This window comes from Harmonia axyridis, chromosome 4 (assembly GCF_914767665.1).
Source record: "Harmonia axyridis chromosome 4, icHarAxyr1.1, whole genome shotgun sequence".
Classification (NCBI taxonomy): Eukaryota; Metazoa; Arthropoda; class Insecta; order Coleoptera; family Coccinellidae; genus Harmonia; species Harmonia axyridis.
In genome coordinates, this window is record NC_059504.1 from 36,434,737 (window position 1) to 36,506,825 (window position 72,089).

Here is a 72,089-nt window from a genome sequence, read left to right on the forward strand (position 1 = left end):
TGAACAAATCATAACAAAATAAAAAATAAAGTTTCTTAATACTGGGAAACCTCCAGGCTTTGCTTGATTTTATAATTACCCATCCAGGATTTAAAACATCTTATAGATTTGTCGCCTAACCAATTGCGGGCTTTTGTAACTGTAAGAGCAGCTCTGGAGAATTGTCTTTCAACAGGAGCTGAAGATGCTGGCGTTGATAAAAAATCCTTGGCCATTTAGGCCAAATTTGGAAAGATATTTCTGAAACTACCAGAATCTACCAATAGATATCATAGAAATGTGAGAAAACGAATAAAGTCACACTGGCGAATGCTTCAGTTTCTCGGCGCTTGAGGAATCCCCTTATTCAGTCTAAGCGCGCATGAGATTGCAGAAATATATGTCGTGCGACGCGTGCATATCAAGCTCAAGTAATATCAAATAGCTTGATATCAGTCAAGCAATAAATATCTAAAATCAAGTCAAGTCAAGCTCAAGTATGTAATTTTTCACGAACTTGATTTTCAAGTTTGATGCTTCCCTGCTTACATTTTAAATAATTAGGTGAAAATTTTTGGGCACTGTTTTCATTTCTGTTCCCTTCCAGATTTGCAAATTCTGAAGACAATACGGAATCACTTTCATTAATAAATGATATATTTGTTGTGTTTCGGGATATTTTTGATGTCCAATGTATAGTGTTGTTTTTCGTCTTTGTGAAATACATTTCATCCCTCTTTCAATTAGGGTAATAGGCAATACTGCTTATATTGGTTCGGCTGCCATGTGTTATTCATTGAACAGGCGGCTTAGTAAAGACGGCTTGGAGATTTTTATTTCAGGGAATCTTGACAAACTCAGCGGAACGGATCAACCTCATGTTGTTTTCAGGAATCGAGACTATATTTTTTTTAGAGATATGAAAAGGCGGCCACAAACTGGGCTTAATTGCCGCCCCTCGAATAGAGGCGCCTGAAACAGTCGCTTCAATGTTTCACTCCTAACGCCGGCCCTGCTTGCATCTTTTGCTGCGTCTTGAATTTCATTTTCTTTGAAATTCATTTTAGAGAAGGAAATGAAGTTTTGAATAACACCTACAGATGAAAACCATAGAAAACATAGGCAAACCGATATTTTATTGAAAGTAAATAATTTACAAACTCATCGAAAGAAAAGTAATTGAAAATAAACTCAAGAGGCAAATTTCTTGACTAGCTTTGGACTTCATTGCATACCCAACCTATTGGTCGGGCATAAACTACGTCCTCGTTTGGTAAGCGTCACCTGCCTTCCTTATAGATTTGAGTTGAATTTCTAAAATTGCATATATAATTGTATAAATATTTATAAATTCAACCATACATAGAGTTTTAACATAAGAAATTCATAGATTGAATTATCAAGTTAGTAAGATGAATGAATGGTGATCTTTGTAGCAAAACCATTTGTTTCCTGTTCAGTATATTTTTTGAACTTTTTAAGAGTTATTCGTAGAAAATTTATTGAGAAATAGGTTGCTGTATCACATTAATTCATAAATTCTATCCAAGAAATCAAAACATGTGTTCTTTCATCCTGATAATCTATCAATTAGTTCTGAAGTTCTTTCTATAATGATTTTCATATTATGATTTCGGTGTACAGGACTTGAAAATAATGGATGTTCATGCGTAAATTTTTTCTGTTTCTGTTTTTTTAGCAATTAATATAATAATAATTCACTTGAAGAAAATTCATGAAGCATAGAATTAATATTAGTGAACACATTTCCTATTCTGTCTATTGGAAGTTGATAGCATCAGTGGCCTAAAACACAAAAAAAATAGTTCATTCATCAATTTACAATGAAAATTCAGTATGGGGCATCCACAATTTCACACAAGTCTTTTGTTGAGAAGTGCCCTGTCATCAGTGTTCAATTATCAGATCATATGTTTCAATCGTTAGAAAATAATACAAACATATGGCAAGGAGATAGATTGGGGTGTGTACAACAGGTAATTAATGTTATAACCTGAACACCGGATAATTTTTTGAATATTTCGCTTGTTGGTCATGCTTTCATTCAAGAAATTTGAATGATTCTATTTCGGCTAATTCTCAGACTGGTGTGAAATTATTGTTTCATCTGATCTTAAACACTGATGGTAAATGAAATTATCACATGAATATTTAATTATTCCTATTGTTTTGGTTGACTATTTTCTATGACTTTTCTTGGAGGTTTTTCAAGGAAATTAAATTATTCCCTGGAATTTTCACACTCAGTTTAAAATTAAAAATCCTATCGTATCGAAAAATATATTTTCAGTTTCATGCGTGATGTATGTATGTTATAGTTTTCCATCAAATTCAATGGTAGTAGGAATGATTTTGATTCCTTAATTTTCCACTTTTGAAATTCACAAATCGTGTTCTACAGATTCGAAATAAGAATTTTGTCTAAAACATGAACAACAGTACAACCGCATATTATCATTCTCAAATTCTCTCAAAAAAAAACACTAGTAATTTTATTATCTAGTATAGAAGGAATTCTGCAAAAAATAATTATAACACAGTGGAACAACTTTTTTGGTGTCGAGGATTTTTGAGCTGATTCTATATCAATTTGATGTCCTGAATTCAAATAACGTATTCATTTTTACCTAGGAGCTCAAATTTTCAAGATGTACAATTTTAGGGAAAATAGTTACATTAATCTAACTCAAATCCGTAAGTGTAGTAAACAAAAGTAGATACAAAATTTTTATTTTAGTTATATAAAATACAATATTATGTCGTACTTACAAAAAAAAAAAAATTGAAGAAATTAAGTAGTCACTCAACACTCAAGCTTTTTTCCGCGACATTCTTGAATATTTTCTTAAACAGTACCTTTTTAAACTCCAGCAGTAATCTGCCATGTCCCTATTTTCCTTGGTAGCGGTCCTCCATAATTAATGTCTTGATGGTGAAATCTTTCACCTCCTAAATATTATGGAAAACGGTCCAAGTGGCTGTGTAAGTAGTGTATTTTGATACTCATATTGCAACCCTAAGGATTTGAAACTATTGAGCATCTTGTTAACCATTTCAACATAGTTGTGAGCTTTATGTTTGTCCAGAAAAATTTCTACAACTGCAACAAGCTCTGAGACAACAAGTTAAATCTAAATCTACTCATATTAGATATGATCTTTTGAGAAAATATATTGTTTAGCAATGTTTTAATATTTATATTATTTTCGAACTATCATTTCAACAGTTGACTCGCGTAATGAATAGTTATTTATATTTTTCCACTAGTTCAAAATTTAAAAACAGGCCACAAAGTATCGTTTTTTCGAATTAAAGAGTGCTAGAATGAGTCTTCTGTATACTAGTATTATACATATATAATTCAATTTTCCTAATTTACTGCATTTTTATTGGCATAAATGGAATATTTCCATAAATATCGTTTAGTGATTTTTGAATTGGAAAATGCTGATTGGCAGAATTGTTTTATATATCACAAATTTGTCAGATGAAAGATAAATCCATGACAGGAGAGTTTCGACTACCAACATTAAATAATGAAATATAACCATGAAATATTTGAGAAACAGAGATATAACCCCACGATTATGTTCTACAAGGTGAGGCAGAATGAACTGATATGCCACAGAATTAGAGAAAATATATTTCACTTCAATGAAAGTTGAATGATTTCCAGTCCACTTCAATTTCGAAATTCCTACCTGCCCAGTCGATAACGCAAAGTTCCAAGTCTCCACAATCAGATCATTTAGAATAGACCCAGCCTAAGAACGACCCAATTGTAATTATACTTACACCCGCACCGCCTGTAGCACTAGTACCATTATATAAATTTCGCTTCTGTGATAATCCAATTAATAAATGATTCATCTAAAACGAATAAAAGGTTCCTAGCCATGTCGAAAATGTGTTGCAAGCTCTCGAATGATATATAGACCGAACGTAAATTGTATCGCTGTTCTCTTACCTAACTCCGAACACGGACAGACTGAAAATATGGAGTGATCATAATCAGATGCACGATGTAATACGTGAAATGGTCCTGGAATTCTGATATGTCACCCAGATATAGCACCGTACCCGAAAAACGCTTTTTGATTGATATTAATGACTTCAATACAGATCAGTTGAGGTTGAGGTACCTACCTATGGAAGAAGTGTGCCGAAGATGTTTCGTTTAAAATCACTGTTATCGGAGCAGTGCGTCCGTTGAACTGGCGTACATTGCGTTTGGGAGAGATCAGATTTAACGAATATTGGAAATGATAAACAATGCACACTATGGTTTATTTATAATTTGCTCTTTTATCACATACTCACATTATCACACATATGAAAAAAATCATGTAATTAATAAAGATATGAAAATATACAGACTTTTGGATCTCTTCTATACATTTTCATTATATACTAACTGAAAAAGAAACAGCAACACCCAGAAGGAGCTGTTTAAATTTTGAATTTTTTTTGGTAAGACATGGATAGTATAGCGAAGAGTATATGATTGAAATTTGGAAAAACAAACGAAGGGTTTACAATTTTTTTTAATAAATTTGTTAATATTATATTTGTCCACCGCGATTATCTATGCACTCCCCCAGCACGTCTTGGCATTGATGCAATAAGATGGTCTATTTCTTCATTAGGGATACTATCCCAAGCTACCTGTACTTCATGTCTCAGAGCCGCCAAAGTCTGTGGGGGCTGTGGTAAATTGCCAAACCTTCTATCCATGCCACAAACACGCTCTATGGGCGAAAGATCGGAGAATCTGGGCGGCCATGGCATAGGATTCACATGGATCGCTTCGAAAAAGTTTGAACTAACTCTGGCAAATGAGATCGGGCATTATTTGGCTAAAATATTAGAGAACATTTGGCTTCACTATTTCTAGAAGGTAACGCAGTGCTGGGATGTTACCCCAAATAATGACTAAAGGTGAAATATTTGCATGAGCAAAAGCACCCCATACCATAACGCCTACTGTCCGGTGAATATGACGCTCAACATCAAACTGAGGTTCACGTCTTTCTCTCCGACGTCGTCAAACCCTTCTTTGGCCATCATGCGCACCCAAGGAGAATCGAGATTCATCAGAAAGGACGACCTAATGCCATTCCACATTCCAATGTTGACGTTTTCTGCACCACTGTAATCGTTGCCGGCGATGCTCAACCGTTAGAGGTGACACAAAATGGGGTCGATAATGCTGCAGTCCAAAAGAACTTTTCCAGCTGTAAACCATTAGGACAGTTACAGGATGGTCTTGTTTTCCCAACCACTCATCAGTCAAAGATTTCGAGTTGTCGCAAATCGGTCTCTAATGGCCATAAGTCTTAGACCTCGATCTTGAACTTCATTTGTGTCTCTTCAACGTCCAGTGGCTACTCTTTTTCGATTTTGGCATTATCAAACCACGCTTGACAACATCTCATAAAAGAAGTTGGATTTCTGATTTCTGTTAGTAAGGTTAGCGATTTCTTTAAATGACAAACCTGCCCCACGTAGACCAATAATTCGACTACTTTCAAATTCACTTAGCTGGCAATAAATTCCGCGTACAAGTGCTCTAGGAATTTTAACAACAACTAAACGTCGACTTTGGATCTCCACGAACACCTGGTTTGTTGTAAAATTGAAAAAATTTGCAAAAACCGATATACAATATTTACCTAAGTAACATAATTGTTTACATGAAAAAACCTTCACGATTTTTTCTCCGAATTCAATCATTTACTCCTTGCTATACTATCTATGTTTCACCAAAAAAATTCAAAATTCAAACATCTCCTTCTGGGTGTTGCAGTTTCTGCCACTCCTTTCGAAAAACCTGAATAATGAGAAATTAAAAACTCAAAACTATCGGTCTAGGACCGATAAATATACCAGTGTCCAGAAAATGGAGGTGGAAGCGGATACGATTAACGCCACTGTTTTTTTCTATGGCTATTAATATTCTTTCAAAAACAGTTTTTTCAGATATGTTCAAACAACTAAATAATTGTTCTAGCTGGGCCAGGGTATTTGTTTTACTAATGAAAACTTTTGATTTGAGTATACACCTTAAGTAAAAGTCCATAGGCGTCAAATCAGGATAGCGGGGGGCTAATGAATGTCACCTCTCCTGGACATCAATTTGCCTGAAAAAAACTTTTGGCGGAGGCACATAGGACATGTGTGAAGTTGCTCCAACCTGCTGGAACCATTTTCTTCGATTGAGATACATGCAGTGACGATTTATGTACTCCAGAGCACGCTTCCGAATGGATATGTAGGGATCATCACGAACAGACCGATTAACTCGTTTCATATTTCTTCCGTTTTCCATATCATTGGACGCCTGGATTTTAGTTTATCTAGTGTATCAAACTTTTACCAGTTTCTGCTTGAGAGAAGTGTTCGGCGCATAATTTGAGTGACGAAAACGTTAAATTTTTGAGGAATTCCTTCGCGCTATAGTCGCAGAATAAGCAATTTTGTAAAATTCACGTATGTAATTGTGTATGTAACTCAAATGGCTCGTGAAGTTGACTATCTCGAATCTTTCAATTTATCATTGAAACAAATGCGAAACTTGGAAAAAAACAGTAGATAGACAATGGAAAGGAATGTTATCCAGCTCGACCGTTTACGAAGTCGCATAGGAACTTGATAATGGCTTGATTCAGAGCAATTTGAGCCATACATTAGTGAACATACCGTTCGAACTATTTCTTATCAGATATCAAACAATAACTGTCGGTTGGTTGAAAACAAGGTGAATTTCTAAACCAGGTGTGTGGTCTTTTCCCGTTACAGAGTCCAAGTGTAAGTTAATATCAGTCAACAATGCCCAGCGACACTTACACCTGATTTAATGGTAGTGATTTTTCAAATCGTGAGATAATAAAATGGATGTCGTTATTAATCTCGATCGGATTTCTTGCTGAAGAATTGGTGGAATTATTTCAAGGCGACCTTGTGTAGCAAGATGTTAAGTGGCATATACAGGATGGAAAAACCAAATTGAATAAATTCATTATCTTGGTTACTAAAACATCGAGATTCGCCCAACCTGTATTTATTTATGGAATATCCCGAAACACGTCAAATCTAAATTTCAAGTTGTCATTCTTCTTCTTGAAAATGCGGACCCTACCTTCAACCCCCTCCAAAAGACAGGTACAACCCCCAATTTTTCAAATGAAAAATTGGGGGTATTTGACTTTCAGAAGGGGTTGAAGGTAGGGTCCGCATTTTTTAGAAGAAGAATGACAATTCAACTTTCTTTTTGTGAAAGGTTTCTTCATTCTTTATTTAGAAATGCTATCATTTTCATTTTTATTGCAAAATCGAAAGGGAGAAAATTGATTCGAGTGACTAGAGGAATTCGGTATGGTACATTATTAAAAACTAAAATGTAGCAAAAAAATTATGAATGTCAATGAAGTAGATGTTCAAAGTATTCACCTCGAACGCATCGGCAACATCCTAACCTCAAATAAAAATGTTATCCAACATTATTCAGCATCTCAGAAGTGACAGCAAGTGTTATTATAGTTGAAAGATCAAATAACGCTTGCGATTAGGTATATCCCTTCCGAGTTGTGAATAACGTTGGAAGAAATTTTTATTTCAGGTTATGTTGCCAAGGCATTCGCAGTGAATAATTTGAACATTTACTTCATTAATTAATTTTGTATTACATTTCAGTTTTTGATATTGAACCAAATTTCTCTAGTCACTTGATTTTATATTCTCTATTTCGATTTTTGAAATAAAAATGAAGATAATAACATTTCTGAATATAAAATGAAGAGGGTCGTGATGAAAAACTTCAAATATTAAAACAAAATAATATAAAAACTTTTCAGGAATGGACAAATAAAGCATTGTCCACATTCCTGAAAAGTTTTTATATTATATTGTATATCATGGACGAATACCAAACTGATATTAAAACAAATTTTGATTAGATTAAATTGAGTATATTAAAGATAAAATTATCATGCGAGATCCCGTACAAAAATTACATTATAGACAAAATTGAATAAGCTCAAAAGCTTGTCAGTCAGTGCTTTTCTCATTTTGTTATACTATAATTCAGGGCCAACGTGAGTAATTATTGCACCTGAAGCAAATAGTTTTTCGGCGCCCATGCTGAGAAAGCATAACAACATGACATCCATCATAACCACAAAAAAAAAAACAGCCTTGCTCCGATTATACAGAACCCTCTTATTCCGATGAAGAATCTTGCCATAGAGTGTGAAAAAATTAAAATCTAGGAAAATATTGCTTCGAAAACTAATTTGGATCACAAGCATATGTTCGACTAAAAACACTTGATATTTAACATTAATTAGTTTGGAATACAGAGTGGTAGGAATTTTCCATAAGTTGAATATGTAAATGTCGGCTTCCGAATAATTCGAAAACGAAGATAGTGATGTTTTTGGTCAGTGTGAAATACATAATGATTTTATCCCTCTTTGTAATAGGGAATTCGGTTTATATTGATGGGGCTGTCATGTGTTATTTATTATACAGGCAGTTTGGAGATATTCATTGCAGGGAATGTTGTTTTTAAGAATCAAGCATATAATATGGAAAGGGGGCCAACAAACTGGGCCGAATTGCCGCCCCCCAAATAGAGGCACCTTAAACGGCCGCTTCACTGTTTCACCCCTAAAGCCGGCCCTGTAATAATTACATAGAAAAATTAGTTCGTTGTCAAACACATAGAAATTATTATAAAGTAGCTATTGCTGTGAATTATTCATTTGAGGGCATATAGCAGAGATGAGAAAATGATAGATTTATGTGAATAACAGTTTCTCGAAATTCTGAATATGAAGAATTCAGTTTTCTTAAACCTAATTACATATAATACTGAAATTCAAGATATATTTTATTGAAATCTATGATGAAATTTGGTCATTCCTTTTTAGCTTAAAAGATTCAACAAGAAGTTCGTGGATAAGTTCTTGAAGGTTTATATTTATTTTAATAAACTCGATTTTTCACAACGATTACAAAATAGCATATGTAAATACTACATAGGAAGAATTTACTTGATATGATCTACCCAAGCTATCGTAAAGACATTAGGTTCCGTACAAGAACGCTTCAGCATCCTTATACGGGAGAAACCGCGTCCTAAAGAATGTAAGATTGGACTGAGCCATATTTAAGGTAACAATAATTGAGTCGTATCCATACAGAAAGAGCTCACATTATTATGCATCTAGAAGTAAGTAATGGGACTGAAGCCTAGAACTGAACTCCATACTTATATTAGATGGAGTTAAAGGAATCATCCAGCTGCAGTTTTTTGTGCTCACTTGAAGGAGAAAATTAGAAATGAAATATCTCCTGAAAAGTGAATTGCTCTTAACCTTGAAAGGAGTGTGGACAGGTATATGAGGGTATCGGAGGGTGATTCTGCACTTACCTAATTCGAAACAGTATATTAAAAAATTAAAACAATGAATAAGATAATCCAAGAGCTATAAGTAAATAACTGGTTTTTTTCCAAAATTCAACACCTTGTATCTTGAAAATGAAACTTGTTAGGATATATATGTTTATATGAAGTTTTTTCTATCCGACGACAAAGTTATTGAACTAATATCTGGACCACCCTATATTTGTAATAAAGAAATTCAAAACAATTCCCGAATTTCCACAGGCAATTACAACTTTATCCTATATCTCTGAAATGGTTATTAATTTCCATGATCTGTTATGAGTATCATATAAACTAGAACAAAAGTTCTACATGATTGCAGTTCCCGGAAGGCTTACCGAGCCACAACGACCCCAGTTCAAATAATAATAATCATATGAATCCTCTGGTTTCAAAACCCGACATTTTTGGTGAAAAATGAGTTAGATACGGATTTGGATTCGTTTCATTCTCTTACACAACCCACTACTACATTTTAATCCAAAACCCCGAAAATATTTCAGAAAATCGCCTTCAAAGTATGAGTTTCATTTCAAAACCCGACAAATCCAAGATATTCGAATTAGCCAATCATTGCAGCCGTGTAATACTACGATATACTGCAAAATTCCTGAAAGATACTATAATGCCTCAGAAAAAGGCACTATTCCAGAGCTGCCAAATCTGTGAGCAAGTCGAATAAACATCAGATTGATAGTCTGATTTAATAATGTTTTTTCAAAATTTTGTTGTTATTGAAAGGAAAGCAATAAAAATATAATAAAACACATATTTGAATATTATTGATACCATCATAATAATTTCTAACGACAAATTTCAAACCACGGCGCATGCAAGTAAGTTTCAGATCCTGACAAATCCAAAATTCAATGACAAAACCCGACAATTCCATTTTATTTATCTAATTTATGACGATATCACCTGATTTCTTTCGAAAAAATTGTTGTTTTCTAACTGAGATTTCTCATGTTCATACAACTGTACCGCTTTTCTCGAAATTGAACGATTCGAACATAACGGAATAGTTTTTTGCGATTTCCCAACATTTGACCTAAAAATTACTGAGTAAAACGTTTTATAATTTTTTCGAATATCTCGAACAGAAACCAAGACATACCGAAATATACAGTCTTTTGTTTCTAACCAACTGGATCTGGCCTCAGCCTTGCCAAAAGCTAGAAGGTTGTCTCTAACAACCGTCAGCTTCTGTTCGTGATTTTCGGTACTGGCTGTTATTTCGTTGGTACTGGCTTTGATGGAATGTATGAGGTCCTTGGTCTCGTCGATCTTGCCCTTGTTCTCGGCTTGCAGATTGAACTGTTCTTCAGCCACGTCAATGATGATGGTCAAGGATTGTCTGACGTTCTCAAGGCGTTTTCCAAGGTCGTCGATCTCGCTGCTGAGCAGAGATTTTTCGTCGAGACCGAGAGTCATTTTTCAGAAACGTCCTGTAACTCCTTAAGCTAATCAAGATATCTGCTTTCTGATATTTAATTATTTCGACAAAAGAGATCGAGGGTCTAATGACTGATTTCTAGGGGTGATTTGGCTTATTTGGCAACAAAACTCCTACCCAGGTTCTTACAAATTCATTAAAATTAAAATATACAAAGATCGATCCTTTTCACTCTAAACAAATAATATTGAAATAAAAACTTAACTTAAATCGGTTTTCAATGAAATAATCTGCTATTAGGATAGAACCTCTGTAAATTATTTTCAGCCTTCTGAACACCAGATCTTATCAGGAAGCTATAGTACTCCAATTCCCATTGAGTGGAGTTGATGTAATAACGCCAGGTATTACGCAGGTATTCTCCCAGTTTCAGGAACTAAAGCGGTTTAACGTACGTACTATATCTCAAGGAAGTACTTCTTGATATTTTTCAACACCAAGAGAGGTTTCGGTTGCTCCAATCCCAGGGGAGGTGATTTGAAAAATGAACAACGATATTAGAATATGTTAAGCTGAATTTACAACTCCTTCTCGGATTTCTAACACATGAAATTATAAAGAAATCATTACATTTATCATAAAATAAACCTGAGAAGGAGTTTAGCTGAAATTATTTGACACAAAAAGAATTCTACCAAACCTAAAACGCGTTTCTATAATATAGATGACTCTAAAAAAAATACTGTTTCAAAATTAATCAATTCGTTCTGGTGAGATTATTATTTGTTGAATGCAAATATTTATGTCAACACTTACCGAGAATCCTGACACAATTCTCGCCGATAAATCAAATTCTAAAACTCGAATTGAACTAGTAATGGCTGAAATCTGAACTCTCGATCATTATTGAAATCTTTCAGAAAATTATCTCTGTTTCTTTATCTAGATACGCGCATCCGTTGGCGCTTCACCGGCGACCAATAGCATACGATTAATTGACAAATAACCGCGTCTTTGGAAATTCCAGTAGCGTAAAATGAATTGAAGCATGCAAAAACGTTGCAGGTCCTTGTTCCCGAAATGCTCGCAGTAAGTATCGAATTCAGGACACCCTGTACATAATTAACAGCGTTACTGGAGGCACAACAGCCGAATCCTTCTCGGCATGACGAGTGAGCAATGGTCTGCAATTTATTGGTGTCAATGCAATATGGCCGATACGTTGCAGTCCTTAATATTCATATACACTCCGGTTCAATACCAGTACGTAACCTAACTAACCTATATGCTTTGTTGTCGTAAATAAGGAAGTCGGTATTGAATTCAGACCGTGGCTGTCTGTCTCTGATTTATTTTTATGGTTGCAAATAAACAGCCGCCAGGTTTATAGGATAATTACTATCAAAGTACGCTGTCTGCCTTCCCGTGCACGGCGCTTTCCAAAGCGAAAACTCCGCCGATGTGGGTGATTCATAGCGACCACGGGCGGAATGGACCGAAGAACAATGAGCTGCCAGGTAACTTGTTAGTGCAAACTGGGTGTGGAGCAGGTACTTCCATTTTCAACTATTTTGTTCTGCGGTCTGTCATAAGTTGCGCTCAGCAATTAGACACGACCATACTCACCGAGTCCAGTGGCCGACGACTCGTGTCCACGGGAGCTTGCTATTTCACCATCGTGGATTTACATGCATTGGGATTCTTTATTGATTTCTTCTTATTTTCCGATTATGAGCGTAGTCGATGTGATGCCGCTCATGAAAGTCGGATGAATTACGCCAGAATATTTCTTTCAGTCTATCCAGTATTTGAGAACCGAACCAGGGGCTAATTCATCAGCTTTTCTGTGAGGGTGACGAAGAATCATATAAGTAATACCTGAAAGAATAATGAACCCAGCTGATATGTGAAGATGAAGTAGAATTTCTTCGACTTCGGCGAGAATACTTCTTACTGAGTAGAATTTCAAAATTATTATCGCAGCACATTTTATCAAAAAGCTAGTGCCAAATATTCTGTCATAGCTAACAGAGCTTCAAATACGACCACTGCCACCACATTCAGATGTGATTTCAACCTAAGTTACATAGAAAAGAAAAGTCAGAAAGAGTGTTAATGTGGAACATGACTTGAAATATGCTCTAAGCGAAACTAAAGCTAATATTGTAAAACATGTGAATGCAAAACAATACCAACTATCACACTAACTCTTTCTATTCAATTAATGGTTTATACAGTATGTCCCTGAATTGGTGGTACAAAAGAAAATGAGTGTTTCCTCAGATAATTTTGATAATTTCGAGGAAAAAAGTCCTATAAACATAAATCCACAAACGCTTTTTTTTCGAGATGCAGGAGGTTGTTTTTCGAGTTTTCACTTCAGGAAATAGTCAACTGAAATTTTAAATAGATGCTGCAAATTAAGAGTTTACATCACGAGATATGCCAATTTCAAATGCAAGACGACAGGGTGAAATTTTTCTGGAGTGGTGCCCGCTTTTTTCCTCCAGAAATTTTTTTGGTAGACTACCGTTAGTTTGAACAAATGTAAAAAAAACTTTGGTTCGATACATAACATTTTTGTTTCCAATAGTTTTGTCATATATGCTTCCGATTCCGAGAAAAAATCTAAAATATCATGAACATCCAGTTGGTCAATTGTGATGAACAAATGACTTCTTAGTTTTGGTGTCTATTTTGCCGATCTGCTGTATATAAATCAACTAATGAAATTACAAAACATCTCAACATAAAATATATCTCAACAAGTAAAGCAATAGATTTACTTCATTACTCTTCCGTGAAATGGATATACAAATCATCAATTTACAATTGATATTCACATTTCGTTTGGAGTACTAACCTGGCAGTCTGTTAGAGACTAAGGACGGATAGCATTAATAGGATATAGGACAGTTCCTCCAATAATAGTTGCCATATGCGCAAACCACGCGATTTACTTTGTTTATATTGCTCCGTCTCATATTTGAACGGAGTCAATTACACTCAAAATATTCAGAGAAGAATGAGCCTCTAGGTAACTTGTTAATGCAAACTCAGTGTGGAGCAGGTGCTTCCATTTTCAACTATTTTGTTCTGCGGTCTGTCATAAGTTGCGCTCAGCAATTAGACACGACCATACTCACCGAGTCCAGTGGCCGACGACTCGTGTCCACGGGAGCTTGCTATTTCACCATCGTGGATTTACATGCATTGGGATTCTTTATTGATTTCTTCTTATTTTCCGATTATGAGCGTAGTCGATGTGATGCCGCTCATGAAAGTCGGATGAATTACGCCAGAATATTTCTTTCAGTCTATCCAGTATTTGAGTATTAACCAGGGGTTAATTCATCAGCTTTTTTGTAAGGGTGACGAAGAAACATATAAGAAAAACCTAAATACCTAAATAAATCCAGCTGAAATGTGAAGATGAAGCCTTAGCATTCAAAGTAGAATTTCTTCGACTTCGGCGAGAATACTTCTTAGACAGTAGAATTTCAAAATTAGTATCGCAGCACATTTTGCCAAAAAGCTAGTGCCGAATATCCTGTTATAGCTAATAGAGCTTCAAATACGGCCACTGCCACCACATTCAGATGTGAGAATGTTTTACATAGAAAACAAAAGTCAGAAAGAGTGTTAATGTGGAACATGACTTAAAATATGCTCTAAACGAAACTAAAGCTGATATTGTGAAACTTGTGAATGCAAAACAATACCAACTATCACACTAACTCTTTCTATTCATTAATTGTTTATACAGTATGTTCCTGAATTGGTGGTACAAAAGAAAATCAGGATAATTTTGAGGAAAAAAGTCCTATAAACATAGATTCACAGACGCTTTGTTCTTTAGATGCAGGAGGTTGTTTTTCGAGTCTTCACTTCAGGAGATAGTCAACAGAAATTAGAAATAGATACTGCAAATTAGAGTTTACATCACGAGATATGCCAATTTCAAATGCAAGACGACAGGGTGAAATTTTTCTGGTGCGGTGCCCGCTTTTTTCCTGCAGAAATTTTTTTGGTAGACTACTGGTAGTTTGAAGAAATGTAAAAGTTAGTTAGTAGGTAGTTTTGTCGTATCTGCTTCCGATTTCGAGAAAAAAAAACTAAAATATCATGAACATCGAGTTGGTAAATTGTGATGAACAAATGACTTCTCAGTTTTGGTGTCTATTTTGCCGATCTGCTATATATGAATAAACTAATAAAATTACAAAACATATCTCAACAAGTAAAACAATAGATTTACTTCATTACTCTTCCGTGAAATGGATATACAAATCATCAATTTACAATTGATATTCACATTCCGTTTGGAGTACTAACCTGGCAGTCTGTTAGAGACAAAGGACGGATAGAATTTATAGGATATAGGACAGTTCCCCCAATAATAGTTGCCATATGCGCAAACCATGCGATTTACTTTGTTTATATTGCTCCGTCTTATATTTGAACGGAGTCAATTAAACTCAAAATATTCAAAGGAGAATCAGCTGCCAGGTAACTTGTTAATGCAAACTCAGTGTGGAGCAGGTGCTTCCATTTTCAACTATTTTGTTCTGCGGTCTGTCATAAGTTGCGCTTAGCAATTAGACACGACCATACTCACCGAGTCCAGTGGCCGACGACTCGTGTCCACGGGAGCTTGCTATTTCACCATCGTGGATTTACATGCATTGGGATTCTTTATTGATTTCTTCTTATTTTCCGATTATGAGCGTAGTCGATGTGCCGCTCATGAAAGTCGAATAAATTACGCCAGAATATTCCTTTCAGTTTGTCTAGACTAGGGATTCGTCTAGCCGAATAGCTTGACATTTTAACCAACTACTTGATTCGAAAATCAAGCTAGTGAAAAATTACATACCTACTTGAGCTTGACTTGACTTTAGATATTTATTGCTTGACTTGATGTCAAGCTACTTGAGCTTGATATGCACGCGTCGCACGCCAAATATTTCTACAATCTCGTGCGCGCTTAGTCCCAGTTTCACCAAATGCTTTAATCTTGTTTTTTGTTTACAAGATGACAAATGTTTTGAAATGTTATGAGTTATGAATGAATGACACCTGACACCTAGCGCCAATGGTGGTCATCACTGCTATTACGATACAGAACACTATTATAACTCTTTGTTCACAACGTTGCCAAATGGTCTGACTATTTAATCGCGATTTGGTTAATCGCGATCATCTTCGGACGGGTTGATGCATGGTGAAACAGAAAACACTGTTAAGCCTGCTTTAGTAACAAGCGGAGTTTAATCAATCTGGGATCAAGTGCTGTTTGGTGAAACTGGGCCTCTCACATTTCTATGAAATCTATTGGAAGATTTTGGTAGTTTCAGAAATATCTTTCCGAACTTGGCCAAAATGGCCTAGGATTTTTTATCAATGCCAGCATCTGCAGCTCCTGCTGAAAGAAAATTTTCCAGAACTGCTCTAACAGTTACAAAAACCCGCAATAGGTCAGGTGACAAATATATAAGATGTGTTTTAGATCCTGGATGGAAAATTATAAAATCAAACCAAGCCTGGAGGTTTATCAGTATTAAGAAACTTAATTTTTCTATGGTTTTTTATTTTGTTATGATTTATAGTGATTTAATTTATGTTTTCATCTCAAGAAAGTTGATATTTTCGGTGTTTTCATACAATATATAAAAGTGTTTTTTGCAAGGTTCCTTCTCATTTCATCATTTATTTTATGTGACACTACACATTAAAAGTGCTAAAAATCAAGTAGCTTGATATGACTCAGGTACTTGATTAATAAATACTTGACTTGAGATTGAAAAACTACTACTGATCAAGTCAAGCTCAAGCCAAGTAGCTTGAAAATCAAGCCAAGCCGTGAATCTCTAGTCTAGCGTTTGAGTACCGAACATGGGGGTAATTCATCAGCTTTCTGTGAAGGTAACGAAGAACCTCATATGTAAAACCTAAGGGCCAGTTTTATGAACAAAAGTAAAGTTTCGTTTTCCGTGAGAAATCTTCTTCACAAATGAAACGTTTTTCATAAACCATAAACCAATTATGAGGTTAGAAACAGGTTTGAAGTATCCTTTCCCATAAAGTCCCGATATTGGCTCTTTATCGCAAGAGAGGGTTTTTTCTTCACGCATGTTCCCTGCTACAAAACATAACCTCATTCTGTTGTGTCATATCTATCAACATTTTTCTCTACCACAAAAACTTTTTCTGTTAAAATTATCATATTTGAAATTAACGACCTTCATTCACTTTCCCTTATACACAAAATTTCAATTCTATTTTATTCTATTTCAATTGCAATTCGACAAAATGTCAATTTCTATGAAATATTATCGAATGCAGACATTAAATCACTAGTTCTCAGAGTAGCCAACCCTAGAAAATGTAACTTATGAGTAAAAGAAAGCTTTCTCTAAAAGACGGTCGGAATATGTTCATGAAACTGGAGCCATTTTCAAGCTCCATATGAAGGCGACTTTCTAATGAAACGATCTTTACTAAGGGGAGCCTTTTCGGATGGATTATGAAACTGGCCCTGATTAAATGATAAACCAAGCTAAAAAATTAAAATTGTCTATAGAAAAACCATTGAAGATCGAGCCGTGGCATTCCAAGTAGAATTCCTTCGACTTCGGTGAGAATACTTCTTACAGAGTAGAATTATTATTGCAGCACATTTTGCTCCCTAGGTTTCTCATGAGATAAACAATATATGTTCTGGGAATGAAATGAAATTTTTCCTTTATTTCAACTGCAATATATTCGATAGAAAATCTTTGTTTGCTTCAGGAAAGATGAGACAAAATAGGGAAAATGAGAAAAAATTTGAATTGATCGATTATTTATTTTTTATTCATTCTAGTTATTCCACAATATTGGATCCAAATTCAATAGTCTGTATAACCACCTACCCTTTCAATCAACTAACCAATACGCCTAGGCATCCCACAAATCAAGTCATCAATTAAATTTGCAGGCATATCATTCCATTCTTTCTGAAGGGCTAAACTAAATTCCTGAAAAGTTGAAGGTGGGTTTTGGGCATTGGATATTGCTCTCCCTAAGTAATCCCATATATGTGTCCAATTGGTGAGTGGCCAGTTCATTCTCTGGATATTGTTCTCTTGAAGAATGTTTTGAAACCTTCGTGTGGTGGGGCGTTATCATCCTGATATATAAATGAAATTATCCCCAAATTTATTGCGCAGAGGATCAATGATTGATTCAATGATGTTTTCTACGTAGATGGCACTAGTCATTGTTCGTACAACGATAATAAGAGGGGTACCGCGGCCGAACAGCATACGAGCAATCTAGTGGTTTGATAAATCTTCCTTATGTTGGGCTATTATTCTTGTCCGGTCAAACTGGGAAATTTAATAATAATAATAAACTAAGAAATTGGATATCCAGGTATTTTCCCAGGAATATTTTCAATATAACAACTATCGTAGTGTTGACGAAAACCTAGGTTTGTCTATTTCTCGTCGATCTTGAAAATTATGCATTTCACAAACGACATTACACCGTATTTTGAAAATAGACTAGGTCTTGAGGATTTTGAAGGTCATGCCAACAGGGAGGCAACGATAACAAGCAGAAATATCGCATTTGGTGCTCGGAAAATTCGAGAATAGTTGTTGTAAGGCCTCTTCATCCTCAACGTGCCATTGTTTGCTGTGGTTTGTGGGCTAGTGGTGTAATATTGGACCTTACTTATCCGAAAATGTGGCTGGTGCAACTGTTACTATGGATGGATTGCGCTACCGGGATATGATTAGTTTTTGATGAACGGAATTGAACGATATTGATGTGGACGACTTAAAAGCAATAACACAATCGAAATTTTGCAAGGAAGTTTCCTGGCCGTATTATTTTTCGAAGAGGTGATCAAAATTGGCCATTGAGGTCTTTTGATTTAACACATTTAATTCTTTTTCATTTCGTCCACGTGGAAGATGACGTTCATTTGAATAGTCCACATAAAGACCATAAAGATTGAAATTGTGAAGAGTTACTCAGGACATACATCCACAAATGTGCGAATTGGTCATGGAGAATTTCATGAAAAGGATACGGTGCTGCAGACGTAGCCGTGGAGGCGATTTGACTGATAGTATTTTTATCGTTAATAGAATACCTTCATCTTCATAATTCAATATACATCCATTGATTTCTCTTAAAACATACTCATTTTTTTAATAACAAAAAAAACTCTTATTGGACTCCCTTTTATATTCGATCAGCAGAATAAGAATATAAACAGGGTGTTCCTAAATTGAAGGTTTAATATAAAATTGAAGATTCCTTGGATAATTTTAAGGAAAAAAAGGTCCTATAAACACGGATCCGCAAACGCTTTGTTTTCGAGTTACTGGGTGCAGTTTTTTGTAGTGATTATACCATTTTATTGAATCTTTATTTATCTCCACTATAGACTCAATAAATAATTACCAAAATTTATAACTAATTTACACAGGGCAACAAAAAAAAATGTAATGCTTAATCTGTACATGTAATACGTTTTTCTTTATCAGCTCTACTTTTTTAGATATATCAACTTATCTACCAATGGAGTTGACCTTCAAAGAATCAAGAAATAACGCGATCATCTCATCATCACTTAATTTCATAGAACCACCCTTGAAAAGGGTAGGGAAAAGTTTAGTCATTAAATTTTCTCCCAATGGGGGTTGTATTCAGTATATTCATATATGACAGTTCTAACATTATTATGTATTCATTAATGTAGGTCAATGGTTTTATTGTCAGTCTGTAATTGATTAAATTCCAGGTAAATCTATAAATAGTGAAACCATTGCCTATCAGGTACCTGAACTGATCCTAACTCGGGTAAGTAAGAGAAAAAAATCATACTTCCTCCGTTACATATACAGTTGGACTCAATGAAACAATTTTTAAAGGCTCTTGGTCATGTTTTGCATATATAGGGGTAAAGATGCATCAGTTGGGCACAAAAAACTCAAAGCAGGTATATTTGACGGCCCACGAATAAGACAATTAATTAAAGATCCTGCCTTCATAAATTCAATGAATCAAGTTGAACGAGAAGCTTGGGCATCATTTGTTGCAGTTGTAGAACATTTTCTAGGCAAACATAAAGCTCAAAACTATGTTCAAATGGTTAACAAGATGCTTAATAGTTTCAAATCCTTGGGGTGCAATATGAGTATTAAAATGCACTATTTAGACAGCCACTTATACCGTTTTCAAGAAAATTTAGAAGACATGAGTGAGGAACAAGGTGAAAGATTTCACCAAGATATTAAATTTATGAAGGACCGCAACCAAGGAAGATGGAACATGCACATGATGGCAGAGATATAGAATCAGCTCAAAAAAACTGAACACCAAAACAGCTGTTCCCCTATGTTATTAATCACAGCTTACTAACTAGATTTTGACAATAATTAGGATTTTCCTGAGGATAACTAGAGAATTGTTTGAAAATTTTTTCCAGAAATTGTTTGCAAATACGAAAAAACTACAACCAAAAAGTGTAGAACTGTGGTACTAGTTTTTCTCCAATATCAAAATGAAACTACTCATTGAAATAGTTATAGACTTGTTAAAGATCAAATTCCATAATAATAAACCTCACAGATCCCAATCCCAAGAATAACCAAATTATTTTCCGGATTTATTGAGTGACGCTCGAATTGTTAAATTATTCAATGAAGAAAGGTTCATCGAATATCCGATCGTCTTGCATATTGAGGAGAAATCTGAGCTCGAATAAAAGAAACGAGTTGCATGCGACGTTATACGGAGCGAAAGTTGAACATTCGCACCCACACTTGAAGGCACAGGTGGACTCCTTCGATGGCACCGTGGATCGCTGCCACACGAAAGAAGTTAATCGGCGCTGCGGTAGCGATCGGACAGTGAAATCTATTTTATATGATATCGACTTCCGTTCGTATACTTTACGACTTCTTTGCACGGAATTGGACCGTAAGTATGTTGTCGATATATCAGGAAGATATTCTCCTTCCGTGGGGACAATAGCGGAACTTTTTTTTTCTTAGGAATACAAACAGGTGGTACAACCTATAAAGAGTATTACATTTATACGCAAAATAATATTAGGTGTACAACAGGTGAAATCTATTGTTGTACACAATCTTATTTTTGTAAGAAGAATTGTCTGCGACATAACTTTCTGAAATGAAGGGTGTTTTTTCAGAGCTATAGAACTTTAAATTGCAATAAAACAACGATGGATTATTCGATTGACATGAATTTTATTTATCCGCAAGATAATCTTGTGGCATTACATTTTAAATATGATTTCTGGCATATGACCGCCACGGCTGGCTTGGATGTAGTCCAATCTGGAGGTCCAATTTTCGATGACTTTTTCCAACATTTGTGGCCGTAAATCGGCCATAACACGGCGAATGTTGTCTTCCAAATGGTCAAGGGTTTGTGGCTTATCCGCATAGACCAATGACTTTACATAGCCCCACAGAAAGTTGTCTAGCGGTGCTAAATCACAAGATCTTGGAGGCCAATTCACAGGTCCAAAACGTGAAATTAGGCGGTCACCAAACGTGTCTTTCAATACATCGATTGTGGCACGAGATGTTGCGACATCTTGTTGGAACCACAGCTCCTGGACATCATGGTTGTTCAATTCAGGAATGAAAAAGTTAGTAATCATGGCTCGATACCGATCACCATTGAATGTAACGTTCTGGCCATCATCGTTTTTGAAGAAGTACGGACCAATGATTCCACCAGCCCATAAAGCGCACCAGTCAGTTTTTCTGGATGTAACGGTATTTCGACATACACTTGAGGATTAGCTTCACTCCAAATGCGGCAGTTTTGTTTGTTGAGGTAGCCATTCAACCAGAAGTGCACTTCATCGCTAAACAAAATAAAATGAACGTAGTGCGCGATACGTATTCCGCACAGAACCATTATTTTCGAAATAAAATTGCACTATTTGCAAGCGTTGTTTAGGCGTGAGTCTATTCATGATGAATTGCCAAACCAAACTGAGAATAAATCACTTGATAGCTGTTAAATCGGTCGCCATCTTGAACAGTAATGCCAACTTAAAGTTATATACCTCGAAAAAAACACCCGTTAGTATCCGATTTCCCGCCCTCGGGTCTTTTTAGTGACTTCAGTTTTGCCTAACATAGTATCTGTAGTTGGAGTTTCTCTAAATGAATTCCTAATGTAAGTCAAGATATTTGAACACTTCAGAAAACCTATCATTTTGATTAGAATTGTCGAAAATGTGTTTTTTTTTTCGAAAAGTTGTTGTGAGCATTGAACATATTGATATCGCAAAAAAACTGTTGATGAACAATTTCTAATTTACAGGTATTTATTGAAAAATTATAGATAACATACACCTTCTTCCTCACTTGTGATAATCATAAATTCACGAGACATACCATTTTTAGGATCTCGTTTATCGATAATGGCTATATTTTTCAACTTTAGAAGTAATTTTAGAGTAAATTAATTATTATCAACTGAATTTATCAAAAAAAGTTATTATGAGGTGTACAACTTTGCTTCCGCCGTTTTGCATCAGATGGCTGTGACGGTAAGTGGTAGTCGAAATAAATAGATCGGAGATGTCATACAATAAGCTTAGGTATTTGTAAACCTGACGTTTTCGAAATATTAATCTATCTAAGTATATATAAAACCGCTTGCACATATACGTCAAACTTTAAACGTAAAATCACAGCCCAAACGGGACCATCTAGAGCAAAAATGACAAGAATAAGACCCCCCTCAAAATCGTCTGGAGATCCCGGGAAAAATCCCAAACCTTCGATTCTCCCCGCGGTTTTCGAGTATACGGGGTGTTTCGGATCATTTTGACATTTCAAGTCCCATATTTCTGTGGTATCTGTGGACAATTTGGCTGTCAGTGTCATGTTAATAATAAATATTCCATTTCGATATATGAAAGTTCTTGAAAAAGTTTGCAGTTTCCAAAATTGTTATTCAATATTTAAATAAATGCCGACAGATAAAATGCAAAGTCTTCGGCGAATCGAAAATTCGATAGATATTTGTCAAAATTTGGAAATGACTATTGATATCATCGAATGCATTTTCAGTTCAGGTTCGTTTGAAGGGTTTGTATAATTATTGATTCAATTGGATGAATGTTACTTTATTTCAGGAATTTTTCGTTTATTTTCCACAAACTATAAAACTACATTCTCTTTCGTGAGAATTTGAATCTATTGCGACAGAAGATGGAACTACAAAAGAGAACAGAAGTTTCATCTGATCATGTATTAAACAGATAGAAAAACTCCTTATAGATAATTCACAATTGGCTTTATTACTGGAAAAAGAGCCAAGTTAGTCAGATGACATTCAAAAATTTCCATGTGTTTTTTGAATATCTGAAATATACACTTTTACGACAGGAGAGTGCAAAAATATAAATGACCCATCCGTTTTTGAAGAATTTGAGTGCAGTGCTGTTGAATTTATAATGAATAAGTCAAGTCGTTGTGAAATCTTCCATACGAATAATTTCAACTATACAGGGTGAGTCTTTGACTTGTACATATATTTCAACCGAAGATTCCTGAGGTCAATAGAAACCCTTTTTTCATTTACCATTTTTTCCGATTCGGCCCGGTTAAAAAGATACAGGCTGTTGAAAATCGATAAAAAAATGTCATTTTCCGTTATATCTCGGAAATGGTTGTATAGAAAAAAATGAATTTCGGGATATAGTTTTTCATGTATGTGATGAATCTTCTCCGTGCACAAAATTTTATCCACATCTCCCCGTTTCTTCATTATGAACACTTCATCCCATAAAAATACCAGAAATTCAAAGAACCGAACTCTTAAAAGTAACTAGGACGTTCATTGAAGGATATTTAGCTCATTTGAAAAATAAAAGCATTCTTCATATTTTCTCGTATATTGAGCCGTTTTCGAGTAATATGTGTTTAAAAAAAAAAAAAAATCTGTGAAATTCAAAAAATTGGGTACTTTGGCTAATTGCAACTCTGATAGAAAAGACTCACAGAAATGAATATTTGCCACGTTGTCAGGTCAAAAATCATGGATTGAAACACTGAATTTGCATTGACAAGTGAGGGAACCAGCCGACTTAGTTTGAAAATAAAGTGATTTGAATAAGCTCACCCATTGAGAAAATTCAATTCTTTTTGGTAAATCCGTCGGCAATAAAGCTTGTACCTTTGGAATATGGTATGGGCATTGCGAGACGTCTCGTACTTGTTTCGGGGTGCTGTTGCACGTCATCCAGAACATCATCCATTGTCTCTTGATCGCATTCGGCCATTATCCACAATGTTGATAGCGAGGGTTCCATGATCACGCAATCTTTGAACAATCCTTACGAAAGTTCTCTCATTTGGCTGTCTCCTATTTGGAAACAGCCTTCCATAAGCTTCTTTAGCTCTTCTCGCTATTTTTCCATTTGTGAAATAGCATTCCAACATATCTACCATCTCCTGGTTAGAATACATTCTGCTAATTTCCACTTAACACACTTAAAGAACTTCACAAACAAACACTTTACACTAAACAAACACCTTACACTAAACAAACTAAACACACTTAACACTTAACAAGTTGAACGCACTTAAGTAACACTTAACAAACTAAATACACTTAATACTTATCATTTACATTAAACAAAGCAACAGAAATCATAATACCATAAATTCGAATTTCAATTGTTTTCGGATCATTCTATGCGCATGACCGATCAACATAGAAGAATCTCGAATAATTTTTTAAACAAACCATCAAATTTATGAATTAATAAATTTATTTCAATTATGAATTTCATTAAATGTAATAATTAGTATCATCCGAAATGTTAAATCGAATTTTGTATAATAAAATAAGTCATAATATGCTAGATTACCGTATGTTATGAACGATTTGAACTATTGCGCATGGCCTCAGAGTTTATTACTCTTTGCGCATGGTCAAACTGAAAATTTGAGAAATCTCGAAGAATTGTGGTTGTTTGGCAAACAAATGGAATAATTCGATATATGATTCGAAAATATTTTATGTTTCAATAAGAAACAACCATATCTTTTCAACCGGAAAAAATGGTAAATGAAAAAAGTGTTTCTTTTGACCTCAAGAATCTACGGTTAAAATATATGTACAAGTCAAAGACTCACCCTGTATATTATCTATTATATTATTTGCTGCTCAACTGAAACATGTATTAATAAACCTTGGAAATTAGAGACTCAAACTTTTTACCTGATTTCTCAAAAAGGTTCCACCAAGATAAGAAATTAAAATTTCTTATGAGGTAACATAAGCCATGGGTATTTGAAAGGCAAGTCTATTCATTCTGTCTCTTTTTAGTTTGTTCATTAAAGCTATACTAGGATATACATATAAAAAATCAGTTGAATTACTAGTCAAAATGTTACGACAGAAATAAAATTTAAAGGATCATTCAGTATATGAAGAATTTCAACATGGCAGTTACTTTTGAAATTGGTATCAATTTTCGAGCAATTCAATGTAGGTATAAAATACTTTAAAAAGTAACTATTCATCAAAACTTTCCATTTCATGAATGAATGATTAAACATGTAGATACCTATTTCACTAAAGTTTTCAATCGTTATAGGAATAGTTGCTCTATGGCCAGTTCGAAAATGCTATCCTACTGATTTATTCATTGCTTTTGGTAAAAATTAAATTATTAATTGATTCAGATCCAAAGTTAACATTTGAAAAAAATCAACCCACTAACATGGGTCAATAGTATTGGCTGATACAATTTTAGTACCGAGGCAGTCATTTCAAATACTGAACACATCTTCTGACTGAAGTAAAACTTGAACAATGACCTTTTTTTACTTGCAACTTGAAATGAATTTTGCACTTTTTCAGTGTTCAATAATGAGATAATTATTAAATTGACTCAAGAAATTAACATTATCAGGATTAGTTAATACTGCTAAAGACGTTAATAAACCTATTAATTTCTTATATGGTTCATCATTACAACTCTCTTTTGTTGAATCAAATTTCAATTGAGTTTTCAAAGGAGTGATATTCAGCCCTAAACATTTTTTAGCTTTCCATAAATTCTTTATGATAAAATTATCATTTGAATTTTCTATCAGATATTATATTCATTCAGAATTAACATTAGTTAAAACGAAAAAGTCATCCACGTACAATGCAACAACAGTTAGCAAGTTATTTTTTGATTTTATGTAGATACAATGCTCAATTGTTGATCTTTTTTAACTAATATCTATCAAAATTTTATTTACTATATATATTGCCCTGTTCAATTTACTTCTGAGTAAAACCCAGAGCTACAAGCTTACTCTATAACGTAGCGAACCATCATTCAGATGTCCTCCACTAAATCAGAATTATCTAGTGAAATTTCTATATCATACCTTATCTATGATAACTACATCTCGACTGGTATTAATGAAATTGTTACCTGTATCCCTTTGATCATTCACCAGAACCCATAAAAATCATTTTTGTCCCTATACCTTCAAGAAATATACAACAGAAAAGTATGCAAAATTCATCGATACAATAATCAGATTCTAAAAACGCCTTAGTTCTTCAGGAATGTCCAATTGGTCTTTCGATATTATAAATTATTGAAAATAACCTACTATTAACCAAATTTTTAGATTTCAAAAAGTGTCCTTCCTTATATTCTAAATATATACACCCTATATAATTGTTGATCATATATTGTATTCCTTAATAAATTATGGAATAGAAGAATAATTTGTTGCTCAACTGAAAAAGTATTGATGAACTTGGAAATGAGGGACTTCTTATAACCTGATTTCTCAAAGATGTTACACCTAAATAATATGATTGCTTGTAAGGCAACATAAGCCATGGGTTTTTGAAAGGTAGATCTATTCATTCTGCCTCTTTTCAGTTCATTATAGCTATACTGAATATTCCTAAAACAAAATTTCACTGTAGGTCTTTTCATAGATCTTATCGAATGATTATGTAAATTCAATATTTGTCAAAACTGAAAATAAACATTGAATGCAGTTTCTTTATTTCAAGTGGTATTTCTATTGACTGATAATAACTCTCACACTTTGATTATGCATTTTTCCCAAATTTTTTAAAGAAGAAAGAAATTGCCATTTCTACAGAAATGAGAATTTCAGATTTCAAAATGTCTAATTACTACTTCAAATATATATACACCTTATCTAATTGTTGATCAAATATTGTGTATTTCTTTACAAATTAGTTAATAATTTGAAGTTTCAATCTCAATTTTCAGACTTGAATTGGTCCAACATCTCTAGATACTTCTAATTGATATTCGACAAATAAGTATCCTGTATAATTAGCCATACAAACGAAAATAATCCATCTTCTGAAAAGAAAAACAATGTTTACTATATAGAATTAATTTTAATAATGATTAAAAAGTGATGAAATTTTGCAGACTTACTTATTTTGGGTCTTAGATCACGAATCCGCTGTCATAAATTCCTTAATCCAGCTAGTTTTTTTTTTTTATTGTGATTTTTTTTTTTTAATTGTGAAATTGGCCTAATGAAGGTGAGGTTATCCACATTAATAGCTAGTTTTCTTGTATTTTATCAACTGATTCTCGTTAGAAATGATTAATTAATCACATTTCAAGCTTTCCCTGACATAAAAATGCCTTTTTTTCGTCAAAATCGATGGTTTTATCGATTGTTTATATATGGCGGCGGCCATCATGTTTAGTACGTAACGTTTGTCAGATGCAATGATGCATAGACCTAATATCCTAATACGGATATTAGGTCTATGGTCAGATGCGAAATAATCTGCGACGTTGCCTGTATGCCAGATCTTCTTGATGGGATCGGTTTTTTACTTGGTGGAAATTCATATTAATAGATTGTTTGAGATTATGACGTATTATGAAACTGTATGGAAACTCATAATTTTCGCACAGCTATTCGAGCAGAAAATTCGGCAAATTTATTTTCGAAATGAATAAATGGTAGTTCATATGGTGTTATTCTGGTTTTTTCGATATTGGCATCGGATTCAGTTTAGTCCTCCTGAACATATACAGGGACATTGATGTTGACGAGGACGCTGTGATTACAAGGTTTTCAAAGGGTTCACAGACCAAATTAGATTTTGTGTTATACTTGCCAATTGTCTTCTTTTTTTTTTCATATGAAACAATAGATTTACTATTTTTTTTTTAATTTCTACCTGAATGGCTAAAACCGTGATAAGTAAATAAATATATTATAATATAACAAATACATAAGCGTACAAATTTTTTTACCGAAATTTGAGGCTTTATTGTAAAACACTGGTTATACATTTATGATTCGAAATACTGCCCATCGCTGGTCACTATACTTTCTCACATCTTTCGGGCAGCGTACGAATTGAAAAAACTGGTCATCTTTTGAAGCGATCCACGAATCGATCCAAGTTTTTAATTCTTCATAAGATAGGAAGTGCTGGTCAGCCAGGCTGTGTGCTATTGATCGAAACAAGTGATAGTCCGAGGGAGCAACGTCTGGAGAATACGTCGGGTGGGGTAGGAATTCCCATTTCAACTTTTTCAAGTATATCTTGACTTTCGCAACATGGAGTCGAGCATTGTCATGCAGTAAAATCCATTCATCTACTCTCTCGTCGTATTGCGGCGGTTTGTCTCTCAATGCTCGACACAAACGCATTGATTGCGTTCGATAACGATCGCCTGTGATCGTTTCAGTTAACAACTCATAATACACTACGCCGAGCTGTTCCCACCAAATACTGAGCATGACCTTAGAACCGAGAATATTCGGTTTAGCAGTCGACGTGGAAGCAAGGCCGGGATATCCACATGATTTTATGTGCTTGGGATTATCGTAATGAACCCGTTTTTCGTCTCCAGTCCCAATCCGATGCAGAAATTCCTTCCGTCTTTGCCTCGAAAGCAGCTGTTCACAAACAAACAAATTCCGTTCAAACACCTCCCGGCTTCAACTCGTACGGCACCCACTTTTCTTGTTTCTGAATCATTCCTATGACTTTCAGGCGTTTCGAAATGGCTTGTAGTCCTAATGATCCTGTCAATTATTTGAATTTGAGAGCATAATTATGTTTGAATACTACCCTTATTTTTACCGTAGAATTCAACGAAATCACAAAAAAAATAGGGTTCTGATTTGAAAATCGAAAGTTATGATCAAATTTTGTTCACAATTTTTGGCACAATATTTGAAACACCCTGTGATGATATTTTTCAAATTCAAGATATGCACGATATTCCAACATCATTCTAGTTTGTGAAAGTGAATTGAGTATACGCATAGGATATTCACAGTGAAAATAATTCACGTGATAGTGACTATGGAAATTCTCTCTTTTTTACGGTTTTTTCTTAATATTTTGAAAACTATGAGAACTAACGCAATAATTTTAGCAGAGAGTAATTGAGAATGGAAATCTTTCTTGTATAACCGGAAGTGCCAGAACTTCTAAAATATTTTAGCTGAATAGGGCATCATGAACAATGTCATATTCTGAATTTTCAGATTTCAAATCGGCCCCGTTCTCCAGAAACGTCTAATAGGCCTTCGAACTTGAAACACCCTGTATAAATATTCATATAAATATCTAAATATAAATATTTTTGAGAGGTTAAGCTCGATATCGGTGTATTCTGGGATTTGGTACCATAGAAAAACTCGAAACCCTTAACGGCGAACCCCCTCAAACTTAAGGCTAGGACCGCCCTTGATTTGTCGTCATGGAAAGTTATTTGCATCAAATATTTTCATGTGAGCAAGGGCGAAATGGTATGTTCTAGGAAAGAAGTCATATAGAATTCTACCCTAGAATCAGCATAGGATACCGAGTGAATCGTCTAAAATCTGCTAACGATACAAGGTTTCCGAAAAAAATATTTTATTTTCTAGAGGGATACCCAGTGAAGGATCTACCGGCATAGTGACGGGGTCCAAGGGGCGGAGCCCCTTCGGCGAGCAGAGCGAGTTGATAAGTTATTCTCGATTGAATATGTGAGCTTACGAGCCAAATTCTCGTCATTTGCGGGAGGTTTTAATTTACTGCTTTCATATGAAGAAATCTGGGACTGGGGCTCATCGAATACTCTCAAATACCAATGGTGAGGCCGATATTAGTGAAAGAACGTGCCGATAGTGGTTTCAACGCTTCAAGAATAGTGATTTTGGCTAAGGTTTTCGAAGATGCAGAATTGGAGGCATTACTTGATCAAGAATTGGCAGAATCATTGGACGTGACGCAATAAGCCATTTCAAAACGTCTAAAAACCATGGAAATGATTCAGAAACAAGGAAATTGGGCGGCGTACGAGTTGATGCCGAGTGATGTTGAACGTTATAATTAAATTTGGTGATCATATAATTCGCCATCATGCTCAGGTGATTTGACACCTTTGGATTTTTGGTTGCGGGGCTATAATTGACAATGGAACATATTTTCTATTCTCAAATTATGAAAACAGACCAATGACTACCGAAGCGTTGAATATCCAAATTGCAAAATGCCAACTGCTTCAACAACTAAATACTTGCTTACTCTCTAAAATATTTCCAGTTTGAGATCATCGTGTTAATTGTAGTAGTACTTCAACTTTTTTTTATAATGGAAGCTATATAGTATACGAAGATTCAATAAAATAAATTTCCCATACCGGGAATCGAACCCGAGCCTCCTGGGTGAAAGCCAGGTATCCTAGCCACTAGACCATATGGGATATTGATTATAATGCTTTGTTTCATGCTATTTGCAGAATTCAGACCAATATGATTTTAGACCTCCTTAAGGGTGTTCAATACCTTGTTCATACCACTGCTATTTCAGTGCTAAATAAATTAGATGTCATTTAGATCAAGGTGTGTTGTTTGGGATATCATATCCACATATGTGGATCATATGTCATATCCACATATGTGGATCATATGTCAGATGCACATATGTAGGTCAGAATTCCCGCCTATCCCCAATAATTTTTGAGATACCTATATGGTATCCTAACCTAACCCCATAATATTGTATGTTCATAAGAAATGCATGGGGAATTTAATGGTTAGATCCACAGATAAATTGTAATTTAGAATTCTCGTCTTTACCCCCAAAAATATTGTAGGTATACGCTATCCAAATCTCACCTAACCTCTTTAATACTATAGGTATGTGGTATCGTAATAATAATAATCCAAATTTTGTCGACTGGAACAAAAATTTTCGGCTAAGAAGATTATAACACGTTTAGAAAATGGAAACTTTCATTGTTTTATTAGCTATTTCTCTTTTACCATTCTCAAGTTTTTCGTAGTCTCATTACATTCATTCACCCTTAAATGTTTCGATTGCTTGGTGCATTCAAAAAAATGATTTCCAACGTCCAGCGTATCGATTTCAAGTTATATCAGGTTCTACCATGTTCAATTTTATGTAATGCAATTTGTAATTGCACCAATTTACATGTGGATTAAGTAAATTTTTTTGATTTATTATTTGTGTGAAATCTAGTTAAAAGTTAAATCTCCCAAATTATTTGTGTAGAGGAAATTACAATATTACCTATATCAAAATGTTAACTGTTTCGTGGAAGTCCGATTTTGGTTGTATCATCTACTGATTTGGTGATCATAATTTGCAACCACGCTCAGGCGATTTGACACCTTTGGATTTTTAGCAGTGGGGTTATAATTGACAATGGAACATATTTTCTATTCTCAAATTATCAACAACTAAATAACTACTTGCTAAAATATGTCCAGTTTCACATCTTCGTGTTAATTGTAATAGTGCTTTAGCTTTAACCATTTCAACTGTTTTTTATAATGTATGCTATTTAGTATACGAAGATTCAATAAAATAAGTTTCCCATACCGGGAATCGAACCCGAGCCTCCTGGGTGAAAGCCAGGTATCCTAGCCACTAGACCATATGGGATATTATTTATAGTTCTTTGTATCATGCTATTTTCCTGAAATATTTGCGAAAGAGTGCTTCGCACGAGTTTTGTAAGTGCACAATATATTAATGAATATATAATGAACAAAAAATGAGTACAACGTTGTGATTAAATTTTGTAAAACTAATTTGAAAATATTCTAGTTGATATTAATTTCCTTGAGATCATCGGAATATGTTTATTACATTGATAATGTCTATTAAGTGAAGTTTTCGGCTTGGTCGAAATGAGTGATTCAAAAAGATCTCATATAGAAGAAGTAATTGGTTGAGTATAAGTTCTAAGTTCTTTCAGTGTCTGAATTTTTCTCCGAAAAAATACGTTACGTAATGAAATTTTAGTTGTGTAATGAGTTTCATTATGTAACGCAAATGGGCTAAATTCAGTGGTTAAATAGATTAAAAATGATACAGTCGTAGATAAAAACTTAAATCCATATATTTTTTCAGAACTGGCTTAGTAATAGTTTTGACGTGAGATATACCAAAGTTGAATAAAAAAAGCTAAATGTAGCATATCTCAAAAAATAGATCTGATACACAAAACCTGAGGGCCACAGATTCTGCACTCAGAAATTAAAAAAAAAAAAACTTTTGAAAAATTGTGGGCCTGCATAACCGTTCATAAGAGAGCTAACGCAAGATAGGAACAATAGTCATTTGTTTTACTTGGCAGCAAACTAGTAGCTTTTGACTGCTGCGGCTGATAGCTGATAACTAAGCGTAGCGAGGCTAGGAATTCAGCCAAGGCATGAAATCTACTTTGCTGCTGAGTTGAACATTTTTTTTCTTCGATTGTTTATAATGATACATGCAGGATATTGTATTTGCAAATCATTACAATTCCCAAAACCTTTTATTTTGTATTTTATATTTTGTGGTAAATCAAAACTAAATTTGATAGAAATCGCAATCGTTGAAATGGTTGCTTGCTGTGGAAATGTATATGTCCATGATAAATATAGTTTATTGGTAAAATATTGGATATATTTATATTAAGGACAGTGATAGCGACTTAGAAGTCTTAAATCCTCCAGAAATAAGGAAAGTGGCAAGAAATATTGATTGTCAGAAAATGCTGAAAATGTCAAATGTTTTATTCGCATTGAGAATAATCATTTTGCTGCCTAGGTAGGAAAAATGATACTTTGCTGATTGATATAGGTGTCTGCAAAATCAATATTTGCTGTCAATCGGAGAAAAATGTAATTTTTCCTTCCGCTACACAAAACGCGTAATCCAATGAACATTAAAGCCGTCCTCTACATCTCCGAAGAATGTCCTTTACCTGCACTGACAATAATAGCGTACGATACGGGTCATTCTTAAATACTGCACAACAACTGGAGTCGACATAATGCCCAGGTCATTTGCATGATCTTTTCTCCTTTTTGCTGCACATCTTCGTTCTTCGGGATCAAAAAGTCATCAAAGCGAAGTACATAAACCTACTTAAAGGTTTATGGCTGCCATTTTGGGTCAAACATGATTGTATGTGTAAGCTCATCTCGTCTGGTTCGGTAAGAGAAAACGAGAGGGCCATTTTCTGGCACATATCTTTTGTAACGTACTGAAACGTATGTGGAACGTATTCCAGATATTGTCAAGAGGGGATTTTAACATTGCCTCATTTTTAATGTGGCACGTGGCTTGAACGTTTCAGGAGACTGTAGAAGAAATTATTCCAATGGGTTTCAACTTTCCAACAATTTTCAACTTTTGTTCAGATGAGAACATAGCAAATGAACATCAGATGCAGAAAGATTGGTGGAAAACTCTCAAACTCTGAATTTTACCATATTTAAAATCAATTGTTTTTAGATCGACATCGAATACTTGACAATATCGTCATTATAGCATTATTTTATGCCCTTTGCAAATCTACTTTTATAATATATGTAGAATGTGTATCCAACTTTATAATGAGATTTTATACATAAGTATACAAGGAGGTCCAACGAACGAACACTTCAATTTTCCGACACTAAAATGTTCAAACCCCTAATAGCGGTGAGCTTGAATAGGGATGAGGGGTGTTGCGATACCTCGTTTTGTAGATATTATCAAGTGTTATCTGAAAAAAATAAATAAAATTTTACTTCAAAATTTACATTGATAACGGAATGACACGTAAAATAGTGAAGTGTATTTTCTACTTAACACCTTTGAAATATGTCGGATACGAATAATATTCTTGAGATAAATTCTACATTGCCTCTTTCACTATTTTCGCTGTTATTTCATTATCGATGGATATTTTGAAACAAAATTTTAGGGTCAGATAGTACTCGATACAATCTTCAAATTAAGTTATCGCAACACCCCCATCCCTATCCAAAATTAAGGGGTTGTGCTCACCCCCATTAGGGTTGAAGTACCGGGGATGAAAAAAGCGAAAAAGTTGTTCCACCTCGAATCAGAAATCGATGGGTTCGAGCCCGTCCCCCCATTTTCATCTTAAATTCGGAAAATAGGGCTGTTAAGTTTTCGTTGGACCACCTAGTATATGTAGAAAGGTTAATGAAGAAGTTCCAAGAATAATTAATTCTTCAAAGTACATATCAAACACCGAGACATTCTCGTAATTTTCAGCTCCATAATGGAGATGGAGATGGGATGGAGAATGTAATAGTCAGATCCACATATGTGGATCTAACCATTAAATTCCCCATCCATTTTTATGGAGTTGAAAATTACGAGAATGTCTCCGTCTGTCAACAATTCACTCCACAGGTGTTCTGAATAAAACACTACGTTTATTTTTTTTAACCCTGCATAATTAAAAACAATTTTTTCACGTGTTGACATATTCTGGGTTAAAAGAGGATACAAAAAAACTATTGTAAAATTTGCAGTATTTTTACTCATCATTTATTCCTGTACGGTGTAGATAAACGGAAACAAAACTAGTTCTCTCGTTGAAATTCATTTCACATGAAATAATAAAATCGTTTATCAGAAATCAAGGGAATGAGCCAATTTTCATTTTTCTCATTAGAGTAGATTGAGTTGCGAGAAACATTTCAGGCATATAGCATGAAACAGAGTATTTTAATCAATATCCCATATGGTCTAGTGGCTAGGATACCTGGCTTTCACCCAGGAGGCTCGGGTTCGATTCCCGGTATGGGAAATTTATTTTATTGAACCTTTGTATACTACATAGCATACATTATGAAAAATAGTTGAAATTGTTAAAGCTACAGCACTACTACAATTAACACGAAGATGTGAAACTGGACATATTTTAGCAAGTATTTAATTGTTGAAGCAGTTGGCATTCTGCAATGTGGGTATTCAACGCTTCGGTAGTCACTGGCCTGCCGTCATAATTTGAGAATAGGAAATATGTTCCATTCTCAATTTTAGCCCCACTGCCAAAAATCCAAAGGTGTCAAATCGCTTGAGGTTGTGGCAAATTATGATCACCAAATCAGTAAATGTTATAACTAGAATCGGACTTCCACGAAACAGTTAACGTTTTGTTCAATTTTATGTAATGCAATTTGTAATTGCAACCAATTTACATGAGGATTAAGTAAATATTTTTGATTTATTTTTTTGTCTCAGCAATCTAGTTAAATCTCCCAAATTATTTGTATAGGGGACGATGCAAATTATAATATTACCTATATCAAAACGTTAACTGTTTCGTGGAAGTTCGATTTTAGTTGCATCATTTACTGATTTGGTGATCATAATTTGCCACCACGTTCAAGCGATTTGACGACACCTTTGGATTTTTGGCAGTGGGACTATAAATGAGAATGGAACATATTTTCTATTCTCAAATTATGACAGCAGGCCGGTGGCCCGGTGACTACCGAAGCGTTGAATACCCACATTGCAGAATGCCAACTGCTTCAACAACTAAATACTTGCTAAAATATGTCCAGTTTCAAATCTTCGTGTTAATTGTAGTAGTGCTTTAGCTGTTTAACTTTAACTGCTTTCAACTGTTTTTTATAATGCATGCTATGTAGTATACGAAGGTTCAATAAAATAAATTTCCCATACCGGGAATCGAACCCGAGCCTCCTGGGTGAAAGCCAGGTATCCTAGCCACTAGACCATATGGGATATTGATTATGACATTCTGTTTCATGCTATTTGCCTAAATTTTTCTCGCAACTCAATCTAATCTGAAGAGAAAAATGAAACTCACCCCATTTTCTTGATTTCGGATAAACGATTTTATTATTTCATCTGAAATGAATTTCAACGATACCACATACCTACAGTATTAGAGAGGTTAGGTAAGATTTGGATTGCGTATGCCTACAATATTTTTGGCGGTGAAGACAAGATCCACATATGTGGATCATATGTCATATCCATATATGTGGACCATATGTCAGATCCACATATGTGGATCATTTCATATGTGCTCAGATTTCTAATTCACACTTCATATATGGATGGAGAATTCAATGGTCAGATCCACATATGTGGTTCTGCTTTCAACTGTTTTTTATAATGTATGGTATTTATTATACGAAGGTTCAATAAAATAAATTTCCCATACCGGGAATCGAACCCGAGCCTCCTGGGTGAAAGCCAGGTATCCTAGCCACTAGACCATATGGGATATTGATTATGACATTCTGTTTCATGCTATTTGTCTAAATTTTTCTCGCAACTCAATCTAATCTGAAGAGAAAAATGAAACTCACCCCATTTTCTCGATTTCGGATAAACGATTTTATTATTTCATCTGAAATGAATTTCAACGATACCACATACCTACAGTATTAGAGAGGTTAGGTAAGATTTGGATTGCGTATGCCTACAATATTTTTGGCGGTGAAGACAAGATCCACATATGTGGATCATATGTCATATCCATATATGTGGACCATATGTCAGATCCACATATGTGGATCATTTCATATGTGCTCAGATTTCTAATTCACACTTCATATATGGATGGAGAATTCAATGGTCAGATCCACATATGTGGTTCTGCTTTCAACTGTTTTTTATAATGTATGGTATTTATTATACGAAGGTTCAATAAAATAAATTTCCCATACCGGGAATCGAACCCGAGCCTCCTGGGTGAAAGCCAGGTATCCTAGCCACTAGACCATATGGGATATTGATTATGACATTCTGTTTCATGCTATTTGTCTAAATTTTTCTCGCAACTCAATCTAATCTGAAGAGAAAAATGAAACTCACCCCATTTTCTCGATTTCGGATAAACGATTTTATTATTTCATCTGAAATGAATTTCAACGATACCACATACCTACAGTATTAGAGAGGTTAGGTAAGATTTGGATTGCGTATGCCTACAATATTTTTGGCGGTAAAGACAAGATCCACATATGTGGATCATATGTCATATCCATATATGTGGACCATATGTCAGATCCACATATGTGGATCATTTCATATGTGCTCAGATTTCTAATTCACACTTCATATATGGATGGAGAATTCAATGGTCAGATCCACATATGTGGTTCGGCTTTCAACTGTTTTTTATAATGTATGGTATTTATTATACGAAGGTTCAATAAAATAAATTTCCCATACCGGGAATCGAACCCGAGCCTCCTGGGTGAAAGCCAGGTATCCTAGCCACTAGACCATATGGGATATTGATTAGAACTTTCTGTTTTATGCTATATGCCAGAAATGTTTCTCGCAACTCAATCTAATCTAATGAGAAAAATGAAAATTAAATATATTTTTGTTTCCGTTTATCCACACTCTACAGGAATAAATGATGAGTAAAATTACTGCAAATTTTACAATAGTATTTTTTGTATCCTCTTTTAACGCAGAATATGTCAACAAGTGAAAAAATTTTTTTTTAGTTATACAGGGTTGAAAAAAAAATAAACGTAGTGTTTTATTCAGAACACCTGTGGCGAGAATTGTTGACAGACGTTGGCTCATCTTTTTAGAATATGTCCTCTTTTCAATCATTGAGATGTCTCAATCTTAATTTTGAGAGAAATTACACCATGTTCAGTGGTTTCACTTCCACACACTGAAAAAATGTGTGTTGTTTGATTCAATGAAAAAAAACATCAATATGATCAATGACTTTTCATTGTATCCACGTTTCTGTTCATTGGTTGAAAAATATCTGAATTGATCAATACAGTTAACTTTTTCATAGAATTCAACTACAAACTTTGTTGAGATTTTACTGGTTCCCTTAATTTGGCCGGTGTTTATATTTTCAATGTTGTATGGATGGAGAAGAAGAAATGGATGGAGTTGACCCTCCATAATATATTATTCATCAAAATGACCGGAAACAAGCCCTCACAATGTGGTCCTGACTAAAATCTCGGGATATCATAATATTTCCCATCTTTACATAAAAACCAACACCTTTTCACCCATAAATTCTATAATTATTAATAACTACCGAAGAGGTAGAGAATAATTTGCATAATTTAACTAAACGATATCAGAGGCAAAACCTCCCAGACCGAATATTCAGATCTCAAATTAAAATATTTCGGAAACGTTCGAGGCAGTAAAAAACCGATAAGAAACCGATGAAGTATAAAACCAGGTGTAGCACTACAGGTACACCAATTTCTTGTGCGTTACCTTTTGTAACGTGAACCCCTGTATGAGAATTTTAAACGGTACTAACGAGATGAACAGGGCTGGATTTCGACAATTCAAGGTTTGAAGACGGGTGAAGAATATATATTATTGTTCGTATATTGTATATTGTTCGTTGTTTGAATCTGGGAAGTAAAAAGTAATAATTAAAATTTTTTTGACAGTTTTAACAACCAATCAAATTTTGTCATTTTGTGTCATATGAAACAATTTCACCGCATTCAGTGCAATTATCAATCACTATGACAACACGATTGAGTTTGACAACTACATTACAAATAAATTTCAAAACTTTACGTTTTGGCAATGCCTATGTTTAAAGTTCAAAGTATACAAAATGAATGGAATAATCAAAGAAAAATCACCAGAAATACAAAATACAATCACAAATATATTTGGGGAATATTTATGGATTTTTGCTGTGAAAAAGAATATGAATTGAAAATGAACATAGGTGCTTAGAAGAATTGACGTTAATACTAAAAGATTGGGCGGTCAATATGAAAAAGAAAGACGGAACCGGATATAAAGAAGCAGCGGTGAAGACAATGTGGAACGTTTTGTGCAAACTCTCGCAAAAAAGTACTATAATAACTATAACATATTGACGAGTTTAGCAATACAGTATTTGAATCAGCCCGAGATGCCCACGATGTAATAGATCATCTATAGTAGAGAAGAACGACAAATCAAATATTCAGTTGAATTTTAATGAAGTCATTAATTTTTTTGTCAAAAAATTCTCGGCCGAATATATATTGCATTTTTTCATTCGAGAAAATTCACACCCTGTGATGATTTTTAAACTCCTGCTACATCAAATTCTTACTTTTTTGAATATTATTTTTCTTATGTTACCTTGAATAGTGCTTCTGTAACATGTAACCTTCAATTCAAAGACAACTTGGAAGATAATGGTAATTTTTTGACGAACCAAGTTTTCATAATCAATATTTCTGACTGTACTGAAAAAAGTTATACTGCATAATGTTGGCGAGTGACTTCAAAAGTTAGTGCATTCAATAAGGAGTCTTGAACACAATTTTTCTGAGTTAAGATGAGAAAAAGGTGTTTCTTAAAGAAATTCAGTTTCATTTCATGGAGAGATTCAATAAATTACCAAAAGATGTTCAAACTGCCAACTTCAGCCGCGATACATGTAAGACATGTTCTCAAAAAAGATCTAGATAGCAGACGGGCGAATCTTCCGTTATTGATGAATTTAACTGCTTCTGTAATTCCCTCACGAAGTTCAGCTACATTTTCATTGCTTCCAAGTAAAAAATCTGAGGGATTTAAATCAGGTTAGCGGGCTGGCCTCGAGATTGTACCAGATCACTTTTTCATTTAGATATTTTCCAACTTGGAGGATATAGTACTTCAGGTGCAACACTTTTTACCTTACAGAATTTTTTTCCCCGGTTCTGGCTTCGATTTCACGAACTGTATGGCTTAGGAGTATGGGGTCTCATCCACTAATCTATTAGACCAACTGTCTAGATAATGAAACGTAGGTATATACGAAATTTTGGGTTTTATTTCTATTAATACATATCTAATTATGATTTTTTTAAGTTCTAAATCTAATCGCATGATTTAGAAGGAATATTTTGTACTTATGAATGATATTGATAAAATGAGTCATTGAAAACTTTCTTCAATTTCATATGAAAAAATGATTTTCATTGAATGAAATTTCGAAGAAAATACAGGGTTTTCTAATAAGAAGATTCATTTTTGATCAACAACGCAAAGAAATTGTTAAAATTCACAAGAAAAATGGTGAAAATTTTGTAGTGTCAGTTCGCAAAACTAAATGACTTTTGGGTCGTCCTGAAGCACCTTCACCTCGACCTTCACCTTCACGAGCTGTTGAAAAAGTTGAGCTGTTGGGAAGTTGTAATAACTCCAAAAATAGTGAAAATTGTGCAGTCACAGTTGACAAAATTAAAGCATTTTTGAGTAGTCGTGGAACTGGTGGAAAAATTTCAGCTGTTGGGACAAGTTAGTGATGTGAAGAATCGAAACCGGGTGCTTCGCTCAAGAACAACTGATAATATTGTTTTAAATTATTGCTTTCGCCCGTAGTGTTGACGAAACCCAAGCTTTGTTGATTCCCCATTTATTTTGTGAACTAGGCAATCCAAAAACGTCATTATTCCGTATGTAGACTTAGGGCTTTCATTTTCAATAAGCCGGCACCACATACAACACAAACAATGAAACAATTTTGCAAGAAATTTTTTCTGGTCTTGTTATTTCTCGAAGAGGTGATCGCAAATGGTCACCGAGATCTTATGATTTGACATCCTTAGACTTTTTCTTTGGGGTCACGTGAAAGATAAGGTCTAAGCAAATGCTCCACAATCGATTTACTACTTCAAAGTTGGAATTCTTGAAGTTATCGAGGACATTCAGCCGATAATGTGCGAATTGGTTATGGAAAATTTCAGGGAAAGGATATGGTGCTGCATACGTAGACATATCGGCCATTTGCCTACTATCCTTGTTCATCGTTACCTTTCTTTTACAATGAAATAAACACCCATTGTTTTCTCTTAAAATATACTCGTTTTTTTATTTAAATGGAACCTCTCATTGAAAAACTCTTTATCCTAATACTTACGATTGAATTGACGGTACAAAGAGGAAGGAACGATCTCGTATTTTTCAGCCCTCATTTCTTAATTTCGTGTGACATTTCATTTCTTCGATAAAATTAACATGAAATTGATGAATTTCAACAGAATTCCAAGAAATTAAGAACCTATTCTCAGATCAAAATAATGTTATATGAAATCTCAAAAATATTACAATAACTAGTACAATGAAAGTTACAGGAAAGTAGAAATATAAACAAAGCTGTTTACTTCAATGTAGCTATAGTACTTGTTTTTCTTCCTCTCTAATGGAAGCTATGTCCAAAGAATCGACCTCCAATGTTATAATCGTTTGGTCGATCTCGAGATAACGAAATCAGAAGAGGTGAAACTGAGAAGCTGCGAATATCCGAGCTATAAAACTCTATACGTGACCCCATTCTCGGTACCATCTCTCCTTATTAGTACGCAAAATTGACATTGATTGCAATTTAAATGCTATAATTTTAATTAGTCACCACGGAACAGCGGGTAAATGATATCAGTACCAGTTCAGAAGGTGCTTTGATACATCAAAAACACCTTTACGCGAATTTATGCAGGGTTTATTATTTTTTAGTACATTGTTGTACTGCACTTTTACACTTGGCATTAAATAACAGTTACTGTCTGTAGGGAATTTCTTTTGAGAATTTATGTGCCTACACACATTTTAATGTCAACTCGTAATTTATGTTAAGAGAGATTCTTCAGTGAAATGAACGATAAGGGATTTCACTCTGAAAACGTGAAAGGAATTGTATATATTTACTGTATTTTGTCAATAAGTTTTTGAATAGCTATCTGTAGTTTTGTTCTCTAAGCAGAGATACTGAAGTAGAGACATATAGGGTAGATGCTAATACCGAAGAATCCAAGAGATAGTTGTTGAAGTGATTCTGAAAAAAGACTGTTTCAATTTGAACATTTACGACGGCTTTCAAAAAACTTTAATTGACCGATCAACTTGTTGATTTTTGAAATCTATGGAAGTGTCAAAAATGAACTGAAATTGAACATATAAATGATTTGATCGAGCAAATCCTCTCGATTAAAGTTTTATGGAACCCACCCCGCTATCGATTAACCGATTAGCCCGCTAGCTGCCACTTTTGACGATATCATTTTTCGACTGTTCGCGAAACTTAAGCACTTTAGATTGGGGCAAGTTAGTGATGTGAAGAATCGAAACCGTGTGCGTCGCTCGAGAACAACTGAGAATATTGCCTACAAAGTGGGCATATATAAAGATTCAATAAGGTATGATTTTTTATATAGTTCCTTATCATTGAAATCATTAACGATAAGAAAGAAAAAGTTGCTCGATTACTTTGATGATTTTGAATATTTACTGTCTCAGATAAAACTGAATGTCAATGATGTAGTTTTAGGGCATATACATCTGTTTAGCATAGATTTCATCCCTATTGATAACGGTGATAATAATCCTATTCAACGAGCAATAAAGGAGGCAAATTCGATAGAGGTTGACCTGTTCCAAATATCTATCTTCAGACATTCTGAAGCAATTTGAATTAAATTTAATCACAATATAGTTCGATATTTGTCATTTTCTTTGAATTTAGAAATTTTTTCATATTTTTTGTTACATATTATTCTGGTTGTTTTATCGCTAATGTAAAATGGCTCTATCGTTTGTATTGAATATATAAATAAATATTGCTGCGGTAGACCAAGACCACAGTGTTGAAGAAAACCTAGGTTTGTTGATTCTTCATCGATCTTGGAAATGGGGCATTTCACAATAGAATTGGAAGATATTGATGTGGCCGACGCTTATATTCAACAAGTGTGTGTCACACATGCACCACAAGAATTGCAATTATGAAAAGATTTCTGACCGTGATATTTCTCAAAGAGGTAATCACAATTGACCACCGAGATCTTGTGATTTTAAACCTTTACACTTTTTTCTTTGGAACCACATCAAAAATGAGGTCGATGACAATCGATTCAAGACCTTAAAAATAGAATAAAAGAGAGTTGAGCTCACATTAATGTCAAAAACAGAATGTTATACAGGAAATGCATAAATACTTCCAAATTATGTTTGTCTTAAATTCAACGCGCATCCAAAGAATTCAATCAGAAGTAATCTAAAATAAGTTTGCATTTATAGCTTCGCAATTTTATGATATTGTCATCTTCCTATGGTATTTTATGTATGTAATTACTCGAAAATTCGATCGAAATTGGTGTTTTCAAAGTTCAATTCAAGTTATTTGATCAATACATAAATATCCCTTTTTTTGTAGAAAAAATGAAAATATTCAATATACGACAAAATGAAAACCACTATGGAAGACAACCGAAAATTTAATCGCCATAAATTCACTAGAATATTGTCAACTGAATCTTGTGGTTTTGTAAGTTTGATACAGCGATGAAAATCTCTCCAGTTTATAATAAAGTAGCCCTTTAGTAGTAGTAGTCATTTTTGTTCTGAACAACGCAATATATTGCTATCATTAAATTTGCGATTATACAGGGTGAGTACCAAGCTTTCTAGGGGTGATAGTACATTGAAAAATAAGTATAGTTTAATGAATAAACTTATGGCCCAAAATGTATATTAAGGGAGATATATCCTTCCAAAGTTGATAAAATTCAAAAAATTTCTCCGCATAACTTCTAAACAGTTAATGTCACCAGATTGAAATTTCGTGGATAAATGTATGTTGTTAAAATATATTCTTTTAGTACACTTTTACATTTCTGATATTGTTATAAAGGGTGTTTTCAGAGGGTGAGTCATGATTTTCTTGGAACAACTTTCATGATTATCGATGAATCTCGCAATGAATAAATCTGCTGACATCATGCGACTACAAAAGTTTGAAAACGGTTCAATTTTTTGTATTTGGATAAGAGTACCTTTTTCATATAATTTTTTTCGTTCCATTGAATGCTTCAATTTGTTCTCCAAAAAGAATACAACGAAAGAAAATCAATGACTCAACCTCTGAAAACACTATTTATAACAATATCAGAAATTAATAAGGGTAATAAAAAATGTATTTTAACAACATACATTTAAGCACGAAATTTCAATCTGGTGGCATCCATCGTTTAGAAGTTATGCGGAGAATTTTTTTAAATTTTATTAACTTATGAAGAATATATCTCTCCTAATATACATTTTTGCTATAGGTTTATTCTTTAAAATATACTTCTATTTTCAATGAACCAACAGAAAGCTCGGTACACATTTTTGACTCTCTGTATTATTGGGAAATGAACAGATATGACTTCGTAAAAGTATCCAGTTCTTCTTTCGAAATCGCATAAATATTATTTTTCAACTCAAATTACTCCAGTTCAATCGTTCTAAGTTTGTTAGGGTTAACCTCTGAATTATTTTCCTGAATATTTAAAAAATTATCGAAATCTATAGGTAAATTCCTGTTTAATCTTATAGAATTAATTTATAAAGATTCCAATGAAACTTATGGACAATAGAAGGCCTTAGTATGTTCTAAATCGAATTTGAATTCAACACATTTTGAACGATACCAAACATGAAATACAATTAAATTGTTCTAAAAGGATACAATAAAATAATATACATAAAAACACCTAATTTCTATTCAAAAATCTTTCAAAGCAATATCATCTTTGATATACAAAATTGTTATTCTATATTTTAAAGGGTATAATTATTGAAGTATAAAACCCTAACGCACTGATCCATTCAAGCTAGTATCGAAGTAACTTTACACAATCAACGATTAAACTTGACTTAAGCCTCATATATTTCAGATATAAACTTTATTGGTAGATTGGGTTTCGAAAACTTCCTGTTCCCACCCTGGGAAATCTACTTCCCCACTCAACCTGTTCACTTCCTTCCCATAGGATCGAAACAAAGAATTCTTCAAGTCGAGAACTTGCCAAACATACCATAAGTAGATATTGCTTTCTCTCTTCAAGCTCATATGAATGCCTACCTGTTTGACAAAAGAAGCAACCTCCTGTGCAACTTTATACATGGGAATCGTTACAAATATTGGGTTACACACACCCTTTTTCACAATTGCGTTTATTAACAATTCACCAAAATGGGAGAACCCTTATAAGCGGACCTGTTCAAGACGATTATTATGGGAACCTTTCATTTTCGGCGAAAATTCCGAAATTCACAATCGCTGAGAGAAACCGAAAGTCGATAGGAATATCGTTTGAATAGGATACGTTCTTGCATCTTCAAGTAATCGTATTATTGAAATTGAAATGGAATTATTTCATCTACTTTCCATTTGTTCATGTGTTAACGTTTGTGGTTTGATTCCTGGTAGATAGAATAAATTCGGCTGCAATTCATAAAATTAGGAAGCACTGACGAGAAGTTAGGTTTTTTAACGCTTGTTCATTTATGTGCTAACTGTTGTCACTGAAATTTTTTTTTACGATGTGGTACTTGAAGGTTCTAATGACAATATCAGCCAAAGATTGTGCACGATGCTCGAAATTGTTATTCTATCATGTTATTGTTATTAATTACAGGGTTACAACTTTTTAGAGGAGCACTGCAGGGATATCGAAAACCGTTAGAAATACAGGGTGGCTTAAATTTAAAAAAAAAGTTGCGTTATTCAGGGATGAGAGTGTTGGTGTAAACAGATCCAGAATATCTCCAATGGTTCTCGAGATATCTCAAAAAAGAACAAAAATCGAGATTTTCTTTTATCTGTATACATCTTTTGTTTGATCCAATATATGTAGAGATTCTAATGGGGTCTTCAGATTTTTTCTATTTTCCATTGTTTCAGAGACGCGATATTCAATTTTTTTTTATGGACGCCATTCTGGTTCTCCTTATGGGATGATAAAGAAAACAAATACGAATTCAACAGTGTATCACACTCAAAAAAATCTTGACTGGCTACGCAAGTTTGAACTCCTTTTTTATTTTTTTGTTTGGGTAGTAGACTGGTGCCAGAATTGTCAAATAATTTGTTACTTCGTTCAGTTGTTATGTGAAACCATGAGTTAATTTTTGTAAAGACTTGAATCTCGTTTGATAAGTAACGTCCTATCCATTATACAGGGTGTTTCCTAAACATGCGGCAAAAATTCAGGGGGTTGTTCCTTGGACTATTTTAAGCATGTTTTGTCCTTGGATGATTTTTGAAAAACCTCTTTGTTTCGAAGATACAGGGCGAACAACATTTTTCATATTTTTAAAATTAATAATAGTTTCAATAAAAATGCGTACCGCACTGTGTTTACTAAGTAGGTACAATTTATTTTTAAATTTGTTTAACGACATTCCAATTACTAAAAACGGCCAGTTTTTTGACTAAAAATTGATAAGTGCAGATGGTAAAGGAATACAGATTAAACACGGTTTTCATTTGAATTCGTTTTGTGATGTATTAGCAATTAACAACAACAATTAAGGGTTCGGCAGTCAATGAGGAGAAGATTGGATGCTTGTATGCTGGCTAGAGGTGGTCATTTTCAACAGTTTTTGTAGGTTGAGTTGAATTTTCATGTAATTTTTCATAATAAAATGTTATTATCTGAAATTTTGTTTCCCCTATATCTTCGAAACAAATAGGTTTTTCAAAAATCATCAAAGGACAAAATATTCTTAGAATAGTCCAAGGAACAACCCCCTGAATTTTTGCCGCATGTTTAGGAAACACCCTGTATAATCATGCTGATACCAACACTCTAGATAGCGTACGACTGGCAATGTCTGTAGAAATTGTTCTACATAATTCAAAAAACTCAAGTGATTGTTTCATATAACAACTGTCAACAAAGTTATTCGACAATTCTGGCTCCAGCCCGAAAATATCCTTTAAGAGAATTAGAGAAGATCCAAATTCATTCATTCCTCGGCGCGCAAAATATTTGGGCCTGTCTAATGGCTCATTCCTCAATGTGGTGTGAGTTTTGTTACCGTGTTACTGTGTGTGGATTCCACAACGGAGCTATGAATAATGTATTTCATGTCGGGAATTGGAAGATATTGATGTGGACGACTTACATTTTCAACGAGACAGCGCTACGTGCCACAACAACGAAACAATCCCAATTTTGCAAGAAATTTCTCCTTTTTTTATTTGATCTGAATTGGCCACCGAGAATTTGTGATTTAACACCTTTAGACTTTTTTCTTTGGGACTACGTGAAAGACAAAGTCTATGTCAATGCTCCACTATCGATTCAAGACCTTGAAGATGAAATTCATACGGTCCAAAATGTGCGAATTGGTCATGGATAATTGCATGAGAAGGATATGGTGCTGCAACATAGCCGAGGCGGCCATTTTGGCGTTATCCATCGTTAGTGGCAAACCTTCTCCCTAACAATGAAATAAACATCCATTGGTTTCTCCTAAAATATACATTCCCGTTTTTGTTTCAATATTCTTATAGGAAAACTCTTTATATTGAACTTCAATGTTTGTTTTCTCCATGTTTAAGAGTAAGACTGGGTTTATTTCCTATTCAGTATCTTCAAAAAGTAAAATCTGGTGAAGTCAAAGTCTGGTGAAACAATAGTTGTATTTCGTGGAAATTCAACTTTATCATTATTTTCTTTCCAGTTTTATTTATATTTCGATTATGTGAGGACATCATCGATACAAAAATCACCCCGTGAATCATCACTGAAATTTCGATTTTCTCGGAAACTTACTAAGCTAACCCAACAATAAGAACCAACAAAAATTAACACGTCCAAATATTCGAACAAATACCAGTCAGGTCAATAGTCAATAAATTATTTACTCTATTTCGTCCATCATGATCTCGGAACATGTTGACAAAATAGTGTCGATAAGAATATTGTCATTCGTGCACTTGGTGTAGAACGTCGGACCATCTGAACAAATTACAGACAATGCTAAGGTAAGATAAGGGCTCTAGTTCTGTTTACGATGATAAAAGATGGTTCGAAGATAGAAACATTGTAAATCATCGTACTTTATCTCCATCAGGTGACATTGAAGATGAGGGTCCTGATGTTGTTTGCGAATTCGATTTCAGATAGTTGGAGTTATCTTTTGGCGTGACCAAAAAGTTGCAAGTGCAATTCAGCAATTGTATTCGTTTTGTATAGACGAATAAGAATGACTGAAGTTTCTTATGGAATTATATACAGAAATTCTCATGAAATAAAACTTGGCTTGCTGCTAGACATTTTGGTGCCACAACAAAATGAAATTTTGGTGCCCTGCCTTGCCTAACTTATCTGGTTCAATACGGATCGGAATTTGTTGAACAATTTAAAATTTGGTATGTATGATGAGTGCCATTACTCGTTTTTCTCTTAAACTCTCGAACTGTGGGATTATGAATTTTCTTTGAAGGAGCTCTTGTTATTCCTCGCATCTTTCCAATTTCATCCGAAATTGTATTTTTGAACTTGAATTAACCTAGTCAAATTTTCCAAAAGACGTTCTGTCAATTCAATCAAAAAACTCCGTGAATTGTTTAAAAGAACGACGCTCTCTAGTAAAAAAATGACACAATTCTTAAGAGGGATTGCCAGCACTAGGCTTGCAGCGTATCAGTCAACATTTCGTACCCATTAACTTCCTCCCTGGAGCTTCTGCGATGACCAAAATTTGTACGATGTACGAAAATGTACATTCAATTTGTCATTTTTATCTTAACGAAGCATATAAGTAGAAGGCAGCACTGTACGACTGTAGATGATTTTTTCACAAAATTATAAACTTAGCTTCCGCCGTTTCGCAATAGATGGCTGAAGCGGTAAGTGGTAAACGAAATAAATAGATCGTAGATGTCATACAATAAACTTAGGTATTAATAATAATAATTTCTTATGTCAATACAGAGCATATAACAAAAGAAAACATCAAAATTAACATATTCATTAAAAAAACTCAGAAATATAATAGCAATTCATATCTAAAAGTAATGACTTAACCCACTTCTTGAAAATTAATGAATTTGGAGAATTTTGTACTTCTACAGGTAACCTATAAAATATTTGTGAACGGAACGCCATAGAAATATTAGTCGATTTGTGTCTGCATCATAAAGTTATTCTCGATTAAACATGTCAGCTTACGAGTCAAATTCTCATCATTTGCGGGAGGTTTTAATTTTCTGCTTAAATATGAAGAAACCTACGACTGAGGCTCATCGAATGCTCTCAAATACCTATAGTGAGGCCATTATTGAAGAAAAAAAGTGCCGAGACTGGTTTCATCGCTTCAAAAACGGTGACTTTGACTTCGAGGACCAGCATAGCGGTGAAAGAGAGGTTTTCGAAGATGCAGAATTGGAGGCATTACTTGATCAAGACTCGTGTCAAACGCAACAAGTATTGGCAGGATCATTGGAAGTGACGCAAAAAGTCTTTTCAAAACTCCTGAAGTCATGGGAATGATTCAGTATCAAGGAAATTGAGTGCCGTACGAGTTGAAGCCGACACAAGCGAACAAACCGGCGTTTGTTTGCTTGTGAATAGCTGCTTGCAATGCAAACACGGAAGGGATATCTGCATCGCATTGTGACTGGAGACGAAAAATGGGTTCATCACGATAAGCTCAGGCGCAGAAAACCATGGGGATATCCCGGCCATGCTTCCATGTCCACGGTCAAACCGAATATTCACAACACATCACAGGCGATCGTTATCGAACGAAATTAATGCGTATGAGCTCAGTATTCGGTGAGACCAGCTCGCCGTAGTGTATTATGAGTTGTTAAAACCGACTGAAACAATCACAGGCGATCGTTATCGAATGCAATCAATGCGTTTGAGCAAAGCATTGAAAGACAAACGCCATCAATACAACGAGAGACATGATAAAGTGATTTCACAGAATGACAATGCTCGACTCCATGTTGCGGAATTGGTGAAGACATACTTGGAAGCGTTGAAATGGGAAGTCTTACCTCACCCGCCGTATTCTCCAGAAGTTGCTTTATGGGCTATCACTTATTTCGATCAATGACACACGGCCTGGCTGACTAGCACTTTCGGTCTTATGAAGAAGTTAATAACTGGATCGATTCGTGGATCGCTTCAACAGATGATCCATACGCTGCCCGAAAGATGGAAGAAAGTAGTGGCCAGTGATGGACAATACTTTGAATCATAAATGTATAATCAGTTTTCTACAATAAAGCTTTGAATTTCGTGAAAAACGGCGGAAGCAAAGTTGTACACCTATGTAGTTTTTCTTTATTTGTAATAATATTTTGTAGGTTTTTTTCACGAATATTTCAAAAATATATTAGTGCTTTATACAGTGAACATATCATCAATTCTTTTGGGATTTTTTTTTGTCATCGCAAATGAAAAATATTTACTTTTTACAATGAATATTGTTCAAGGAAATTACTTGGAAACCCTATAAAATCGGTGATTTTATAGGGTTTTATGTCTGATTTCGTTTTGAACTGCGCAGCCACGTGGTAGGGTTCCCTCTTAAGGAGGTCAGTTGCAAGGCGCATTTTGTTAGCGGAAGTTTTGAAAAAGAGAGACTATACATGTTTTTTATCCCGAAAGTAATAGCAAAACTAGATGAAGAAAACTATCTATACCTTTGGTAAACTCGGAAAATGAAAGACAACAGGATACGATTGTTTGGAATGTTATAATGAAACACATTTCATTCCACGCTCTAGGGAGTCGCCTTGAAGGAGTCTTTCCATGCTCTAAGGTGCTAAACAATCAATAAAATAAAATAGAAACCAATATCAATAGAAGAAATACATTCAAAGAATTCCTGTAGTGTTACAAACACGGGTGGATGGTGAAAATGACCCAGAAATCTCTGGAGAGCTTTGGGCGAGTCGTTAAATATGGATGACCGTTGCCCCATTGGAAGGTATAAAAGTTAATTTATGTCCATGTCTAAGAGCATTCGCAGTTCGCAGTTTTATTAAGTTATCGGACGACATTATTAAAAAGCCGTTTCATAAAATGGCCGGTTTCAATGGACAACGAACCACTTGTCGAGTTATGCGAAAAATGCAGTTGCAGCATCCTTTCTTCAATTTATCAGAACATGATTCAGGTTTGATTAAGATGCATAGAAAACCTGGTGTCTATCTATATCTGTAAAACTTTCAGACAAAACGGGAGATTTTCCAGATTTGTACCTACTTGATTTCGAGGGATGGTGTAGGTTTCATACATACAACGTTTATATTTGACATTTCTCTCGATTCTCGGCTCTCGTGACTTTTGAGTATAGAATAATAATATTTTATATTCTATGCTTGGATAATCTTCTATACTCAGAATAGACCAATAGCCGTCTGTCATTTTATTCAAGTTATTTCATTAAAAAGTCAATAGGAACTGAATTTTACTTTATTGTGAAAGTTTGCAGTGTCTTAAATAAGTAATTCATTTTTGCCTCCAGACAGATAGCTGGAATTCGAAGAATTCTGAAGGTCCTCACCTTGCAAGACTCTGGTAAGCAGAACACCAAAGCAACAGGTGGATTATCTCGCAAAGTCTGAAACAAAATCGAATCAGTGCACACACCAGGTTTTGTATGCATCTTAGGTTTGATCTATGCAAAATTGCCTATTCATGAAGATACTAAATTTCGAAATTTAAAAAAAAAAAGAAGTGTTATTTGAGAACTTGTTTAGGTGGGATATATTTGTGTAAGGGATAATATCTTGAGTCTTTTTCTATCATAGTTTATCGATCGTGATGATGGGCTACTACCATTTGAATCAGAGGTCTTGTGGCGCAACGGATAACGCGTCTGACTACGGATCAGAAGATTCCAGGTTCGAATCCTGGCAGGATCGAAAAATTTTGTACATAATTACATTGTTGACCCTAGATCAAATATGTGTAATGGCCACTTTCACAAACGATAGTAAAGTCTCGTTTTCCGTGAGAAGTCTTTTCACAAATGAAGCGTTTTTCATAACCCAATTTTTAGGTTAGAAAAAGTTTTGACTTTATGGCAAGGAAGGTATACTTTCTTCATGCATGTTCTATGGCTACAAAACATAACCTCATTCTGTTGTGTCATTTCCATCACACGTTTTTCTCTACCACACTAAACTTTTTCGTTAAAATTATCATATTTAATAATTAAGGACCTTTCAATTCAATTTCAATTTAATTTCAACAAAATTTCAATTTCTAAGAAATATTACCAAATGCAGACAATAAATCACCAGTTCTCAGAGTATCCAACACTAAGAAATTTAACACTTATAGGAATAAAAGAAAGCTTTCTCTAAAAGACGGCCGGAATATGTTCATGAAACCGGAGTAGGGATTCATCAAGACAAGTAGCTTGACATTTTAACCAACTACTTGACTTGAAAATCAAGCTCGTGAAAAATTGAATGCTTGAGCTTGGCTTTACTTGATTTTAGATATTTATTGCTTGACTTGATATCAAACTACTTGATATTACTTGAGCTTGATATGCACGCGTCGCACGGTATATATGCAATCTCGTGCGCGCTCAGACTAAATAAGGGGATTCCTCGATCGCCGAGAGACCAGTGCGACTCTATAAGTAGTTTTCTCACTTTTCTATGAAATCTATCGGTAGATTTTGGTGGTTTCAAAAAAGTAAAAGCTGGAGCCACATTGAAAATATTGGTTTGAAAAACCATTGAAACCATTGCATATGATAAGGACTCGGAAAAAGAGAATATTAGTAACGTGAAAATATATAGAATTCATTCAAAAAATATTACACACTTCAATATATGTATTTATATAAAATCTAAAAAGAATGGAATTTTTTCTTAAGAAAAAACGAAATAATTTCGCCGAAGCGGTGAATATTAGAGGGCGGCATTTTTTACTTTTTCTCAGAAATCCGAATGTCTAGAAATAAGTACCTATGTATTGAATAATTTCATTTAATTCAACAGATGATTTTTTATATTAAATTAACTAGGGTTGAGCGTGGGCGCATTCGAATTTAAAATAATGGTTCATCCGATTGTTTTACTCAATCATCTTGAAGAAAAAAATGAAATGTTAGTGTTTTATGAAATCGAAACTCAGCAGAAGAACTTGAAGCCGCAGGGCCCGCTCTAGAGGGGCGGCAAATATTGGAGGGTGGTATTTTCTACTTTTTCCAAGAAATCGGAATCGGATGGATTAGAAAAATGGCTATACATTTCATTATTTTATTTTGTTATGATTTATAGTAATTGAATTCATGTTTTCATTTAAAAAAAGTAGATATTTGCGGTTTTTCTATGCAATAAGATCAATAAATAAGAGTGTTTTTGGCAAGGTTTCTTCTCATATAATAATTTTTTTATCGATGTGACTCATGTGACACTACACAATAAAACTGCTAAAAATCAAGTAGCTTGATATGATTCAAGTACTTGATAAATAAGTACTTGACTTGACTTGAGATTGAAAAACCACTTCTTGACTTGAAATCAAGTCAAGCTCAAGCCAAGTATCTTGAAAATCAAGCCAAGCCGTGAATCCCTAAACCGGGGCCACTTTCAAGCTCCATATGACTTTCTAATGAAACTATCTTTACCAGGGGGTGCCTTTCCGCATGGATTATGATACTGGCCAAATAGCATATTACAAAGTAGCTGCAAGTTCCAAGAATAGTTGAAATCATTATTATTATCGATGTGCAGTGGTACCAAACATTTTGATTTCTGCGTCTGATACTGAATACGACTAAGTGTGCAAGATGGTGTAATATAAATAGATGTTCTCCTGAATGGCAGGTAGTTCGGTATTGGAACAGGTAACATTAAATGTAATATAAATAAGGTCCTGTGGCGCAACGGATAACGCGTCTGACTACGGATCAGAAGATTCCAGGTTCGAATCCTGGCAGGATCGAGTATTTTTATTGTAGGTACGCAGTCGAAATCAAAGCTACCTGAAGTATTATCGTTACCTAGTGTCACTTCTGTAGTAGGTTCTATTAATATTTCTCTAATTCTGTGGTTATCCCGTTCATTCCACATTTTGTAGATCTAAATCGTACGAGAATATATCAGAAACGCACAGTTTTCATAGTTATATTTTATTATTATATGTTGGTACTCCGAACTTTCCGCCACGGCTTTATCTGTCAATTCATCAATTTGCTTTAAAGAAATCAGTTCTGCCATCCAACATTTTTCAATGCAAAAATCACTAAATGATATTTATGGAAATATTTCATTAATTTTAATAAAAATGCAAGGAATTAGAGAAAATAATGTATAATACTCGTACAGAAGGCTCATTCTACCTCTCGTTCATTCAAAAACTTGCCACTTCGTGGCTCGTTTTTGAATTTTGAACTCGTGGAAGAATATCAATGCCTTCTGCACTTGTATTATAAATAACTATTCTGGATATGCATTCTGGATGAAGAAGAAACAGAAGGAAGTAATAATGGTTATTTGATAGAAAATTTTGATTATGTGATATACCTGTTGAGGTATAAAGGACTTTCATGTAGTTCAGTAGAGTTAATGGTTACCTAAATTCTTTGAATTCTGTCTTTCGAGCTTTTAGAAATCAGTCATTTCACGCTCTTGTTTACCTATACCTCGAAGTAGTAAAAATAGAAAGAGGGAGCATATGTCATTTTCATGGAGCACATTTTGTCCCCAACATGAACTATCAAATTTGACATGAAGCGCGCGGAATTGAAAACTTATCAGTGTTACGATATTTCACCCAATTCGCCACTGAGAACGCTCAAGTCATATTAACTCAAAATATATTGAGATGAATACCTAAATAGGTATATCTTAAATTCACCCCAAACGACGTGAAACAACGGATGACACTAGGAGAGCAATAGTTGCCATTTACATTTTGAATGAATCACAAAAATCCGGTAAACGAAGAATGTAAACAAAAAAACGCCATATTTAGGCTCAGCCAATCAAAAATGAGACCACGCTTGTCGCCACTGTGGTTTATCAAGTCACTGTAGTTAAAACGCGTCCTCCATGTATCTATGACATTTGAAACATACCTTGATACGATGATACTGAACATAGTACCTACACATTGGGAAGTTACGAATGTTTGAAAATATTTTTATATGACTATAAGCTGTTTGACTCTATCTCGTTTCGATAGAATTTTGGCTCCCAGAAGATCTATTCGTCTTTGCCAGTCAAAAGTTTGCTACTGTAATATTCTGGTTAGCAAGATGTTAGTCGTTTCAATAGCTTTTGAAAAAATATTGCTACACACAAGGATAGAACCCCTGATTCCTGAACAGAGGTCTCCAATGTTAGTCCAAAAGATTTTTGGTTCAAATCCACGGAAAACTCTCATTTGTTCTTCGTTTTTAAACAATACAAAACGTTATCCTGGAAAATTTTCACTTTTCTGAATGATCGAGATGTGAACAATCATTAAATGAGATATTATTAGAAATATTGTTCATTGGTGTCCTTATAGGTTGTCAATTATACAGTATACACTGTGTTCAGCTAATTACAATTTTCAAGTTCAATCATTCGGAAATGGTTACAAATCGCCTTAGCGATCTACAATCGAAAATTGTTTATGAATCCTACACCTTATTATATATCACACTCGAAGAAATATATGGAGTGTTCCTTTCAAGAGAAAGCAAAAGTTATATTCGAATTGATCCGTACTGAAAAATATTTCAAATATAACTTCCAATTCTAATAGAACCTTCTTTTGGAAGTTATATTTTTTCGAATGTGATGTAGAATTCATAAACATTTATTGATTGTAGATCGCTAAGGCGGATTGTGACCATTTTCGAATAATTGAACTGGAACACACAGTATAATTTACCACCTGAAATGACACCAATAAACAATATTTCTAATAATATCTCCTATTAATGACTATTTACATCTTGATAATTCAGAATAGTGAAAATTATAAAGTATAACGTTTTGTATTAATTTATTTTTGTATTATTTAAAAATGGAGATCGAATGAGAGTATTCCAAGGCCTCTAGCGTCAAACAAGGACGTAGATCTTTTTTTTTCTTGGGGGGTAAAGGAAAAAAAATTTTTGACGACATTACTCATAACAATAATGTGAGAAACAGCGGTTTGATAACGAAGTTTGAACCAATAACAATTTTTTTTTATTACAATTCGATTTTTCTTATCTCATACTGGGTGTTCCTGAATTGGAGTTACGAAGGAAAATGAGAGATTCCTTGAATAATTTTGAGAATAAAATGACCCATAAACATGAGCCCGCAAATGCTTTATTTTCGAGATAGATACAGTAAATTCAAAACTGATGTCTTCACAAATAAATTGCAATTCGAATGAAACACAATAAAATGTACAACACAGCCCTGACAATTTTTCGATGCGAATCACAGTTCAGTTCTTTGATAACTACATATTGAAATTTTGTGACGAGTATGGTACAAAAAAACGAAAACAACGGGTAAGTGTATACCTATAACGAATGCAAAAATCACATATGGCTAATAAAGGGCGATGCAGAGAAAGCGAATATATAAAGGCGGCCACTCACGAGGCACCCATGTTCGAGCGTTCGGATCATTTTACAGTCGGGCAGCTCGACTGTAAATCAAAGAATGAACTTGACTGCCGACTGAAATCTCTTGGTTGCCTGGCTTCCAAAGTCTCGAGAAAACGCATAAAGGAAAATAATAAACCTCGGACAAAGACGAGCTAAAAGTGAAATAAAAGTACTAATCTTGAAGCTATAATAAACTCATAAACCGTAAAGGGGTCCGATTTTTACTGACGTGTCGATTCAAAGGAAAGTAAAATGATTTATTATTGGTTCACTTCATGGAGAAATTTTCGATCTTCGTCTTTGCGAGATTTCTAAAATTTTATATTTTGAAAATCTCGGGGGGGGTTAGTACCCCCAGTACCCCTCATTTCTACGCTCTTGGCGTCAAAACTAGCCTAGAGAAAAAATTTTGCCTATTGAACTTTTTGTTTGGAATGTCTTGGACTATAACATATGAAAAATTCACCCAATTTGACAGGAGGCCACTTTCCCTGAGTAAGTCAGCGGTGTCTTTTTTTGTCTTTTTCTCAAGACAAGATTAGAATTCTCATCTTGTGGATCCCTAAATAGAATTATCTGAAGACTCCTCCTTAAAAAATTTTGAATGAAGTATTTTCTAACACGAATCTACACAATTATGAATGGTTACAATGAACCAAAATTTCAATTAGTTTTTCTTCAAACCAAGCATCTTCCTTCAGTTCACCTGCTTCACTGGGTTCCTATAGTCTCTAACAATAAACAATACATCATTATACCTCTACTTCATCTCGAGTACGACTTGAGCAGTGTATACATCACGAAACTCAAAAATTTGGTTACTTGATACGTTTCCACTTTGTCCATCTATAGGTGCACGGCTTGCCAACAAACAAAAAAAAATATCTCACCTGCACCTTGACGTTCGGAACCGTCAAGTACGGCGGTTCCCATCTTTCAGGTCCTCCTAGATCGGCCAATTCAACAGCTACCTGTCCCAGAATCCCGCAACGGGCCACTCTATTAACTGATGGGAATCGTCACAAATACTCGGTTACACACCCTTTCATCTAGATTCTCACCCTAACAATTACACATTAGATGCAGAAGAGATGACGGGCCAAGATGCACAGCGCAGAGCGGACTTGTCGCTCATGAATATAATGCTGGCTTTTGTGTCTTAGATTTGTTACATTGTATGTGGTCGTCTTGGAAACCTGAAAGTTAAATATATGTATTTTTATGCTTTATGTTAATTTCATGGAGTGAGGTCATTTGGGTCGAAGTAGACGGTGTGGATGCTGTGACTTCGGTGCAGGGACGTTTTTTTGATGGATGCTGGATAGACTGATGTGGAGCTATAGAAAATTAAGGCTTTTTAAATATTTAATTGTATGCGTCCATACAAGATGGTTTTGTGTTTTATCTTCTGAACTTTTTTCTAACAGATAACCGATGCCTACCTTTTCAAGCAGGATAATTTCTACAATGCATCAGGAATTACAATGTAATATGTTGCCAAAAAACATTATTTTGATATAATTATCAAAAAACATATACAGAGTGATTTACCGCGATGGCCTATTAGACGTTTATGAAAAATTAATCTTGATTTTGTACTGGATATTTTTATGTTGACGTTTGAGACAATGTTTTTCCCCCTAACATATTTTCAGATCTTTACAACCTCCGGTTATACCGTAAACAAATTACTACTTTCTCATTCCAAATGGGACACCCAATATATTATTGCATTATTGGATATCTTATTTGATGACAATATCTGCAATATGCATTAAATTTTTTCTGGTAAAAATCAACGGTTCATGAGTTATTGGTATTCTTATTGAAAAAATGTGGTGAGGACTCACATTTTTTTTTAATATTTCTACAGAAGAAGATTTTTTCGGAAAAACTTTTTGAACTTTTGATCCTGCTAATACGTATATTATAAAACTGTTAGCGGTTTGGATCAAAAATGTATAGGATATTTATGAGAATCACACATAAACTTGGACAATTAAATTTATCGAATCTCAAGATTTTCAAATCACAACCTATATATTTTATGCTCATATACCCTATACCTTGAAAACTTTAAGAGTCATAAAGGAAGAAGTTGAAATAAGCTCAAATCCCAATTTCTGAGTGGAGTAGTTTATGAATTCCGGGAAATTCAGTGTTTCGATAATTAAATTTGACATTTCATGAATTTTAATTAATTGTTCGTTGGGAACGTTGAAAATCGATATAGGCCAATAAAAATTTTCAAATTAATATGAATGAAAACTCATTCATAAAATATCAAATTTAGTTATCAAAAAAATTTTAGGTTCTTTCGAAAAAATCCTCGCCACAATTTTTATGTTATGGCATATTGCTGCAATTTTCATCAAACAATCTATCCAATGATGAAATAATATACAGGGTGTGCCATTTGAAATAAGAGAATACTAAAGTTTTCCCTGTATAACCGTTGCAGAGATTTGAGAATATATTAGGGGGAAAGATCATTGTCCCAAACCCCAACTTAAAAATTTTCAGTACAAAATTATGATTTGTTTTGCATAAACGTCTAAACGGCCATTTCGGTGAATCACCCTGTATAAATGAGAAAGCAAAGACTTAGTATTAGGAGCTTTTAAGTTATCCTCAATTCATAAGCATTTTGTACCCTTGGAGACAACATATCTATGTATGCAATGACGTCATTGTTATCTAGATGAGGGGTTCTGATGGTATGATCCTCTTAAAATTTGGTATAAACAGGGCAATTCCCTTATCTGAAAATAGTAGATTATTTTTTATTCTGTAAACAGCGTTTTGCACAAGTCAATGATGACTTGAGGTGCGCATAACAGTTGGCGAAAAAATTAAGACGCCATGCGTTGCGGCACTGCCATTTTTTTTTAGGAACACACCTTTTTTGTGCTGAAGATGATTCCACTCTAATTTTTTTTCTCCATTTCGAACCGTTGACCGTTAGGTATCTACATATTCCTAACGGACAACGTGGATGAATTAACATAAAGCCCGCTACAGCGTGCTTTTTCCTGGGAACTTACTCTTTCGTTGTGCCATTCGAAACATGTTTTCATTCGAATTTTTTTTTTAATTCCATTTTTCTCCATTTCAAACTTGTCCGTTGAGGATATGCAGCAAGTTTCATATTTAATATAATCATTCAATTTATTCTCTATTGTGAGAGTATGTGGAGACAAATATATGATTCTGTTTCTTTTCAAATCAAGGAGGGTTATTAACAAATTATTTCTGTCTTACTATATTTAATAATACATAATATATTTCATTAGCAATGTACAATTGTTGTTATAACGAACGGAACATTCTATATGCCCCACATCATGATCAATACGCTTTTTCTTATGTCATTTGAGAAAAAATTTTGGGCTGTTTTCGAAAGTGTTTGGGTACTAAGATAATTGAATCACCCTGTACCTATAAGATGCAATCATTTCATCATCATGAATTCATCTTGCTATATAGGGGGTGTCTTTAACTTGTAAATATACAGGGTGTCCCATAAGTGGCACGTCACAGTGACACCGGAGGTAGGTCAGCTAAAGAGGGACCTAACCAGTCTAACATGACCCCAGTAAAAGTTGCATGGTTTTCGAGTTATTACCAAATTACGTTTTTTAGTGAATTTTCACCTTTTTTAACATTGTCAGGGTCAGAATTCTGCTGGAAAGCTCTCGAAGCTTATTTTTTTTATTGTAATGGAATCTTAAATAGTTATTTAAGATGACATGAGTATGATTCTGTCAAAAAGTTATGTGGATTTCCGTAAATTAATGGATAAATCTTGATTTCAATTGCTAGCAAAACGAGAACTTCGACTTTGGACACCTGCTGTGAAAAAAAAATCCTTGAAACAAAACGAGCAAGTAACATCAAAAAATTGGGCATTTTAGACAGATTTAGAAATGGTACAATACACGAATCTTATGCCCATAAAACTAGGTATTTTCATCATTTTACCGATGCCCTACTTAACTAAGTTGAAACTAGGAACCCCGCTATCAGGTAATTTTGCCGCTTGCCATGACATTACATTTGATACCGGGCTTTGTTATTATTTGTTAAAGTCACAATAGGGAAAAAGATGGATTAGGGGAAGCGAAAAAGGAATATTATTGAAAAAAAAGGTAAATTAATTAAAAACAGACTTAACTTTCGATTATTTATTTAATTCTTAAATCTAACTTACAGTAAATGTTCAAACTGTTTCCCTCGGACTCTAATGCATAAATGACACCGTTTTATAAAATTACGATTCAATTTTCTTAAACTAATTTCCGATATGGTCCGGGCTGCGTCGAATACGCGTTCACGCAATCCTTCCTCGCTTCTTATCGGTTTTGCATACACTTTATCCTTTAAACATCCCCAATAAAAAAAATCCAGTGGATTCAAATCCGGGGATCGCGGTGGCCACAGTATGGGTCCTAATCGCACAATCCACCTGTCGGGGAATGTGTTGCTGAGGTGCTCGCGAACCCGCCGAGCGTAGTGTGCCGGGCAGCCATCTTGCTGGAACCACATCCTCTGCCTGAGTGCCAACGGCGCGTCTTCCAATAATCCTGGCAGGTCATTTTGAAGCATTTCCAGGTAGTTTGCCCCGTTTAAAATAGCTGGCAATAGCTGGATGTTTAAAGGACAAAGTGTATGCAAAACCAATAAGAAGCGAGGAAGAATTGCGTGAACGCGTATTCGACGCAGCCCGGACCATATCGGAAATTAGTTTAAGAAAATTGAATCGTAATTTTATAAAACGGTGTCATTTATGCATTAGAGTCCGAGGGAAACAGTTTGAATATTTACTGTAAGTTAGATTCAAGAATTAAATAAATAATCGAAAGTTAAGTCTGTTTTTAATTAATTTACCTTTTTTTTCAATAATATTCCTTTTTCGCTTCCCCTAATTCATCTTTTTCCCTATCGTGACTTTAACAAATAATAACAAAGCCCGGTATCAAATGTAATGTCATAGCAAGCGGCAAAATTACCTGATAGCGGGGTTCCTAGTTTCAACTTAGTTAAGTAGGGCATCGGTAAAATGATGAAAATACCTAGTTATATGGTCATAAGATTCGTGTATTGTACCATTTCTAAATCTGTCTAAAATTCCCAATTTTTTGATGTTACTTGCTCGTTTTGTTTCAAGGATTTTTTTTTCACAGCAGGTGTCCAAAGTCGAAGTTCTCGTTTTGCTAGCAATTGAAATCAAGATTTATCCATTAATTTACGGAAATCCACATAACTTTTTGACAGAATCATACTCATGTCATCTTAAATAACTATTTAAGATTCCATTACAACAACAAAAATAAGCTTCGAGAGCTTTCCAGCAGAATTCTGACCCTGACAATGTTAAAAAGGTGAAAATTCACTAAAAAACGAAATTTGGTAATAACTCGAAAACCATGCAACTTTTACTGGGGTCATGTTAGGCTGGTTAGGTCCCTCTTTAGCTGACCTACCTCCGGTGTCACTGTGACGTGCCACTTATGGGACACCCTGTATTTCAACCGAAGATTCCTGAGGTCAAGAGTAACACTTTTGTTCCTTTATTAATTTTTCCGATTCGATTTTTTTCTCACTCAGTACAGCGGGCATTTTTGAGTTCACGGCACTTTGATGAAATATTTTGTTCGGAAAGGATTCATCACATCAGTAAAAAACTTTATTCCGAGAAACATTTCTTTCGATACCATTCCATTTGCGAGATATAACTGAAAATTAAATTTTTTTATGAATTTTCATCAGCCGGTATCTTTTCATCTGAGCCGAATCGGAAAAATGGCAAAGGACAAAAGTTTTCTTCGGTTGAAATATATGTTTAAGTCAAACACTCATCCTGATTAAATATTTGGAAATATTCTTCGAAAATTATGGTATGTTGTAAAGATTGAAATACAAAGCATCTCAAAGAAAAATTTATACTCAGTAATAGTAATAAAAGATAGCGGATATAATCGATTGAAAAAGTAAGTCGTGTAACAAAAATCAATAGTAATTATTTAAATGCAAATTTTGAAAACAGTAAAATAAAGATAGCTCAGCTGGTAGATTCTATAATGGTTGAGATGAGAGTAATGTTAAGGAAAACGTCCATTAGGGTTGAAATATAATAAATTGGTTACATTTTAAGAACGTTTCTGATTGAGAATATTGAACCAAAATTGAGCGTTCAATGCCTTGAACTGACTGATATTTGTCCTGATTATTTCAAATGTAAATGAATATTCGTGATTCATAACCCAACAGGATAATAATAGCATATTTTCACCTGAAGTATCACCTTTACACCATAAGAAATTACCATTTCTGTTTTGTTATGATTATTCTGAAGAGCAATGAACCTAAATGAATTTGTTATTATGCATTCAAAATCAATTGTGTAGTTCGCATATTATGCATAATGAATAGGAACATAGATACCTATACCTATTCAAAGAATCTCATCTAGGTACTTTATTTTTGAATATATTCAAAAACAGGTTCAATCAATACGAACAAAAAACACAATAATTAAAATTTCGACGCTTCATGTCATTCATGAGCATATAGCTGGGTATATAGCATCCGTGGAGATAAAAGAACGGTAGATTTAAGATATGATTCATTATGATTAAATTGTTGTCGGATATTTAGATGAGGGGCTTCAATAATAAGGTCCCTCTCAATTCGACACAAACTTTTGAATGATTTTTTTATAAAAACCAACTGAATTTCGGCTCAGTCGGATCTGTTGTTTTTTCGATATCCTCAATTATCATTTGTGACGTGATCAACATACTGAACTGTATAACAGTTCAGTTTTTACGATATATCTTGAATGGATATTGCCAAAAGTAAGTGAACATTGGATTTGCTATACCTTTTCAAAGTCGAATTGGCGCTTATTATAATCAAGATGACATTAGTCAAATGAAGTTGGCAACTTCAATTTCAAACTGGAATTGATCGAAAGCGAACTGACAATAATCAAAACCATATTGACACCAGTCGACTTAAACTTAACAATAAACAAAATCAAATGGGCATCAATTGAATTGTTTATCGATTTGTTCAGTAGCAAGTAAATAAATCTGAAATAAGATAAAACATTATTCAAACAAGAAACCTCATATGAAGAAAAGTGTTGCTACAAATTTCAAGGGACATATTTGTGCATTTTATAATGCTAATGTTCCAAAATGATAGTCGTTAGTGGAAATAGGAGCTAAATAGCTGTTGCTCATAGCACGAAATTCATTGCACATATCTAAAAATTTATTCCTGCTGCATTGGATATGCAAGATAGTAATTTTCAATTAATGATTTAACACGCTTAAATGATTCCAATTTATAAATAATGCTAGATTCACAAATATTGTTAATTTATAGGAAATATTTATATGGAGATTGAAAAATTTGAAATTGAATTGAATAATTATTTTTGCTGCATAGGAAAAGTTTGTAAGATATAATTTTTTACGAAATTTCTAAATTCATTAAATTGCCAATATAATTTTGATCATTGACATTAATGCCAGTTTAAAATTGAATTTGTCAATTTGATTTTGACTTAAGCCATTTCGATTATGATTATTGTATTAGATGTACAACTTTGCTTCCGCCGTTTTGCAATATACGTCTGTAGCGATTAGTGGAAGTCAAAATTAATAGATTGTAGATGTCATACAATAGGCTTACTTATTTGCAAACATAACGCCATCGAAATATTAGTCGATTTGTGTCTGCATCATAAAATTATTCTCGATTAAACATGTCAGCCAAATTCTTGTCATTTGCGGGGGGTCTCAATTTTCTGGTTTAATATGAAGAAATCTGCGGCTGAGGCTCATCGAACGCTCTCAAATACCTATGGTGAGGCCGCTATTAGTGAAAGAACGTACCGAGAGTGGTTTCAACGCTTCAAGAATGGTGATTTTGACGTCGAAGACCAGCATGGTGGAAAAGAGATGGTTTTCGAAGATGCGGAATTGGAGGGATTATTGATCAAGACTCGTGTTATTGGCAGGTTCATTGGGAGTGACGCAACAAGTCATTTCAAAACGCCTGAAAGTCATGGGAATGATTCAAAAATATGGAAATTGGATGCCGTACGAGTTGAAAACATCTGCTTGCAAGGCAATAACGAAAGGGATTTTTGCATCGCATTGTGACTAGAGACGAAAAATGGATCCATTACGATAATCCTAAGCGCAGAAAATCATGGGGATATCCCGGCCATGCTTCCACGTCGACGGCCAAACCGAATATTCACGATTCCAAGGTCATGCTCAGTCTTTGGTGGGACCAGCTCGGCGTAGTTTATTATGAGTTGTTAAAACGGACTGAAACAATCACAGGCAATCGTTATCGACAAAATTAATGCGGTTGAGCCGAGCATTGAAAAAAAAACGGACGCAATACAACGAGAGACATGATAAAGTGATTTTACAGCACGACACCCGCCGTATTCTCCAGACGTTGCATCCTAGGACTATCACTGGTTTCGATCAATGGCACACGGCCTGGCTGACCAGTACTTCCGATCTTATGAAGAAGTAAAAGATTGGATCGATTCGTGGATTGCTTCAAAAGATGGACAGTTTTTTGAACGACAATACTTTGAATCATAAATGTAAAGGGTGTTTTTTTAGAGCTATAGAACTTTAAATTGCAATGAAACTACGATGGATTATTCGATTAACATGAATTTTATTTATCCGCAAGATAATCTTGTGGCATTACATTTTAAATAAATGATTTCTGGCATATGACCGCCACGGCTGGCTCGGATGTAGTCCGATCTGGACGTACAATTTTCAATGGCTTTTCCAACATTTGTGGCCGTATATCGGCAATAACACGGCGAATGTTATCTTCCAAATGGTCAAGGGTTTGTGGCTTATCCGCATAAACCAATGACTTTACATAGCCCCAAAGAAAGTAGTCTAGCGGTGTTAAATCACAAGATCTTGGAGGCCAATTCACAGGTCCAAAACGTGAAAGTAGGCGGTCACCAAACGTGACTTTCAATAAATCGATTGTGGCACGAGCTGTGTGACATGTTGCGCCGTCTTGTTGGAACTACAGCTCCTAGACATCATGGTTGTTCAATTCAGGAATGAAAAAGTTAGTAATCATGGCTGTATACCGATCACAATTGTCTGTAACGTTCTGGCCATCATCGTTTTTGAAGAAGTACGGACCAATGATTCCACCAGCCCATAAAGCGCACCAAACAGTCAGTTTTTCTGGATGTAACGGTGTTTTGACATACACTTGAGGATTAGCTTTCATCCAAATGCGGCAGTTTTGATTGTTGACGTCCCCATTCAACCCGAAGTGCGCTTCATCGCTAAACAAAATAAAATGGACGTAGTGCGCGATACGTATTCCGCACAGATCCATTATTTTCGAAATGAAATTGCACTATTTGCAAGCGTTGTTCAGGCGTAAGTCTATTCATGATGAATTGCCGAACCAAACTGAGAATAAATCACTTGACAGCTGTTAAATCGGTCGCCATCTTGAAAAGTAATGCCAATTTAAAGTTATATACCTCGAAAAAAAACCCCATTTATAACCAATATAGCAAATAAATTTCACAATGAAGCCTAGAATTCCGGAAAAAATGGAGTAATTAAAGTTGTACGCCTATGTAATTTGAAATTAAAAAGGTATAGTTCTCTCGAAAGAATCTGGGTCGAAAATTCCGGACGCTTGTCGTTTCTGCTGATCTGGGCTGAATGAAGTTTAATAAGGTGCCATATGTTCAAAAACCAATATTTCGTAATGCGAGAAATTAATCAAAGCGTGTATTGCATCCGAATGCATCTCATACGCCACAACATGTCAACCTGTCATTCGGACAAACTTTCGTCCGTTTTGGCACAAACAACGCGCCCAGAGCGGGCATGCAACTTCATTTCGGCGGATAAAAGTTGACAGCTTGTCTTTCCCTTGGAGATCTCTCAAGATTCCCGTCTTGAGATAAGAGGACACCATACCTTGTTGACCCTCAAACAAGAAAGCGTGATGCTAGGACCGTTACATTGTAGATGTCCAAAGGGATCAATTATTATTGATTATCCTATTGTAACTACGACTATTGGCCTAATTGGATGATTTCATTCTTTTTCAGGTGTTCAGTTTGAGGCTATTAAGTTTTCTTGAGAAATTTACACGGAGAGTCTCTTCCAATTTTTAGTCAGAGATTTTTATGCTTCAGGTTTTCTCACTACAAGAAAGTTCCAAATCAGATATGAACCTTGGAGGACGTGTTTGTGTGACTCATTTGCTGTTGTTTGGTGATAACCAAGAATCAACAGTTTACGAGATATTTGAGTTCTTTTGATTTTTGAAAGATTTTTCACCTTATTTTTCGTCAATTTTGCATACGTTGATCAAATTTGATTGAAATTTAAGATTATTTTCGTGGCCAGCGAGGAGTCTGGATCTAACAACGTTAGAATAGACGAAGCAGCGAGAATGAAGTAAATTTCAGGCGGAAAGTAACAACTGACGAAATAAGAAAGTGGGCACGTGTTTGTATAAGAAATGGTGGAGGTCATTTCAAATATAATTTATGAATACATTTTCTACTGAAATTTTGAGTTTAATTGCAATAAAAAAGATTTAATTCATTACTGTCCTGTCCTGTCTTTGCTTCTTTCCCCTCTCAAATCAAAAGCTGGTGAAACAAAACTAGTGCCTGCATTCTAAAGAGAACTTTTTTAGGAAATAATAGGAAGGAATTTGGAAAGTTTTTGAACTAATTTTATCATACGTTTATTGTGGAATTCGAAAGTTGCAGGCAAACTTATGTTAAAAATTTTTCATTTTTTTTCTCCATATACCAACTCTGAAATCATAAATTATTTTTCAACATCTAATAGAGCATAATTTTGCTTTTTTCATACATATCATATCATTTCTTGATGAAAATAATCCAAAATTTAAATCAAACTTAGTCAAGGTAGAAAATATTGACGAAAAAAAAATTAAGGTGAGAAATTTTTTAAAAGCACAAGAACTCGAATATCTCGGAAACTTTTTTCGATTAATATGGCTCAATCGACAGCAAATGAGTGAACTAACCCATCCTTCAAGGTTCACGACTAATTTGGAAGAATCCTGTAAAATAATTCTTTGAAATTGTTGAAAATAAGGCAACAAACTACAGTATGAAATATAAACTGAAGTCAATATTAATTTGAAATAATTCAAGATTTGAAGATTTTCCCTAATAATTCTTTACGTAAGAATAATGGGCTTGTAGTATTAAATTTTTAGCATGCTGTATTTGAAAAAAATCATTCGTGTCAGAACGAAATCGCTCGATTTTTCGGCAATGAATAGTTTTTACAACCTATCGATCAGAAGAGCCAATATTATTATCTAATGAACATATTTTTTCAGGATACTCAATGATTTTATGGAATCGAAGTGAACATATTCATGCCCACGAAGTTTTACATAGACGTACAACTCTGCTTCCGACGTTTATTCCTGAAATTCGAGGGTTCATTGTAAAAAACTAGTTATACATTTATGATTCAAAGTATTGTCCATCGCAAGCCACTACTTTCTCCCATTTTTCGCCTGTGATTGTTTCAGTCGGCTTTAACAACTCATAATACACTACGCCGAACTGGTCCCATCAAATACTGAGCATGAGTTTGGAACCGTGAATATTCGGTTTGGCCGTCGACGTGGAAGCATGGTCGGAATATCCCCATGATTTTCTGCGATTGGGATTATCATAATAATATTTATTGTCTCGAGACACAATACGATGCAGGAGTCCGTTCCGTCTTTGCCTTGCATGCATCTGTTCACAAGCAAATCAACGCCGTTCAACATCTCTCGGCTTCAACTCGTACGACACCCAATTTCCTTGTTTCTGAATCATTCCCATGACCTTCAGGTGTTTGAAATGGCTGCCAATGATCCTGCCAAATCTTGTTGCATTTGACACTTGATCAAGTAATTCCTCCAATTCTGCATATTCGAAAATCTTCTCTCTTCCACCGCCATGCTGGTTTCGACGTCAAAATCACCGTTCTTGAAGCGTTGAAACCACTCTCGCCATGTGGATATGACATATGATCCACATATGTGGATAAGATATCCCAAACAACACACCTTGATCTAAAGGACATCTAATTTATGTTCAAGGAGGTCTACAATCATCTTGGTATGATTTCTGCAAATAGCATGAAACAGTGTATTATAATCAATATCCCATATGGTCTAGTGGCTAGGATACCTGGCTTTCACCCAGGAGGCTCGGGTTCGATTCCCGGTATGGGAAATTTATTTTATTGAATCTTCGTATACCATATAGCATCCATTATAAAAAAAAAAGTTGAAGTACTACTACAATTAACACGATGTTCACAAACTGGAAATATTTTAGAGAGTAAGCAAGTATTTAGTTGTTGAAGCAGTTGGCATTTTGCAATACGGATATTCAACGCTTCGGTAGTCACTGGTCTGTTTTCATAATTTGAGAATAGAAAATATCTTCCATTCCAGTGACGGCTCGTCAGGGTCGGCAGGGTCGGCCGGGCCGACCCAAAAATTATCGGGAAATAGAAAATAATTCTAGATATTCAATTCATTCAAACTCAATCGGAGTTATCGATTTCGATATCCAAATTCCCTCGGTAATGAATATTTCCACTCAGAACAGGAAAATATAGCTTATACCGGCCAATATTTTCTTTCGGACCCACCTAATATTCGATTTCCAAAGCATCCAACGTTGTTATTCCCTTTCATAAATTGTAACAAACCACAATCGTAAATGGTTACTTTTCGTAACATCACCCCAAACAGGTTATTCCAGAATTGTACGTAACACCGTAACATTAGGTCTGAAATGTAACACAAATGTTACAATTATACAATTGCAACCCCTGGAATGTCACTGAAAGCATCTCATCACGTTAGGTCGGCCAAGAGCCGATGGCGGAACCAGCGCTACCGAGAGCGCTACGTAAAGGAAAAGATACTACGACATACGCCCAGAATACGACCACTCAATAGAACGGCACAACAACTCGATGTAAGGTCGCTTCCCAATACACAGGGTCGGCTGGCCGGTTATCGTATTGCAGAGCGTCAAGCAGCAACTTTTCACAGTTTATTTCAAATATTTGATAATTAAATGAATGGTTAATTTATGTATTTATTTATATTTTTATTAAATTATGAGACATTATGTCTTAATCAGAAAAGAACTCATTTATGCCGTTCGATAGTAGCTATTGATTTTCAGATCATGAAAATATAATTAATATATTCAAATGAATGGTTAATTATGGGATATTACATCTCAATCAGAAAAGAACTTATTTATGCCGTTCGATAGTAGTTAGGTATTGATTTTCTGATCATGAAAATATAATCAATATATTCCTAACTTCGAAAACATCCTGATTTCAAAAGTTCTGTAATTTCGAGGGAGAAAATTCGCGAGGAAATAAATAATTCTGCGTGCCTTTCTTGGGAAATAGACGAAACAACGGATGTTAAATGTTTTTGTCAGATGTCAGTAATTTTCCGCTTCGTTCGAGAAGGTAAAATATCCGAACGATTTTGGGGTTTTTTCGATGTTAGTAAAGGTCGAACCGCGAATGATATTTTCAATACCTTGTTGGACAATTTTAAAGATTTCAATTTAGCGACTAAATTAGTAGGTCAAACATATGACGGGGCAGCTGTGATGGCGGGGGAAATTAATGGGTTACAAGCGCGAATAAAAACAATTGCTCCTCAAGCACTATTCACGCACTGTTATGCACATAAATTGAATTTAGTGTTACAAGATTCGACCAAGAAAATCAATGAGTATAGCGTGTTTTTTTCGAATCTTTCAGGATTTTCGTCGTTTTTCACTGAATCAAGTAAACGCACTAATATTCTAGACGAAATTTGCAAAATAAAGATTACCCTCTAGCTCGGAAACTCATTGGAATTTCAAATCTCGCGCTGTAAAAACAATATTCGATAAGAGATAAGAATTAATTGAAGTTTTTGATCATATCAGCGACAATTTAGATGAATGGGATGATATTACAATACGTGAAGCTACCGGTCTGAGGAAAATGTTGAATGATTTCGAATTTTTGTTCATTCTCCACTCTTTTAATTTGATTTTACATACACAGATCCCGTTTTTTCTATAATCCAGCATAAGTTATCAGATATAACTTATTGCAACGCCAGAATCACTTCTTTATTATCGACTCTGAAAAAATTTCGCACAGAAGATGAGTATTTCATTCGCTTATATTCAGAAGTAGACAAACTCCCAGAAGTAATGCCACCGAGTGCTAGACGTCGAAAACGTAAAATAGATTCCGAAATTCAGCTCACGGATAATTCCTCAATGAAACGCCTTTTTTGTGAAATTCTGGATTTAATTATAACATTTCATCACTTCATTTTTTGGAACTAATGAATTTTAATAAATTTGATATATACGTTCGTAATTTTCCGGAGTGTGGCCGACCCACATCTCGAGGGCACGAGCCGTCACTGTTCCATTCTCAATTATAGCCCCACAACAAAAAATCCAAAAGTGTCAAATCACCTGAGCGTGATGGCAAATTATGATAACCAAATTTAATCATTACGTTCAACATCACTCGGCTTTAACTCGTACGGCACCCAATTTCCTTGTTTCTGAATAATTCCCATGGTTTTTAGACGTTTTGAAATGGCTTATTGCCTCACGTCCAATGATCCTGCCAAATCTTGTTGCATTTGACACTTGATCAAGTAATTCCTCCAATTCTGCATATTCGAAAATCTTCTCTCTTCCACCGCCATGCTGGTCTTCGACGTCAAAATCACCGTTCTTGAAGCGTTGAAACCACTCTCGCCACCTTCTTTCGCTAATAGCGGCCTCACCATAGGAATTTGAGAACATTCGATGAGCCTCAGCCACTGATTTCTTCATATTGAAGGAGAATTTTTATGATGCAAACACAAATCGACTGATATTTCGATGGAGTTATGTTTCAGCTCATTGTATGACATCTACTATCTATTTAGTTCGACTACCACTTACCGCTACAGCCATCCAATGCAAAACAGTGGAAGCAAAGTTGTACCTACACCTAATAGTTCGTTTATTTCTTGAAAAACCTAGAGGGGCTAATACTCCAGATGATGTGTGTATATTCGTCTTTTTCATCATCGAAATGACATCTCTTATTGGTAAACCCTTTAGTACGGTTCAGGTAAATATGACAATATAATGGCCGCAACTAATTTTCACCAGTAAACTAAATTAAAAAATATCAAGAAGGCCAATCTAACCCTAATTTACAAGATAGAGCATGATCTTGTACTACGATATCTGAAAGATTTCTTAGAAAGAAGAGGAAATTTTCATGACTACAATATTAGGTCAGCAAAAAACTTCAATTTCTGCACAGTGAGAACAACTTCTTTTGTTCTATGAGGGTGTTTGTTTGTATAATGGTCTCCCAGAGGAAATTAAGACGGCACCATCTTTGG

The 72,089-nt window shown here is 34.6% G+C and overlaps 1 protein-coding gene and 10 non-coding genes across 11 annotated transcripts in view; 4 read left to right on the top strand and 7 right to left on the bottom strand.

The window, feature by feature from the left end:
* The window catches only part of LOC123678697, a 22,217-nt gene extending 11,335 nt beyond the window's left edge, over positions 1 to 10,882 (bottom strand). Inside the window, exon 1 of the mRNA XM_045615842.1 lies at positions 10,597 to 10,882. Within this exon, the coding sequence (XP_045471798.1) occupies positions 10,597 to 10,882 (286 nt within the window). The remainder of the gene's footprint in view (positions 1 to 10,596) is intronic.
* A 19,670-nt stretch (positions 10,883 to 30,552) lies between these two features.
* Positions 30,553 to 30,624, bottom strand: Trnae-uuc. Its single transcript has one exon. It is a non-coding gene; the product is annotated as a tRNA-Glu (tRNA).
* Positions 30,625 to 31,757: 1,133 nt separating this feature from the next.
* Trnae-uuc lies at positions 31,758 to 31,829 on the bottom strand. The gene has a single exon. It is a non-coding gene; the product is annotated as a tRNA-Glu (tRNA).
* A 3,082-nt stretch (positions 31,830 to 34,911) lies between these two features.
* On the top strand, positions 34,912 to 34,983 carry Trnae-uuc. The gene has a single exon. It is a non-coding gene; the product is annotated as a tRNA-Glu (tRNA).
* An 875-nt stretch (positions 34,984 to 35,858) lies between these two features.
* Positions 35,859 to 35,930, bottom strand: Trnae-uuc. The gene has a single exon. It is a non-coding gene; the product is annotated as a tRNA-Glu (tRNA).
* Positions 35,931 to 36,366: 436 nt separating this feature from the next.
* On the bottom strand, positions 36,367 to 36,438 carry Trnae-uuc. Its single transcript has one exon. It is a non-coding gene; the product is annotated as a tRNA-Glu (tRNA).
* Positions 36,439 to 36,874: 436 nt separating this feature from the next.
* On the bottom strand, positions 36,875 to 36,946 carry Trnae-uuc. Its single transcript has one exon. It is a non-coding gene; the product is annotated as a tRNA-Glu (tRNA).
* A 436-nt stretch (positions 36,947 to 37,382) lies between these two features.
* Trnae-uuc lies at positions 37,383 to 37,454 on the bottom strand. The gene has a single exon. It is a non-coding gene; the product is annotated as a tRNA-Glu (tRNA).
* A 14,337-nt stretch (positions 37,455 to 51,791) lies between these two features.
* Positions 51,792 to 51,864, top strand: Trnar-acg. Its single transcript has one exon. It is a non-coding gene; the product is annotated as a tRNA-Arg (tRNA).
* A 1,968-nt stretch (positions 51,865 to 53,832) lies between these two features.
* Trnar-acg lies at positions 53,833 to 53,905 on the top strand. The gene has a single exon. It is a non-coding gene; the product is annotated as a tRNA-Arg (tRNA).
* A 14,894-nt stretch (positions 53,906 to 68,799) lies between these two features.
* On the top strand, positions 68,800 to 68,871 carry Trnae-uuc. Its single transcript has one exon. It is a non-coding gene; the product is annotated as a tRNA-Glu (tRNA).
* Positions 68,872 to 72,089: the final 3,218 nt, after the last annotated feature.